The 72,089-nt window shown below is 31.3% G+C and overlaps 2 protein-coding genes and 1 long non-coding RNA gene across 3 annotated transcripts in view; all 3 read left to right on the top strand.

Moving 5' to 3' along the window:
• Window positions 1-26,505: 26,505 nt before the first annotated feature.
• On the top strand, window positions 26,506-29,321 carry LOC139486239 (uncharacterized). Its single transcript, XR_011655525.1, has 3 exons — window positions 26,506-26,593; window positions 27,336-27,434; window positions 29,222-29,321. It is a non-coding gene; the product is annotated as an uncharacterized lncRNA (long non-coding RNA).
• Window positions 29,322-30,964: 1,643 nt separating this feature from the next.
• Window positions 30,965-57,845, top strand: LOC139484330 (ankyrin-3-like). The gene is made up of 8 exons (XM_071268068.1): window positions 30,965-30,970; window positions 31,392-31,490; window positions 37,936-38,034; window positions 38,463-38,561; window positions 39,536-39,634; window positions 55,464-55,562; window positions 56,541-56,639; window positions 57,708-57,845. Exons 1-8 carry the CDS (start codon window positions 30,965-30,967, stop codon window positions 57,843-57,845), a joined length of 738 nt encoding a protein of 245 aa, XP_071124169.1.
• A 10,991-nt stretch (window positions 57,846-68,836) lies between these two features.
• LOC139484331 (ankyrin repeat and protein kinase domain-containing protein 1-like) overlaps window positions 68,837-72,089 on the top strand; it is a 4,840-nt gene continuing 1,587 nt past the window's right edge. The window contains exons 1-4 of the mRNA XM_071268069.1: window positions 68,837-68,971; window positions 69,347-69,445; window positions 70,464-70,562; window positions 71,001-71,099. Of these exons, the coding sequence (XP_071124170.1) occupies window positions 68,837-68,971; window positions 69,347-69,445; window positions 70,464-70,562; window positions 71,001-71,099 (432 nt within the window). The remainder of the gene's footprint in view (window positions 68,972-69,346; window positions 69,446-70,463; window positions 70,563-71,000; window positions 71,100-72,089) is intronic.

Consider the following 72,089-nt stretch of genomic DNA (forward strand, 5'->3'; position numbering starts at 1 on the left):
CGGTTCGTATCCCAAACATATCCATAGATGGCTTTAAACGAATCTCGTCTTTTTTTCATTTCATTGTATAATTTTTCAAATGTATCCATAACACATTGGTCCTGCAATTAAAAGAATAAAAGTAATAAAAATATACAAAAATAAATTCTATTTTTATTTAACAGAGAATTTATGAAGAGTATAATATAAATTTTGTCAGTTCTGAAGCTGATCTCGACTATAGATATAGGTTTACATCTCAGCTCCTTTGTTCTACCAAGGGATGATCTGAGCACCACATCACCCCCTTTTTTTTCGTTTTCTTTGTTTTGCATGCTTTCTTTTGTTTTGTAAAATTTAGTTGAGAATGTCTATTCCACAATAAAACGCTGATATTTATACGAGAAAGTAACTATCAAAATTTATGTAGAAAAAAATCCAATGTCTTTGCTGAGATTTGAATTCAAGACCTTAAGCATATATACCCACGATTCAAACCCCTACACCAGGACGACTGGTTACAAACATGCTGTTAATTTTTACATATTTAAACATTATGTCCGGGGCTCACAAAATATATATACTGTATAATGATATATAAAATATATAATAGGATTGTGTGTCGATCTAAAATAGGTGTTATGAAGCGTGAATGAGTTTGTATCTTATCTAGAGCAGCTGGGATGTAAAATAGTTACATGTATCCCATTTGGACTTGATGTGTCAGTGTAAGATCATCCCGATGGCCGGAAAACTGACTTCTTTATCATTCTTAATGTTTAAATTCTTAATTTCGTCCTATACATTAATATTTATAGACTTTGTCCCCGCCTTATTTTTGCGCCTGTCCCAAGTCAGGAGCCTTTTGGTTTTGTTACTCTTCGTCTTGTATGATTCTTAATTTTAGTTTCTTGTGTATTCTTCAGTGTTTAGTAAGACGTCCATTATCACTGAACTAGTATACATATTTGTTTAAGGGCCACCTGAAGAGAATCTCCAGGTGCGGGAGTTTCTCGCTGCATTGAAGACTCATTGGTTGCCTTCGGCTGTTGTTTGTTCTATGGTCGGGTTGTTGACACATTCCCAAATTACAATTTGATTAGTGTATAACAAAATACTTGTATAATAATGGTGTATCAAATTTTTATTTGAAAACTAAACACCGGCACTTTGTCAGACTTTATAAGAATGGTGCCGTTTTTAAACTCGCATGGATAACCCAATGTGACAAATCTATATTCTAAGCTGAGATATAACAGTTTCTCATTTTATAAACTGGAATGTAAGCCAGATATATAATTATAGATGTATGCAAATAAATACAGTGCCAGATGTAGATTTAAGGAGACACGGCTAATTCTTGGTACAGGTTGGCTATCACTGTGCAATACAGTTTAACATAAAACCCTCTGGCGAAAAGGACAGAGAAATCTGATTGTCAGGAATCACTGTCGGTGTTCCGAGAACGGAGGAAATTTTAATAATAAAAAAGTTATTGCTTATTTAAGTGTTCTTACTCAGAGGATTTAATTTCATAAAAATATGTTATGATTTCCAATACAACAACTATCCATCAGAGTAGAAGTAACCAATATTTAAGCCAAACATACATGTAAGTCACCTAACAGCCTTTGACAATGGAAAAAGTCAGCAATACAATGATTCGACATTAAAATGTCAAAGAATTCAAAAGAAAAAACTAACGGCCTAATTTACATCAATAGAAATTACGAAAAACAAATATGAAAAAAATGAACGGTCGACAATATATTGCTAAGCGTGCACTGGAAAGTATTCCTATCAGTTCCTGTTATTTTCTATTTGTCTAACTAACGCTCATTCGTCACAACTCGGTCGATTCCGTAGCGGACTCACCCGAGGATTACCGATTGAACTCACCCCAAGATCTAAGAGTTGTATCCCTGATATAGATTGATCTATACATTCCAGTAATTCCATTGCACTGACGGGATACATTTGATTGTTTCCAAGCTAAAATATTCAAACAAATAACATAATTTTTAATCTTTTTGAAGCGCATTATTTTTATTTCTACTTTGATAAAAGATTTTTCATTTTTTTTATTTTGATCAATAAAATATTTTTCAAGTTGAAATTAGAAAGAAGTTTATCATTATTTGTTTTCAATAAATAATTCTATTCTAGTTAAGGATACTAAGCGTCAATCAGACTGTAAACAAACTTTACTAGACGTCGCTAATCAACAACGAGCTGATCAGTTTATCTTAACAGGAGGAACTATCTTGTCCTGTTTTGGCCAAGTTTCTTATTATTTCTTTTTATAGAAAAGAGCTAAAACTTTCAATTTTAATGTTTTGACTCATTTTAAACATTAATTTACAAACATAACAAGTAGAAAAAGCAAATTAAAGAGAAACTTACCCTCAAAATTTTCAGAGTTGAATTTTTCTCAATTCCTTTTATTAGACATTTTGCGCATGCGTCTGTAAGGCTGTTACAACTCATATCTAGTTCAATAAGTGCTGTATTCATTGTTAGGGCGTAACTGATAGTTGCTGCCCCTGTTTAGTGGAAGCCGTTCCAAGAAATGTCAAGTTTTCCAGATGGCGATTTTTCTATATGTGATAAAGGAATCAATAAAACGTGTATTAAACCCTGTTAAAAAATAGCATTGAAAGTGCACTCTTCGACACAAATTAGTAATATAATATCGAACCAGTTTGTATTGTTCGTAATTGATGAAGATATGTTCTATCGATATGAAAGTAGGAAATTTGGTATGATTGCCGAAGAGATAACTATGAACTAAACTCAAAATGACGTGGGTGTAAGTATGGTCACCATGGATCTACTGTCAAGCTTATTATGGACAATCAAAACATTACAAACATAACATTAGAATGATTAGGCAAAAGCAAAATCTCAAAACGTTTAAGGAATCCTTTTGTTTGTATTTTGAAACTCAGCGAATAGAACAAGTGTGAAATTTGACAAAATGATGTTTAATTTTCTTCCCTGTTGATATTGTGGTTTTTTTCTCTGATTCATTTAGACGATAATAGAGAATTGAAACATGAAATGTGCCAAGGAGATAACAAACCTATCGAAGGGCAAAAAAGCAGACACACAGACATTGTTTTCTTCAAAATTACAATGGAACAGTTCCCATGTCACGTGATATTTTTCCCATGGCTTTTATACATACAATTCATACGAATTTCACAGTTTTGGAAAATAAGTACAATGAAATCACTCTATATATATTTGTTGGTGAACAAACCTGTAAAGCTCTTTCATTTATATATTTCATAGTTTAGAGTGACGTCAATTTTCACAGAAAAAGTACACATTTGTGCTTATGGCCTAGCTTAAGCCCGTCTCCGGGTGAGGGAGTTTCTCCCTGTGTTGACGACCCGTTGATGGCGATGGGCTATCACTGATATCTGGTCGGGTGCATGTCTCTATGACACATTCCCCATTTCCATTCTCAATTTGATTTTCTTAGCTTATTTTGTCACAATATATTGATAAGTGTTTTCTGTGTCTGTTACATTTTAATATTATGTTTCTGTTGTTTCGTTGTTCTCCTCTTATATTCAATGTGTTTCCCTTAGTTTGAGTTGATAACCCGGATTAGGTTTTCTTAATCGATTTATGAATTTCGAACAGCGTATACTACTGTTGCGTTTATTTCCTTAGTTCTTAATTTGTTTTTCCTAATGTGTGGATTCGATTAATTTGTTACTGGCAATTCGTATCTTTACGACAACCCATGTCCTGCGTAATAAATCTTACGTCGTGTATCTTTGATGATTTGTTTTAATGATGTCTTTCCATTTTAGGTTTTTAGAGATGTGAATCCAGGTATTACATGTTATCTATTCCAATCTATACTTTTTATTCATAAATATGGTCTTTATTTCTAATTAGATATAGGATGATGTAGTATGAGTGCGCCAATGAGACAACTCTCCATCCAAATAACAAATCTGTATTCAAACATTTACGTGCAATCCCAAGAAAATCTAATAGACAATTGATACATTTACGTCTTTTATCAGTAATTGGTAAAACCGTTCAAAATTATAGGTCCGCAATGCTCTTTAATTTCATACATTGCTCGGCCTTTTAATGTTTTTTTATTAGAGCGTCAGTGACGAGCCTTTTGTAGACGAAATATGCGTCTGCCTTACCAAATGTTAATACTCGTATTTATGGTGATTTTATTTGTCGTCCATGATTATAAAGCAAAATTAAATAAATACAACCTCATTGGGGTTTGTCACTTGTTTCAGTAAACATATTATAAAACAGCATACAAACTTTCTGTACAAGTCTCATAACTCCGGGATATAAAACAGTGTCGTGAATGACATAGAATTTCTGAAAACTCAAGTCTGATTTGAAAGGAACGCGTCGCTACGAACTATTTTCCTTGTCTCAATCCGAGCATAACCCAGACCTCAACATTAACTCTCACCTTAAATGTAACCGACGTTTACTTCACATTTTGCATAACCATATCCCATACCTTCAGCCTAACCTTAGCACTGAGCATAATCATAGTACTAAACGAACCATATCACTATTGTTGATCCCTCTCAATCAAATCCAGAAAAAAGATCATCATGTCCTTCCCCCTTCCAATTATCAAATAATGGTCGTCCCAATTAATTTACAAAAAGTTCCGTATTGAGGCAAATAATGAAGAACGAGATGACTAAACGGACATGATTACAATTACAAAATATTAAGGGTATTATGCCTAACATCTGTCATGTTTCACTTTGTTAAAACAACAGAAATGTAGCCGACAGTAGACGAGGTATAACAACGATTGTTACTACTTTCCTGCAGGTTTGGCATAAAAAATGTTTCTCTAACACAGATTACAAAGAATAACATGTAAATAAGTTTTTCACTTGACCAAACTATGCTTTTATTATTTTGGTCTGCTTCAAAAGTATCAAAAGTACTAGCACTTATTTTATTCATTGTTTAGGTATACGAGAAGTTACTTTGAACAACCCTCCATCAAACACCGTACTTTTGGATTTATCAAACCATATTGGAAATAGTACTATGCAACTTGCCATCGAGCTGGATCTAGATTCAACTACTATTCAACAAAAACAGTATAAACATAAAAACAAACTGCTGGAACAGACTAAGGAGATTCTGCAGATCTGGAGTAAGACGCAGCAACCAAAACCAACACTGCTTTTGTTAATCAAAGCTCTCCACAGAATTGGGAAAATGGGTGCATTGAGAGGAGTGAGATTTTAAAATTGATTTACCTCAAAGATAGTTAATACCAATGAAAGATAATCAAATGGCAATTTTTCTTTACCAAAACAAAACAATGTATTTATTCAGTCTGATAAGACACGCTTTAAAACTCTTATATTAGAGATACCTGCTATACATAGCTTGAAATGCATAATAAAAATCGCATAAATTCTTCTTCCCATGAAAATTTTTCTCATTTCCTTAAAATAAAGTTTTATTCACTTGGTTCTGATATTTCAGTCCCCAGACATACATGTGTAGCTCCCATGATATACCATTAAACTCATCGACTGAAAACATGACGTTCCTTCGGCAAAAAATATTCTATTCCGACCTCAATAAAATTAATATTTATATTCCGTTGACATGAAGTAGTTATTTTCTTTTTTGCATTGAACAGATTGACCTGTATATTATCCAACCGTCTTGATGCCGCGTGTGACGGAACCATATATGATTTTTAAACAAGTGATAATTTTATTCTTCATATAAAAAAATACTTTTAATTATTTTTATGGGAAATAAGATATTTTCCAATGACCCCTTTCTGTTTCTGTTTAACATTACTATTTTACACTGTTTCTTTATTATAAATTAGATGTGTCATGCATATAAAACTCGGTACATATCTAATATGTAATGTCACTTGCAAGGGTGTGTATTCCTCTATACATAGAAAGGGATGTGGTACTGTATGATTATCAATCAGACACTTATCGCCCTCGCAGATCAAATGACATGTTTGTAAGCAACAGAAGGTCACTGTATGACAAAACCCGTACCGTATAGTAAGCTATAAAAAGCCTCGTAATGACAAAATGTAAAATAACTCACGGCTTCCTCCTACTCATTTTAGTATTGTACCTTGAATTTGACAAAGTCATCTCCGTACCAGAATCTATAACATGTATAACAAACGAGATATTAATTTTGAAATTGTCGATTCCTCCCACCTTAGTAAAACTATACTTGCATATGGGATATATATTTCCCAAATTATACGGTATTCAGGAGATTGCAGCTACTACTCAGACTTTGTAAAACGTCACCAGTGCCTGAGTTGAAATTTTATGAAATAGGGGTATGTCAAAAAACATCTCGTCCTTTTTCTCTTCAAGTTCATCGGAAGGTACTAAAAAGTAAAATCACAAAAATACTGAACTCCTAGGAAATTGAAAGCGGAAAGTCCCTAATCAAATGGCAAAATCAAATGATAAAACACATCAAACGAATGGACAACAACTGTCATATTCCTGACTTGGTACCGGCATTTTTAAATGTAGAAACTTGTTGATTTTTCCATGTCAACTTGACAAATAATACACGATGATCTCACAGTATGTAATAACGTGTTATATCAATTTTTATTTGTCTTGATGAAATTACTTTTAATGTTTAGTCTGTTTTGGTGATATCTATTAGACGTGGCTCTGTACTTACACATTCCGTCATTGTGTTATTGTGTTATGGTAAATTTTGGTATTCTTGTCTTTCTTTTTTGCTTATGTGCTTTGCTTGTATGCTTTTTTGTGTTTCTTTGTTACTTATTATGTGCTCTGTACTTATACATCTTGTCATTCTGCTACTGTGCTATGGTAAATAAATTTTGGTATAATTGTCTTTCATTTTTGCTACAAGTGCTTTGTCTATATGCGATTTGTGTGTTTCTTTGTTACATATTTTTTTTATAGCAATTAAGATTATAACACAATGTTCACTGCTGCACCCCTATTCTTAAAACTTTTGATAATTATGTCTGTTTGTTTTGTTCACACAACGTTGTCAATATATTTTAGATTTTTATGCGACTTTCCTACAAGAGAGACGTTAGCAAGCTAAAAACAGGTTTAATCCACCATTTTCAACATAAGACAATGCCTATAACAAGTCGTATATGAATGTTGTTATCTACTCGTTTGATGTGTTTAAGCTTTTGATTTTGGCATTTGATTACGGACTTTCCGTTTTGAATTTTCTTCAGAGTTCAGTAATTTTAATTTATTTAGCTCATGCTTCAAAATAACAAAAACAAAAGGTTAAACAGTTGCTACAAACTTTTCGCGATGTTTTAAACCCATTTGAACTACAAACCTAAAGAAACTCAAAAAGAATCGCATGAATCCAAAACGGAGCTATACTGATAATGTGGACATTTTTAGCGTCTCATATTTTAAAACACTCAACCCACCTTGCAAATACACACTCAGTAAAAAAAACTGGTTTAACATGCATAGAAAATATGCTTATCCTTCTATGTCAACTGATGTTACGTTGATACAGCAGGTAGAACATTCCTAGAGCATATGTTAGCTATCTATTGTGACTGCCTACCTTCGAGGTCACCTTTCATCTTTTTAAGTTCCTATTGCCATAGGAATCAGTATGATGTTTTAACATACGTGCAATTTTGAGGTTTAGTTAGCAATATTTTCATTTTTTTATTTTGTATTTGTATATATTTTGTGTTATGCAATCTATATTTTGCCTATAACAATAAAAGTTAAACTTTTTCTAGACTCGTCTCGTTATTTTTTTATTTTGTAGCTATGATCGGAATCGATACCGGTTCATAGGAAGTCACCACGTGCCGGCCTGAAACCAATCAAAACTTGATAATTTACCCGCAGTGCGATAAGAATCGGTATTCACTCAAACCACTCTATATGGATACTGATACTCTCAGATCTGTACTTGACTTTTGTTGTTGTTGTGAGGGATGTTTAAACTCCCTGCCAAGTCTGTTCTGTGTCATTTTGGCCTTTATTTAGCCTTTTAAACCTTTTTTGGATTCGGGCGTCACTGATGAGTCTTTTGTAGACGAAACCCGCGTCTGGCGTAAAAACAAAATTTCATTCTGGTTTCTATGATGAATTAATTTGTTGAATTTTTTTCTGCTTTATATCGATTTGATGAGTTGATATAAAAGTAAGGAGATATGGTATGATTGATAATGAGACATATATCCACAAAGTGGGTATTAACAGTTAAAGGCAACCGTACGTCCTTCAGCAATAAGTAAAAATCCATACGATTTTAAATTTTCCCGACATGAAAAATATAAAACAATTCAATTAAGAAAACTAACGGCCTAACTTATTACAAATGAGTTACGAAAGACAAATATAATTAACGACAACCACTGAACTACGGGTGCCTGATTTGGGCCAGGCACTTAATGACTGTGACAGTGCTAAACATAATTTCGAGTGCTTAACCCTCCCCTAACCTTGTACAGTTGTGTACCAGCGCAACATAGGAGTAAACTATGAAAATCAGATAAAAAAGGCTAAACCCATCAGATTGATATAAATCAGAAAAACATTAGCAGGATGTGGCAGGGTATTTATCCATTCCTCATTCCTAAAAACAAAAGAAAAGCCTTATTCAACTGATTTTAAAATTAAAATAAGAACATGTGGTTTGATTGTCTATGCGACCACTCTCCAACAGAGACAAAATGACATAGATGTCAACATCGTAAGGTCACAGTATGGCCTTCAACAATTAGCCTAGTCAGCAATGAAATGACAAATGTAAAGCAAATGTAAAATGAAAACAAACGGCCTGGTTTATGTGCAAATTAATTTTAAAAAAATACGGTATACTGCGACCAACATTAACTAATAAATTAAAGACATCTGACTAGGGACAAGCATATACAGAATGTGTCAGGATTAACTAGTTTGGCGTCAACATACTAATATAATGTTTAGACTACACAGTAGGTGTTCTTGTTTAAGTGGATTTATACTAATCATTTATGTAGACCTTAATAGCTTGCTATTCGATGTGAGTCAATGCTCTGTGTTTAGGTCTGTACTTACTCTGTGGCTTATAATGCTTTACTTTTTACAAAATGTGACTTGGATGTAGAGTCATCTCATTAGCACTCATACCACATCTTCTTATATTTACTATATATTGATTCAATAATTATTTGCCTGTACCAAGGCAGAGTTTGTTTATTAATTTCGCATATAATTTATTTGTTTTTCGTTTATAGTGTTGCATTGTTTGTTCTTGTGCATTTTGTAACAGCACTGTCAAAGACTAAAAGAAGGTTCGTCTCCTTCGCACCTCTGAATTAACGTCTCACTCTTTATGTACCTTCCCAAGTCAGGAGCCTGTATTGTAATGGTGGTTTCTGATTCATGTCTGTCATATTAATCTTTTGCAGAGTATTTTGTTATAAGTTATACCGTTAGTATTCTTTATTGACCTTTTTCATATTTCTTTGGCCGACTATACAGAATAGGGTTTTCGTATTGTAAAAGACCGTGCGATTGCCTGTAATTGCTAACGTCAACCCTACTTGAACTCTGGTGGATAGTTTTGAGGATTTTCTTGATAGAGGGTTGCTGCTTACAAGGAAGCAATTAAACCAAGAGTTCCAAATGGTGAAGTTGAAATCATCCCTTAGTAAATTTTACGGACGCCATCACGAGTTGGTTGACCGTTATGGAATAACTGTTTCACAAATGATATCGGATATGTTCCTTACGTACAATCCCCTTCCCTTCATGAATGTGACCTACCGAATTAGACTATTTACCGGATTTGTTATAATATGAGTAACACGACGGGTGCCACATGTGGAGCAGGATCTGCTCACCCTTCCGAAACACCTGAGATCACCCTTAGTTTCTGGTGGGGTTCGTGTTGCTTATCTATGTTGTGTCATGTGTACCATTGTTCGTCTGTTTGTCTTTTTCATTTTTAGTCATGACGTTGTCAGGTTGATTTTCGATTTATGTGTTTGAATGTCCCTTTGGTATCTTTTGTTCCTCTTTAGTCTCATTGTCAATCATACAATATATCCTTTTTTATATGAACCAGTAATTACTAGTAGTCTAAATTATAGTTAGGCTATTATAAAATGACACTGAAAAGCAATGTTCTCTTTAAAAAAAAACTAAGGGATGAAAACAACACTTTGTAAAGTCCATGCCTCCAAAGCTCTTTTCTAGATTTACCTAAATCAGAAACGCTCAAAGCCGAATATTTGAAGGCCAGTGATGTTCAAGATCCGAACCTGTTGAAGATCTTTATTGCAAAAAAGGATAGAAATAAATAGTCAAATAGATCAAGTAACAAGACTTCTTAAGTTAGAGATTTTAAAAAGATTCATACTTCACAGGTGATTGATTTTGTTTGTGTTAAATACCACTTTTAATACATTGTGCTATTTCGTGATGGTCAATTTTTATTGGTGGGAGAAGCCGTAGAATTAAGTGATTCTAACTTAAATCAAGAACTTTGAGTAAGTTATTAACAGCTTTTAATTAAACATATATCATTAGAATTAAAAAAACATATATCAAACATAACATATGCAAGTTAAAAAAGCAAATCCAATCAAGGACCGAAGTTGTTAATTTTTCAAACGTTAAACTTTTCGGAATTTTCGTAGAATTTTCGAGTTTGCTTCGGATGATGTAACAAATGGTCATACATTGAGATGCACGGGGTAACAGGCTTATGTGAATGTAACTGCCAGTCACTCAACACAAAAACCGTTGCACTGCAACAAAAAAGATAGATCCAAATATCTAAAAAGGAAACATAGTTGAGCATGTATATGCGGTAAAAAAAATTGCAATAAATGCTATGCATTGAAGTTCAAGGTTTCTTGATTGTCAATAGAATAGCCTGTAATTTGCCTGTAATAATAATTCCGGCAATAAAGTCTGTCAGTCTCTATACTATGCATTGTTTTGTCCTTTTATTTTATACTTATGGTTTCAGGTATTCCATTTTTATCTTTTGATAATCCTCTTTGTATTACGTATATGTTAAGCATTACTGTGTATTGGAAATATTTAAATACCATTTACAGTCATAGCAGGCAAAAGGACTGCAGGTCACAATTACATAGAACTTATTTTTAAAAGGTGTAGCAGATCTGTTTACGTAGGATAACATGGATTTGCAATTATTTATAGGTGGGACAAAGGTCAGATATGAAAAATTGTTTTCTAAATGTCTTATGAATATGACGTATATCATGAATAAGACGAATCTTATGAATTAGACATGTCTTACGTAGGTTCAATGACATGTCATAAGATATAAATTCCAAAGAGTCTAACATGTTTAACACCGCCACATTCTGTATGTTTGTGACTTCCCATGTTAAGGAGCCCGTAATTCAGTAGTTGTCGTTTGTTTATGTGTTACACATTTGTTTTTCTTTCAATTTTTTAACATAAATCAGGCGTTCAATTTCCGTTAGTTTTATCCCTCATTTGTCCTTTGAGTTGTTTTTTGTCATTTTCATGTCGGGGCCTTTTATAGCTGACTATGCGGTATGGGCTTTGCACATTGTTGCAAGCCGTGCCGTGACCTATAGCTGTTAATTTCTGTGTTATTTGGGTCTCTTGTGGAAAGTTGTCTCATTGGAATTCATACCACATCGTCTCTTTTATATATCAAGTCATGGTATTCATATAACTTTTATCGTACCCTTGAGACAGATTGCGACATGACGTATGTTTGTCATCAATGCTTCATGTACGATATCACACATTTGTTTTATTTGCCCATGCAACATGCAGATCCAGGATTTTGAAAAACGGGGGGCCAAACTAGAAATCGTTTGGAATGGTATATACTAAAAACATATATGTAGCTCCATAGGGGACGAAACCCTAGCCTGTCCGCTCCCGCTACCTGTGTCTGCATGCAGTCTTTCTTGTTGTCTTTGTTTGTTCTATCGTTTAATCTGTTAAATATGTTATGGTACATACAAAATTCTGTGTTACATACAAGCACTTTTGATAAATCTGTAGTCACCTATGTTGGAATATGATAAATAAAAATGCTGTGTGACCTACACTACATATGATAGGCTATGGTATAAATATTAACAGGCACGTATGTAAGTCTTTGGTAGAGATCAATGGTGGCGTGGCCTGTTGTCACCTATGATAAACTATGGTACATATTTTTGGTAACGTGACCTACAGGCACCTAAGAAAGACTTTTGCATAGATAGATATCAGTATGACCTGCATGCATCTTTTATAGTCTATAATAAACTTGACTGTATAACCTGCAGTCACCTATAGACTATGTTACAGATACAATGGGTTGAGACCTGTAGGCACCCATGTTAAGGTTTGGTGCAGATATATAGTGATGAAAACAGCAAGCACATATAATAGGCTATGGTACAGATAAATAACAGTGTGACCTACAAACACCTTTGATAGGCTAAGGTGCAGATAAAAAAAACGCATGACCTACAGGCACATATGATAGTCTACAAGGCAGATCTGTATTGAAGTGACCAAAAGGCACCTACGATACACTTTGGTACAGATCTTTGATAATTTAATATGCAGGCACAGAAAAATAGTAGAGTGATCTGTATGCACCAATAACAGACTATAATGCAAATATGTAGCGATGAGGCACATACAATACAGATGTATAAATGAAAGAGTGCCCTACATACACCTTTAATAACATATGGTGCAGAGCTATGGAGATGTGACCTGCAGGCACATATCATCTGCTATGGCATAGATAATTAGCAGTGTGACCTGTAGACTAAAATTCCATGTTTAAGGTCATGTTACAGATATTAAATGATGCGATATGTAGGCACCTATGGTAAAGGTAGATTCTGTTGAGACAATTTGGCATTATTATTAAAAATTTATCCAGGCAGTTCTAGTGATTTTCTAGTATATCAAAATATCACCAGGTCTGAAGTATTTTTATTCCTTAATCAGTTGGGGTTCTGTTTGATATGAATTACTTAAGGATGTTGGAATATGTGGATGTTGGGTTCCATTTTAATTTCCACCGCAAATATTGTTTGATTAATATTCTCGATCTACAACTAATAAAGCGAAGTAATTTTATCAAAGGGCCAAAGTCACGTAGTACAAATCATAGGAATAAGGTATTTAGGATTTTGCCACATGTTAAAGTATGGCCTACCAATTCACTATTTTCCACATACGAAAATGTCTGTGTTATATCAGGGATATGACAGTTTTTGTCAATTTGTTTTTGACCTTTTGATTTTGATATATCATTTGAGACTTTCCTTTTTTTAATATTTCTAGGAGTTCAGTATTTTTGTGATTTTACATTTTTCTAGGAAAACTACGAGACTCGGTCAAAAACCTTTATTTGAATTATAATAACAAATATATCAATATCCAAAATCAGTAAAACATCCTTTATTCACACAGCCAGTATAAACGTAGTTTCCTTGGCGGAAGAAGAAAAATCAAACATTTAAATTTAAGCTTTAAGTTCTGAATACTTTCGACAATGTTTGATACTGTCTCAAAATTTTACAATGAGACAACTCTAAACCCAATGTTAGACAAATGCACATATTTATCAAGATTTGTACTGCCTATTAAAATAAATAAAATTTATTGTTTGATTTCTCTAAGAACAGACCTAATGTCTTCCTTGCGGAAATTGAAACAATAACGCTTGAACCGGTAGCTTTGAGTACTACATAAAATCGATGTATGTCAATGTTTATCAACTCTACCTATCACTACAAAACTAAGTTTGAACTGAAACTATAATTAAAATAAGAAGAACTCGTAAAATAATGAACAATAAAATATTTTACGCCCTCAGTAGAGAAGTCAAAAAAGCGTTTGAAAAACAACTGAACACAACTTGATAGTCTAATGCTCAGACTATTCAAATGTGGTTAAGATCAAACTGATCTTTTCAAACTTCAATCAATTTGCTAGACAAAATGTACACTCGTACAGGCACTTGAAAACAAAGAAATCATGAACAACCATAAGTTTGTTAAACAAAAAATGATATTAATAAGCAAAGATGAGAGTTGGACATTTTATAGTGTACCCTAGATTCTGTAAAAGTTAAAATGGGGAGTCTTCCAAATGCGCTAAATTTATACGCAAACCTCAAATAATTTAAAAAAAAAATAAACAATGACAAAACTGCTTCCGAGATACTGTAAAACTATCTACATGATCTAGTTATGGTAGCTGTACCTTACACTGATCTGTACACCGTAATGACCTTAGTTGACTGAGACGTAATTATGTTAAATTAAAATCTAGTGAACTTTACAGTATGTTGTTTTATTAACAGGTTCAGTTTGTTTGCCGGATTTGTTTTTGCTTAATCAAAAAATGGCTATTTAACAGCTTTAAACTACAGTTGCCTTTATTTATGTACTACACATATAATTTGTTTGTAAAGAAAAGGATACTAACATGTCAATCCCCGCTCTCCCTATTTTCAGCCATGGCAGTCCTGCTTCTTAATTGACCGCAATATGAACTCAAACTCAGTACTGGATACATTAAGAACAACACAAAATTGTTAAAAATGATTCATTAAATTGGTCGCAAATCCGAGCAATTAATTTAGCTGGATTGATCAAAGTGCTCATCTTTAAGATCAAACAAGAGCTATTCGCATCGGGAAATTAGGTAAACAATTATCATTCAAAGTACATATTTTCCAAATGATGTTAAAAAACCAGTATCTCCATTACTCTAATGACAATCTAAATATAGTATATTCATAAAAAAAAGCAGAAATTTCTATTAAAACGAGTCCCTTTACAATTTAAAAAAAACCTAGCCAATCATTACCGACAATTTGTTTACATATGAAAGGAAAACCTGCTGAAATTTGGTCTTCGAATTGGTCACATTTTAAAGTGATTTAAATATCTATGTTAGGATTTTATCATCAGACACTTTACACAAATAGATGAAAACGACTTGTTTTTGTTTTTATGAAAAATAATAATATTTATAGATTTCATCTTCAGTAAATATTTTGAAAAACTTTAAAAATATCATAAACAATGAAAAATTTACATCAAGGACGGATGTAAGTATAACAAAGGGTATCATAAGTGTGAAAACAAGGAAATAGATAAACTTCGTTTGGTAATATGTAAAGTGAGATCTAGAGCAATGGATTGTTTCGGATGAATGGCTGACGGGGCGACCGTTTAATGGTAAGCTTAATTTTTGGAATGAGAAAAAAACATTAACATTCTCAAACATCTAAAATAACAAACCACATGAAGATATCACATAAGAAATATACTTATTGACACTATGCTTGACTTTTAATAGGAATGAGGGACGAAAGATACCAGAAGGACAGTCAAACTCATAAATCGAAAATAAACTGACAACGCCATGGCTAAAAATGAAAAAGACATACAGACAAACAATAGTACACATGACACAACATAGAAAACTAAAGAATAAGCAACAAGAACCCAACCAAAAACTATGAACTTGCCAATCATACCACATCTTCTATCTTTAAAGTGCATACGCGTCTTTATAATGATCCAATGAAAGACATTTCTTAACATAATATGCTTTTTCCTGTCCACCCCAAGGTGATGCTGTTATAGCGACTAATCACTGTGAAAAAAGTTGTGGTATATACTCATATAATTGAAAAGTGTGGATTGTATTTAAGTTTCGTTCCAAATTTAGAAAATAGAGAAGCATGAGCTATTTATCATTTTTACCTTTATATTTTATTGCAGTTAGCCCAATGGACTTAGATGCCGGGGATAATGATCTTTTAAATAATGTAAGTTTAAACTAGTCTCTTTAATGAATAAATTATACTTTAAGGTTTACTTAATGTAACGATTTCTTTTTGCAAAAGAGAAAATCTATTTATTTAATTTTTTTCACTTTACTTGAATGAAATATGAATAGATTTGATATTGGCAGGCCTGTATATTTTGTGGCACAAGCCCCAAAATGATAAAATAACATATTTGTGAAAAACTTCATTCAATGAGGAAGCAAGCTATCTCCATCATTTTCAGTTTGGGGCACAGTCCCCAAAATGAAAATATAACATATAATTTTGTTTGTATTATATTATTATGTTGCTGATTCAAACGAGATATAGATTTGATATTGGCAGGCTTGTATATTTTGGAGCACAAGCCCCAAAATGATAAAATAACATCTTTTTTAAAAGCAGCGTTCAATGAGGAAGCAAGCAAAGTCCCCAAAATGAAATTACAACATATAAACTTGTCTGTATTATATGATCGTGTTGCTGATTCAAATGATATATAGTTTTGTAAGCGTATAATGAAGATCTTGTAAAATTAGGGAACATGCCCAAAAATATTTGTTTTTAAAAAAAAGATCAAATTTGAGCATACTTTCCGATAAGAGCAAGAACAAAGAAAATATCAGTTTGCTTGAATAACAAGTCAAAACGGCAAATATCGTAATATAAATGTTTTCTATTATCTTTAATTAGTAACAACATTCTTCCTTCAGTCACAATGCCGTCTTGTCATACATCAAACAGTTGGTGTGTTTTATCGTTTTAATGATTCCCATTTTTTTTATGTCGTGGCTTTGTAAAGCTGACTATGCGTAATGGATTTTGCTCATTATTGAAGCCTCTGCAAATACCTAAAGTGTAAATGATTAAACCCGATTCATACAGACTATGTTAGATACTAGTAGGTGTCTCATTGGCAATCATATTTTATTGTATTTAAATAGCCCATCCGAGCTCACCCATTAGCATGAATGTTAGGCCCGCTGTTTCTGCCGTGTTTGGGGAAAAAATCCCTGAGTCCTGCTTCATCAGTGGTCGACTCAATAAGTTGTATATTGGCGTGTTATTTATGTTTTTTGCTTTACTTCGTATATTATATTGGAACATACACCGGTTGTCTTTGAATAACATATTAGTTGATTATGATTTATTTTTTGTGAGATCAGTATCATATTGTGTTGTGAAAGGTTGAGCAGACTATACTCACTAATGCTTTGATAATAGGTCTTGTAAATTTGTATGTCTTTTATAAGCTATAATAGGCTGGTGATTAAATATGTTCATACAATTAGGGTTTGATGAAATAAGGTTTCATTGTTTTTTAATTATATTTTATAGTTTCTGTATAGATGGGTTGAATTTTGTTAACATAACTAGTGGCTGTTCCCGTTTTGTCGGGCGTTGTATAAGCATGTTTTCCCTTTCTATATTTTGTGTTTGATTAAAAATTTCGTTGATTTCAGATATTTCATATCCTCGTTTGAGGAGACGTGTTTTAAAAGCTTCTAACTGTTTTTTAAGTTCAGCTCTGCTGTGTGTTTTCTTTTTCATTTTTTGTAATCTGAGTGCGTCTTTATGAAATTTCCATGTATAATTTTTAATTATTAGCGTGTGATTTATGGTTTGTTTGTTTGGGTTTTTTTTATCTCAGTGTTTTTTTTAATTCTCAGTGTGTAACTTTTTCGAAACTGGTATAAATTCAAAGCAACCACTGTTGTGTGAAAATAACGGTTTGTCATCAAAAGACATTAAAAAAATGTTCTGTTAATTATTATACATCCATCAATTCTATCAGCATACCGACAGACGCAATCATACAAAGTCAGGCGAATATTAAAATCTGATATCAGTCTAACATTGTCAACCAATGTGGTTTTATTCATAACTAAACCCTTTTTGTATAAATAAAGGAACTGATTGAATCTGCTAAGAATGGTGACCTAGAAGCGGTAAACAAATGCCTTCAGAAAGGAGCGCTTATCAATTATGTAGACAAATTCGATGTAAGTATAACGTTAAATATTTCCCATTGGTTACTACATGAATTTCATACTAACTTTCAATAAAAGTGTTTGCATCGCAGGAGGCAGTAAATTAGCATGACGTACATTATGGCAGACTACGGTTAAATTTTTCTTTCACCACAGAAATTAAAAATTACTTTGGTTGACGAAATCCAGTGAAAATTTTATCGTATAAATAAAGCATTAATATAATAGTCAGTTCTGCGAGGTCGGACGAACATGAAAGAGAAATTGGATTTGGACTTCCACTAAAAACAAATAGGCATGTTGGATAGGAGCGTATAATATGCCTTGTATCAGACCTTTTAAGGGGAAACTCTTAAGAGTTTTTGCAACTACTCTTTAAGGTGGGGATAGCATAGCATTCTCCAAACAAGAGGCATCGAATTTAAGGTATCATTGCATTGCCGACAAAATGTTGCTTTTAATTCATTCCTTCCAAAAAGAGATTAAAAAAAATGACTGTGACAATGCCTGAAGGTGAGACATAACGGGATGGTCATTTGTATATATCAAAGTCAACCCTTGCAGTTTTACACAAATAAAAAGGTTTAATATAGTTGCGCTGTGTAACGATAGAGAGTAAATAGTTCAAACCGATTTGATAATGATAAACAGTACATAGAAGGCAACACACGTTCAGTAAAAAAAAAAAACGAATTACCCTTACAAAACAGATAATGTTATACTAGTAGTTCAACTAAATCATAGTCAAGTCGTTGAATGTATATACCGAGTTGATAAAGTGACCATACACGTTTTATTTACAAACGATTCGTCAATAATGCTCGATCAGAACTTTTGGAGAAAAAAAGTCACTGTTGATTCATTATTCGTTGGATACCAATTTTTGTGGATTTTTGGGTACAGTTGAAACACGAAATTAAAAGTTCAACGAATAACACATTTATATTAGGTTGTATGCAGACTTCGGCAAAACTTCAAAATGAAATATGCATGAACATGTTATTATCCGTACTCCACGTAAATTGGTACCCACGGACATAAGTGAATCCACAGTAATAAACTTTAATCTTTGAAAACTCAGAACAGTGGACTAGAACACCATAGTTGGCTGAGTATAGAAAAGCCCTTGCTGTCTAAAAGTAGAAAAGTTTAATATATTTTTTATTTTGTTTATTTCTATTTACGACATAACAAACAATAGGTGGTATGACAAGATGTACCGTGCGAGAAACACTGTATTTACGAGCAGGATACTGATTACCGTATCTTTCTTTTAAAGTATTGAAAAGTATATATATGGTATCTGCAACTCCGTAAAAAACACAACTATATATATTGCGGTTGAAGATAATTGTGATATATATTTTGAATATTTTACATGTTTTGATAAACTTTTTTATGGAAGGACATCCTTAATCAAAATACATTATGCATTAGAAATTATCTTAATAAATTACTTTGTATTAATTCTTTAAATAAATAATCAATTTTTGACAAAGTTTGTCAGAATAACAGTTTATAATTTGAAGACATATTCAGAAATATACCATAATATTGAGAGAATTTCAAATTACACACATACGCTACTGAAGTTTGAAAACTCTATTTATATATCGTTCTGTTGATTGATAATACAGGCTTGATTTTGTCAAGTTTTTATGTACTTCTCCCTTTCTGAATATACATTTTGGTTCGATTATTTTTTTGAATAATTTTATACAGAATTTGACAGCACTTCATTGTGCGTCTGCAAATGGACACAGGCACATCGTTTCAAGTTTACTTGACAATGGCGCCGATTTAAATGATTCAACACCTGATGTAAGTACTATATTTAAGAATAATTCAATGTTGTATGTAACGAGCCTTGTGATTGGCTGGCAATATTTTGTCTTTAAGCTCATAGACCTAATTTTGTAAGTGACTGCTAAGCGGGTTATCTAATGTGCACGAAATTATTTCTACATAGACAGAAAAAATATTACATTAATTCCTCTTCAATCCACAATATTCATAATAGAATACAGAGAACAATATTTTGTGATCGATTATATTAATTTTCACCAAATCTTAGATAGATAAAAATGCCCACATCATTTAGGGAATGCAAAATTTATATTTTTTTTTAATCCGTCTACAAAACAACACCTAAGAATTTACTTTTATTGAAGAGTTATCTAGGTTTTTTTGTCGAATTCAATATTTTAATTTAAGGCCATTCGACAACCGATAATCTTGCATCAAACAAGCATAAGAATAGATAAACAAAAACAGAAAACGTAAATTGTTGAGTATGTTTAGTTTTTCATCTTATATGTTAATCCTGTATTCTGCAAAATCCTTATGTTAATTTTCTAGTTCGGAGTCATGCAATCTCCTATTGATCAAAGTAGATATAACATAATCAAAAGTATTACAGCAACCCAATGAAACATGATATGTTGTCCTTATTAACCCGTTTATTGGCAAAATATGATTGAATTTCTCAAACTTTAAACTATCAAAAGACATGCATATTTAAATATTTACACACATAAAATCGTATTATTGTCCACACAGGGCTGGTCAATACTTCATACAGCAGCATTGTATGGACGCAAAGAAATTGTTTCTGAACTCCTTGACAGAGGACTAAACCCAAACACAGTTACGCGAACATTTGTAAGTATTGAGAAAACAAATTGTTGAATCAGACGGTCTAGACAATTGTTTAGTTTAGTTTATTTTAATTTTTATTGTATTCTCTTATTTGTATGTACACATCCGTTATTATGGGCGTGCATTTTCGGTCATTTGTATTGTTTAGGCGGTAATATTGAACAAATTTAACGTTTAAATGCTATTTAACAAGAGCTAACACAAATATAAATTTCAAGATTGAAAACACAAAAAAGGCACAAACAAGTTTTCTAGAAATAACAGTTCCTTGTACGTACTTTCAATACATTTATAAGCCTGCTCCTCGAATGATCAATTAGTATAAACACTACATATATTATTCTATGATATCTATATACGGGCTAAAGAGTTCTATATGCAATATTTCATACAAATCCAATGCGTCTAATTCATATCATTTCCATTATAGACCAGAAAAAAACTCTTGCCATTTTACCAGTATCAATTCATCACTTCCAACATCAATATTTTATTAAATAACATATTTATCAACGGCGTGATATAGAAATAATTCCTCTTAAGGATGTTCGCTACTCTGTTAAAAAATAACGAGCTTTTTAAAAGACTATTATGAATTGATAGTATATTAATAAAGAAACTCAAAAAGTAGAAAAAAATGAAGGGTCCGTGTGCTCATTTTCGAGATATAAGCCATTGAAAATTTGGCGGGAAATAATTCTCTCTAGATTTTTCATATATTTAACATTGGCACCTTATTTGTTTCAAAAACTATGAAAAAATAACAAGAATTTTATAAAATTTTGAAAAATGGCTTCTTAAATTGTATGTAATAAAAATGTGAAAAGAAAAGTGGGGGTTAGTGGGCAATTTTTTTTTATGTTAATACATGGATAAAACCAGAGGATTCCGAAAATCTGGCAAAAATTCAAAAAATAGATGAGCAAACATCCTTAATCAATTCATCTCTTGCAAAACCTGCTACCGCTTTCCTTATGATCTGAATTTATAAAAAAAATATAATGCCAATAATACCCGTTTTCCTAACATAAATTGCCGCAACTCAAAATTCGTCTTCGAAACTCTTTTATTTTTACACATTTGTTAAAGTAGGTAAATACTCTGAAGCTAGATTTTTCATCAATAAATAATTTAAAAAAAAGTGTCCACCGGTCATTAGAAATGATCTATAATCATAGTAAAATAACTCGTGTAAACTGGAGAAATCTGTCCAAACGTGACTTGATTCCTGTTAGAAGAAATGTCTGAATATTGTAGGTATTCTGTTAATACATTTCAAAAATTATTAGAACTAATTCGGTTATATGCATACTGACTTTCACATCGGAAAGGTTTCTGTTAATACTTGAACATGACCTGATTAGATGGCATGAACATTTTGGCATTCGGGTTCAACTAATTTCATTACTTTAAAATTATTAATTATTCTTACTTATGTATGTTTTTTCCATGTCTTTCTATTTTTATTTCATGTCTCAAGTCCCTCAGGCGAAGATGACTATAGGTGAATTTATTAATAATATAACTTTTCAACTGTTAAGAATTGTTATACATTCCTGGCTTTCAAATATTCAGCTTTTGCCGTTCCTGATGAAGGTAATTCCAGAAAATCTTTTCGGACGCATGGATTTTGTAACGTTTTTCTTTCATTTGGTTTTTTTTTAACATTTTATATTGTGTTGATAATTTAAAAGTTGGTAAATGTATTCATTATTTGACAGGGCGTGTCTGTACTCTATTGTGCAGTTCAGAATAGACAAAAGGAAATAGTGTCTGAACTTCTTCACAACGGCTGTGATCCAAGCAGATTGATGGACTATGTTAGTATTATTTTATTTATTTGGCCTCGCTGAGAATAGTTTTAATTTGAATGAAATTAAAAGTGTTTGAAATCAATTAAATAGTATACCTACAAAAATATCTAACACACATTAGTTAGACATATTTAACAATTTGAATATTTACAGATAAAAAAGAAAAGATTTGAAATAATCTAAAATTTAAGAATGTTCAGTCTTCAATGATTGTTTTAAGGTTTTAAATTGCTACTTTTCTACTGAATACAGTAGTTAAATACGACTGTTCTTCTTGATAATTATGTTAACACAAATCATTTAAGATCAGTTCTTAAATCTCTGGATTATGTAAAAAATAACCTCAATATGAATATCAGGATCGGAATTTTTTATTTGTGCCTTACACCATTTTATCCACAAAAGACTCATCAGTGACGCTCGAATAATTTTTTAAAAGGCCAAATAAAGTACAAAGTTGTAGAGCATTGGGGACTGTCATGCTGCTTGGACTGAATGATTTGGACATCTCTATCTATCTTTAACTGTGTAATTTATCTATTAATTTGTTTTAAATTCCATTCTAATTTTCTGAGATATTGTAAGACATCAATGTTTCATTTTATATTGATTAAATATTGTTCGTTCTTATATTGTTAGTATTCCAATGATTTGGTTTTTTGGCTTTATGAGTTCTTGTTTTTGACGTTTAGCATAATACGCATAATGATGATATACAAAATGCGTATTAGAAATGTAAACAACATATAATATAATGTTACAATTTTCAATAGAATAAACGGATTACTTAGTTTTCAAAATATTTTACCTGTAAAACACTACAAACTACTCCTTGAACTGTATAATTGTTTTTTAAAATGATTATAATTATTTTTTATAATAGTTACGGACAAAGTCGAAATATAATTTGGGCAAATTTCAATATTGCCTGCTAGAATTCACAATAACGATTCAATCTTTTGCACAGTTCTTACATGTAACATATTCTCATAGATTCTATCCAGGAGTATATATCATAATGTCATTAACTGGCTGTTTCTGTATTGGATCTTTTATATAGATTCAAGGTCAGCTGAATTGGGCCCGAGACTCAAATAGTCGAGGACCAATAAAGCTGATTGAGAATCTACAACAGAGCAAATACAGAAACAGCAAGTCCATACCACTTTTATTAAATGAATTTAATTCTTCAATTAAACGAAGCAACTTATCTTAAAGTAGAAGAAGGTACAGAAATTCATATATGAACTTGCTTATTCAAATCAAGATGGATTTTTTGTCAACAGATGTAATTTCTGATTGTTCTTCCAAGTACTTAATTTTATGTTTTTACACTTAATTGTATCTAGCTAAAATAAAGTATCTGGAAAAATAAATCAGACAGTTTAATTATTCTTGCTCTAGAATCGTCTGTGTTTTGATGATCGATCAAAGGAAATGAAATAGTAAAGTAATCAGAAGTCGTACTCAAAAAGACTGAATATAATGTAAACCTTTTCATGATATTAAATTCAGAATATAAATGTATCTATGATACTAAAATTACGAGGTCATCACGTAAAAACGACGGATCAAAGAATTCAACTTTATATATAACTAATATAGTACAAAAGTGTAGATTAAAAATTACACCACTCCAGGCCCTTTTGTTTTCCACGTAATTAATATAGCCAATAATTAAGAAGTTCCGGGTCGAGTCCGATACCGATACCAATAGTATATTCACCTGTTACCTATTACCTTATCTGTACGTTCGCATCTGATAGGCGCACCAACAAACGGTGTATTCAGAATTAATATGCTTATTCAAGATTAATATGCTATATACACGGGTCATAATCACAGGGTTGACACTACTAAATTGTCAAATTGTTACAGGTCTATTGTAGTATTTTAATCAGTAAGACTTTCTAAGATAACAATAAGAATACTAAAAATCTGGACTAAAAAATAAGGCGTATAGGTACAGTTTTCAATTTGTTAGCGGGCATGACGTAAAACAGCGAATCAAAGAATTCAATTATTTAAAACTAATATAGGACAATGCTGTTGATTAAAAAATACTTCATTCCAGGACCTTTTGTTTTCCAAATAATTAATATTACCAATAATTGATAAGTTCCAGTTCGACGGGTTCAAACAGAAAGATTTGAAAGCAGAGGAAACTGTGTATCTTATAATCGGCATGACTTTATCAGATGACAATACTAATACTAAAATAAGGCTTGCGCATAGTTATATACTTTAATTCAGTCACGGACCCGCGATATCACGGGTGTTTTCTAATATAATGTATAACGATACATATCAACAGTTTACTGTTAAGAGCTAAGCCGTAATAAATTTAAGCCGGACGTTAACGACCCGTATTAGCACATGGGTTTATACGGGGGGAGGGGGGCAATACGGCTTTCCGTATTGGCCTGTATTGGCCATGTCCGAAAACCAATATGGATTCCGGATTTATATCGTCAGGACAACGTCACCAGTACTGCAGTATGCTGATTTATCAGTATAAGGGCTGAATTGCTTGTATCATTTTAGAAGTAACACTATATAATTATATATATGGTATGTAACAGACTATTTATTCTTACAGTGCTGAAGAGAGATTTTTTTTTGTATCTAAACAATAAACGTCCCATATTATATCATATTGTCTATAGTCTTAATTTTTTATCTCGAATTTGACCAACTTTTTGGTGGTATAATTTTGTATTTCAAAAACTATTTATTTAAATTTTATAACATGAAAAATTTTGTAGGATAGAACAGTCATTCATAAGGCAGCTGAAAATGGACTAACAGAAATAGTTTCTGCACTGCTTGACAAAGATATAGACTTGGTGAATCATGTTGACAAGGAAGTTAGTATTTACCTACACATTTATTAGTATTCTCCAACAAAATTCCATCTAAAACTGTACATTTTCATTCAAATGAAGGAATGGACATTATTTTTGATTTTTTTGCTATTATTGTTTATAACTGTAAATGTTAAATATCACTAGATGGAACAACACAAAATTCCTCTGCGAGCGTTGTTAATCCGTTTCTTTTTTGTCATGATATCAATTGCCTTTAAATGATGTTTTTTTTCATTGTCTCGTGGTATCTTCTGCATATTTTTTCTATGATGTCGTAAGTAATTTTGTAAAATTTTGTCTTAAAACATTTATTCTGCAATGATTTTAGCTTTATCGATTTTTAAAGATGCGAAGATGTGGTATGAAAGCCAATTAGACAACTAACCAGTAGAAATGAATGGCGTAGATATAAGCTAAAGATCATCGTACAATAAAAAAAAATCTCGTACAAACTCCGACATGATTACATGGAAAACAATTGAGACAAGAAAACCAACGGCAGGTTTATGACAACACAATCAACCAACGCCAACTACTGAACTATAGAATCCGAATTAGGACAGGTATATTCATGAATAAGAAGAGAAAAACATATATGTTTGTCAACACTTAGTCACCTTCACTAAGATGAGACAATGGTGGAACAGCACAAAACAATAACAAAATTTGATGATTTTTCTCATTTTTTGTTTAGATATTTGGCATTTCAAAGCGTATCCTATGTTATATGTAGATTGTGTTGTGTTGTTGTATTTTACTTTCGTTTTCACTGCGATAACACCTCATTTTATTCACACAGAGGAATATTCAAAAACAAAAATTCGGTCGCCGGTGGTTGGCCCTTTACTCAAATATTGAAAATTTAGATCAAAGGCTTTAACAATGAAAAGTATCAATACCAACAAAAAATATTTTCGTGGATATAATCCTATCAAAAATGTATACTATTTTCAAATAGGCAAACCATCACATCTCTTTTTAAATGGGAAATAGTCACATGTATTACTATCAAAATTATGTTATCCCGATACAAAAGCTATCAAGTGTTTTTTATATCACGTGAGACTTGCAAATTTGTACTTCATTACTATTTTGATCTGAGCGTCAGAGATGAGTCTTATGTAGAAGAAGATAATTCAAATTCGAATGAATAAAACGTTGACGAGGCATACATTTAATGATTTTTACAGAGTAAACTCCTTTTAGTGACGCGTACCACCTTGAATTAAACATGTTAGAAGGTACCCAATAAAATACACATATGCATGAAAATGCATTGAAGATTATCTCTGAAAACAAAATAAATGTAACTGTCAATTTTATCATTACTATATAGGGCAATACACTATTACATTTATCTGCTGAGAGTGGTCACAAGGAAGTAGTTTCTATTTTACTTGACACAGCTGCAGATATAAACGCAAAAAACGTACATGTGAGTAATGAGATAAGAAAAGTATTTTTTTTTTATATGTAATATCTGTTCCTAAAGATTATTATTTCTTATACACACATGAGGCAAATGCAGTTACTTTAATCTTTACTGTCATCTGAGGTGCCTTCTAAACGTAATTTTGTATGGCGTCTCAAACCGAGTTTCAGAATGTTTAATTTTGTCGTTCAAGTGTAGCTTAATTTTCTCATTTCTTTATGCTATTTTTTTATTTTGTTTAAATAGTTATTTGTTTTATAGCGATTAGGATTACAACACAATGTTGTTATATATTTAGTTATTATGTCTTTTTGTTTTGTCCCCACATTGTTATCAATATAAATGAATACTTTATGACTGCCATACACGTGAAAGGGTTCGCTAGCCGCAAAACCAGGTTAAATCCTCCTTTGGTACATTAAGAAAACCATGTACTAAGTCAAGACTATGACAGTTGTTTTTCAATTTGTTTGATTATGCTATTCGATTAGGAACATTCATTTTGAATTTTCTTTGAAGTTTTAAATTTTTATTAATTTACCTTTAGCCACGCTTTGCCACAAAAAGTTCACCTGTCTTCCAATATTTAACTAGATTACATAAAATCCCTTCTGTGAATAAATTGCCTAACATGTATCTTGTAATAAATATAAATTCATCATTATGTATCAAAAACCTTAAGTTAAAATAAGTGATAACTTAGATACAATAAGTTTCAATAAAACATGGTTTTATAAATGGATAGGGAATAACAGCACTTCACAATTCAGCAAGGTATGGACATACGGAAGTATTTAATCTACTCCTAGAAAAGTCTGCAGATCCAAATGCAAAAACTACAAACGTAAGTAATAAATTTATATTTCGTGTGATGTTTTATCTTTTCTTTACCACGAGGGAGACAGACATGATTTCCTTTCATATTCACTCTTATCTATGGCTATGTAAAATTAGCGGAAATAATTTTAAACAAAATCCGTGTCAAACAACAAAACTTCTATCATGTAATTGATTTGAAAATGTTAGGAGCTAAGAAATATGTCATCCGCATAGGGTTCAGACCATTTGAGTTTCTGTGAGAAAACGTCATGATTCATGAAAGAAGAAATTTATATAATTACATGTATATGGAAACATAATTTCCTTGTTGTAAACCTGGAATATTCGAATGCGAATACAGTAGATTTTGCCCGGATTCCAGTTGTTACATTTTTGGTTAACCATACACACTTAAAATTTAGAACATATCCCATCTATATAAAAAGAAGATGTGGTATGATTGCCAATGATCGCAAATGAGACAACTATCCACAAGAGACCAAAATAACATAGAAATTAACAACTATAGGTCACCGTACGGCCTTCAACAATTAGCAAATCCCATACAGCATAGTCAGCAATAAAAGGCCCCGATATGACAATGTAAATCAATTCAAACGAGTAAACTAACAGCCTTATTTTTTTTTAAATGAACGAAAAACAAATATGTTACACATGAATAAAAGACAACCACTGAATCACAGGATCCTTACTTGGTACAGGCAAATTATTTTTTCTATGATGTCGTAAGTAATTTTGTAAAATTTTGTCTTAAAACATTTATTCTGAAATGATTTTAGAGTTAAAACCACGTACTTTATCGATTTTTAAAGATGCGAAGATGTGGTATGAAAGCCGATTAAACAACTAACCAGTAGAATTGAATGGCGTAGATATAAGCTAAAGATCATCGTACAATAAAAAAAACTCGTACAAACATTACATGGAAAACAATTGAGACAAGAAAACCAACGGCATGATTTATGACAACACAATCAACCATCGCCAACTACTGAACTATAGAATCCGAATTAGGAAAGGCATATTCATGAATAAGAAGAGAAAAACATATATGTTTGTCAACACTTAGTCACCTTCACTAAGATGAGACAATGGTGGAACAGCACAAAACAATAACACAATTTGATGATTTTTCTCACATTTTGTTTAAATATTTGGCATTTCAAAGCGTATCCTATGTTATATGTAGATTGTGTTGTGTTGTTGTATTTTACTACCGTTTTCACCGCGAGAACACCTTATTTTATTCACACAGAGGAATATTCAAAAACAAAAATTCGGTCGCCGGTAGTTGGCCCTTTACTCAAATATTGAAAATTTAGATCAAAGGCTTTAACAATGAAAAGTATCAATACCAACAAAAAATATTTTCGTGGATATAATCCTATCAAAAATGTATACTATTTTCAAATAAACAAACCATCACATCTCTTTTTAAATGGGAAATAGTCACATTTATTACTATCAAAATTATGTTATCCCGATACAAAAGCTATCAAGTTTTTTTATATCACGTGAGACTTGCAAATTTGTACTTTATTACTATTTTGATCTGAGCGTCAGAGATGAGTCTTATGTAGAAGAAGATAATTTAAATTCGAATGAATAAAACGTTGACGAGGCATACATTTAATGATTTTTACAGAGTAAACTCCTTTTAGTGTTGCGTACCACCTTGAATTAAACATGTTAGAACGTACCCAATAAAAAACACATATGCATGAAAATGCATTGAAGATTATCTCTGAAAACAAAATAAATTTAACTGTCAATTTTATCATTACTATATAGGGCAATACACCATTACATTTGTCTGCTGAGAATGGTCACAAGGAAGTAGTTTCTATTCTACTTGACAAAGCTGCAGATATAAACGCAAAAAACGTACATGTGAGTAATGATTATTTTTTCTTATACACGCATGAGGCAAACGCAGTTACATTCATCTTTACTGTCATCTAAACGTACTTTTTGAATGGCGTCTCAATACAGCTGTTTCTCAAACCATGCCTCTTTTTGGGAGATCTAGAATATTACCACAGTTATGTATGTAAAAAGCAACCTATATAGGGTGACAAAAAGAGAACATTCAGAATTTAACCAAATTTGCTTTATCTCACAGATTTTAAAGAAATTAACTCAAATATAAAGTTTTATGAATATTTCATGAAGATTGATAGAATCCTTGGCCTTAGATATGATGACTCAGCAAAAATCCACAGTTTACAGTATGCATAGGTTTCTTAAAGTCCGGAATAAAAAAATAATTCATAATATTTGCATATATGTAAGTTAAATTGTTAAGAAGTGCTTATATTTACTCTTCGCACTCATTGAAACTCATCGATCCTTCCTGAATTTTATGTATGAGGTGTTTGCGTCCTGTCGATAACCCAAAAGGAAGCCGTAACACCTAAATCTGCTTTTTTGTCACCACGGCATAAAAAATACAAGCTATAAATACAAAAATATCTCAACAAAACTTACAATAGTAAGTTATATCCTGAATATGTACTTTATATTCCAAATTGGTAGAAACAACAGAATAATTTTGGAAAGTTGAGGCCCCAGGGGCAAAGAACATAGAAAATTGCCAACACTGGGTCATAAAACAAATAATTTAACTTGCTATGATTTTATAATTTTTAAGTTCTTGATATAGAAAACAATAACAATGCTTTGAAGTTATGCAAAAATCAGATGTTAAATGTAGTAGTCATCTTTAAAACATTTTAAGTGAATTAATATCTCAGACTGGTATCTGCATACATACAACTATTGCAAATATGGCTTTGTTTGAACACTTCTAGTATATTTATCAGGTAAATTTTGTAAGATATATGGTTACAGATGATACTGTTGGGTCAAGAATTCTAAATTGACCATTTGAGGTAGAAAATGTGAACTTTAATTGACAAATATGCATACAGTAAGATGTGGACTGGAGACAGAGGCAGGATTGGATACTTTAATACAATCTCGAATGTTGTAATGATTGACTGCTAAACATTACATTTATAGTATTCTGATGCTATCAATATGTTATCAAAACAGTTTAAAACAGGTTCTAAACATTTCATATCAGAAAATATGCAAATAGGGCAAGCTGGCAATAATTAAAATCTTGTTTTCAAATTCTTTTAAAAATTGAAACAGGGGAGGGGGTATAAAATGTTCAGTAAAAAAACTTAGAAAATACACAGTGATTTCTTTAAGGCTACATTTCTGATAAATGAGTGTTAATGTAAGAAAAACTGATTTTAGAGAGTTTTCTTTTAGAATAAATGTTTGTATAGGTTACACTTTGTAAATACAGCTGTTTCTTAAACCACGTCTCTTTTGTGGAGATCTAGAATATTCATAGAAAATTAATTTTGTTTACATACTGGTTCCCAGATATGCTCCCTGTGTTCCATCTCATAGAGACATAACTTGGGAATGTTACCAGTAAATAAACCTAAATATTTACTGCAGGGTTTGTAAATAAGGGTTTGCAGGGTCTGACTGTAAACGTTCATATCAACAGTAATCTATATGGCTGTAAACTATAATGTATATTTTTGGATTAAGTTAAAATAATACCAAAGCAAAGAGTAACATTGTTTGTTTATCCGCTTAAACAACATAAAAAGAACAATTAAAGCAACATGAACAATTAGCATGGATATGCCTAATTACCGCTATTTTGTGTAAGGTGAACCCTGACGAATTCCAGGATGTTCCCTATTATCTTTCACGTGCTGATATTTTACCATGTCGCTTGTCCCATAGTGCCATCAGAGAAAAAAATGTGTCCTTTTTAAAAAAATAATGATTTAATAAGAATCCTTCTGTAGTAAATTGTCTGAGGATCCATTAAGAATAATACACTTTCATGAACATGCTTCAAAAAATTTAAAATCAATAAATATATCATAAAAAAATATTTTAATGCTAATTTGTATGTTCATTGCCATTATAGGGCAATACACCATTACATATGTCTGCTGCAAATGGTCACAAGGAAGTAGTTTCTATTCTACTTGACAATGCTGCAAATCTAAATGCAACAAATGTGGACGTGAGTAATAAGTAAAAGAAAAAAGGAAAATCACAAAAATACTGAATTCAGGAAAATTCAATCGCAAAGTCCCTAATCAAATGGCAAAATCAAATGACAAAACAAATCAAACGAATGGACAAAAACTGTCATATTTCTGACTTTGTACAGGCATTTTAAGATGTAGAAAATGGTGGATTGAACCTAGTTTTATAGTGCTAAACCTCTCACTTATAAGACAGTCGCATCAAATTCCGTAATATTTACAACTAAATAGTGATGTCTTATTTAATATCTTTCTTATGAACTAACAACTTTATGACCCAAATTACAAACTGTATAATTGTATATTGCGGTATCGACTTAACACTTTTAAAATACGATCATCATTAATTTGAAATGTTTAAACGCTTTTACAACCTGAAGAGAATGATTAACAACAATTATCATGGAGCTGTATACTAAACATGCTAAATATTATCTTTTTATGAGACGGCATCTGGAGAGTTTCGGGATTTTTACTTTTTTCTATGATGTGCTGCTTTTTAATCTCATGTGATTTGTAACGTTATGCCACAACTAGCATAACAATAAAACAAATAAAGGCAACATTAGTATACCGCAATTCGAAATTCATAAATCGATTGAAAAAAAAAGAAATCTGGGTTACAAACTAAAACTGAAGAAAACACATCATATATAAGAGGAGAACTACGACACAACAGAAACACATAATTAGTATGTTAAACGAACTATTATATATCAATATCCATATTCCTTACTTGGTTCAGGACATTTTAAGTAAATTTACCATCGGTGGGTAAACTCACAATCCTAGTCAATTAGGATTGGAGTCGAGTGCACCTTCCACTAGCGGGACTACAACTCACAATCTCAGTGTTGACAGTTTAATAATACAAAAGTTGAAATACTTACACCACATGGTCACCGCGGTTCCTTGGTGTATATCAATTAGTAGGTAGGCCAGCAACTTAGAATTTTCCACGAATATTATATTACCGACTGTGACTTTAGAAATATATAACATCGAATCAAGAGTCCGAAGAAGATGTATCTTGGATTATCGTTGTGCACAAGTGTCACAGAAAATTACCATTTCTTTATATTTTGGAAAAATCAATAGCAGGATGAAGGTGTTAGTACAATCTTAAGTTCTGTAAGGCATCGCATAGTTAACTTTGGGATTTAAACTTATGCCTTTCCTGTATTGATGTATAATCTGATGTCAAACTGCAATAAAATGAACTAGCCTTTAAATAAACTTAAGTGATGTCAATATAAAGACTGTCTTTTAATCCAGTAATAAAGATACACTTTCACAATTATGCATCAAAAATAAATTAAAATAACTTATCACTAAAATGTAATATTTTGAAAAATCAAATGATATCATCACTGCAGGGTTCTACTGCCCTACATTTGTCATCGAATAATGGACACAAGGAAGTAGTTACTATTCTGCTAGACCATGCAGCAGATCCAAACATAAAAAATACACACGTGAGTTTTAAGTTATGTCCTGGCAAGTTCCTCAAGAAAAATATATCTTATCCATGAAGAAGGCAAATATAGTTTACTTTCATTTTTCACTGTAAATAAACTCATCATAGATAACATATGATATTAATCAGAAACTGAGTATTTAATTAAAACCTTTGATAGAAAAGAAGAATACATGTATTGCCAATTTTAACAGTTATATTAAACTTATTCTGTTGATTTTTTATATCGTTTATTTTGTCTTTTTTGATGAATTTCAATTTTTTGAACAGTTCTTTTTACTTGTTCTAATTACGGTTATCGATTTTTTAAGTCAATTTTTGCATTTATAATAAAGAATAATGGTAAACATCAAGTATTATGCAAACTGGGTCAGATACCTATAAGTAAATTATATGCTATTTTTCTGGAGTGTGAAATTGTTTTTTTGTTTAACCCATTTTATGAATACACCCGTATTATAACAGCCTTTTGTCATCACAGGCTATTTCCTAGTATTTATAAACCTGAAAATCATAAACGCCATTTTCTTAAATTGAATTATATAAATAAAGGTATTGATTTTATTAACTTGTCTAGCATATTCAATGACTCTTCCGTCTATAGCTTAATACCTCCATATTTTGATAATATAGAACAATCCATTATTTCATATTCTTATAAAATAAACGAGCAGAAATTTGATTTTTAATTATGCGTCAATTACATCAGACGTCAATATAAAATAAATAATATCAAAATAATATTCCTTCCACTTGAGACTTCGTAACATCTAGTTTTAGATATGTTCCCTATGGTCATGTTATTACAGGAGACCTCAACATCATCGAAGACCGTGAATTCATAACTTTTCTAAAGAAAGGACCGAAATACCGTCCTACATCTATAATAGATTGGAAACAGTGTCGTCAGGTCATTAAAGTCGCTCTGTCTGCCTACTGTAAAAATTGGTGCAAACGTGAAAAATCTTATTAAACATCTTAAGACAGTTATTTGAATAAAATTATGAATACTGTTAATATTCGAATATCTCATTTAGAAAACAATTCTGAAATTAATAATAGGATCGAAGATATTCCCATTTCTAGAATAAAAAATAGACTCAAGGTACTCACAGAGCGATTTGTGTTCGTACCGGCAGACAAGGCAGCCAATAATGTAGTAGTGATGTGACGCATATATTACACGGAAGTTCTTCAAAACGAAATTATCAATTCCTCTACATTCAGGCCCATACGCACCACAGAGAGTCAAATCGTTAACAAGCATACCACTGCCACTACCCAGCTTAAAGCATATTCCGAACATATACTGGTTCCCGAAATTACACAAAAACCCATTTAAATGCTGTTTCATTTCTGCAACGAGTAAGTGTTCTACTACTAATCTATCAGTGCTTCTAACTACCTCTCTTACTACTATCAAAGAACTGATTATTAACTTTTGTAATAAAGCTTATGAAAATAATGGTATTAATTATTTTTGGAGTGTTAAAAAATCTTTAGAGGTTTTAGATAAAATACATGCTTTTGATGGTCTAATAATTCTGTTGATTTTTCTACTCTGTACACTACACCTTTACACAATCTTATAAAGAGAAAGTTTTTGTATTTGATAAAATGGTCTTTCGGAAAATCTCATTGTAATTTTATTTGCTGTAACTCGTTTAAAGCCTTTTTCTGTGACGAAAAAGGAAAGTATGCTAGATACACTTACTGGAAATGTGAGGATAAGATTGAAGCTTTAAATTTTCTGCTAGATAACATTTATGTACGTTTCAGCGATAAAGTGTATCGTCAGGTAGAAGTATTCCTATGGGCACTAACTGTGCCCTTTTAATGGCAGATTTATTTCTACATTGCTATGAATCTCAGTTTATAACCAAACTCAGTAAAGACTCATCATTGTTATATTTGGTTGATACATTCAACAATACCTACCGTTATCTGGATGATATTTTTTCGTTAAATAATCCAGAGTTCTCTAGATATACTTTCGAAATTTACCCAAAAGAACTTACCTTAACTAAATCAAACATAAACAGCAGCAGTTGCCCTTTTCTAGATTTAAATGAAATTTCTAACGGGAAATTACATACTAAAATTTACCACAAAAGAGACGATTTTTCATTTCCTATTGTTAATTTTCCTTTTTTTAGACGGCGATGTGCCTTTGGCTCCATCATACGGTGTTTATATATCCCAGCTCGTTCGGTATGCCCGTGAATGTTCTGATGTCATAGATTTCAACGAACGCAATCAATGCATCACTGGGAACTTAATGTGTCAGGGATTTCGATACCATAAATTACTTAAAACTTTTACCAAATTCTTTCATAGATACAAAGATTTGATAAGTAAATTTGGCTGTACCTGTAGAAAATTATTAAAAATGGTATTTCACAACCTAAATTTTACGGTAATATTGTACTTAAAGCGCGAAAAACCACTATGTGATCCGTGTAAACTCATCGAACCTTTAAACAAACTTATAAGTAAGGGTTATCGTACAAATATTATAATTAGATCTCTGAGTATAGCATTGGCAATAATATCGATTTTGTCATTAGCAAATTAAAACATAACTAAATTGTATCTTATTTTGAGGCGGGATGCATAGAGACACACACACGTTAATTTTTATCTCTAAAGAAGTCGCTCCTCACTATCCTATTCTACCTGTCGATACAATTATTTTTGGCATTGCACAAAGTCATGTCTTCTCTGACTGTACATGACGTTAAAATACTTAATCCCTGGGAGTGTTTTAGTTGATTTTGATGCATGATTTTTTTTTTATTGTTTTTGGCTTTTAACTAGCTGTCAGTAACTGCGAGTACTCTCAAATCGTACTTTCTTGTTAATTTGACCTGTTGATTCTAGTTGTAATGCTTTTTTGTTATTTTATTTTTATATGGATATTGTCTATATACCATCTTTGATTATTTGGAATATCTAATAATTTTCACTACCTTGTACTAAAATTGTATGAACATCAAAATTTTTCTCCTCAAATTTGTACAGGGAAGTTTTATCTAGTTCTTATTGTATAGATTTATTGTTAATATTCACCCCATATGTATCTAGTGTTAAATTAGGTATTTATTTGACAGAACTTTCTTTGTATTCCTAAATATTGGAAAATTTTATATACACAGAAGTAGTATACCTAAAACGACAAACTTATTTTTCATTTACCCGTGTATATTATGAAAACCGGGTTTTTTTCAAAAGTGATTATTTTCTAAGGGTTATTAAGTGTTTCGCGGTGGTGTCTTGCCAAGGCTTTTTTCCCCTAATATTTTATTAATTATGTATTTGCATTCAGGTATCGCAGGACAGATTTATTCGTTCATAGTGTGTTAGTCTACGTTTTTTGATTGAGTTAAGCCTTTCAATTGATATTTTATCGTGTGTTTTTCTATGTTGTGGTGTTATACTACTGTTTTAGAAAAAGGGAGAAGGTTTGGTACCATTAAAACGTTTAATCCCGCTGCAAATGTTTGCACCTGTCCTAAGTCAGGAATCTGATGAGCAGTAGTTGTGGTTTGTTTATGTAATTTATACGTGTTTCTCGTTTTTGGTTTTTTATATAGATAAGACCATTGGTTTTCCCGTGTGAATGGTTTTACACTAGTAATGTTGGGGCCTTTTATAGCTTATTGTTCGGTGTGAACCAATGCTCCGTGTTGAAGGCCGTACATTGACCTATATGGCTTACTTTTAAATTGTTATTTGGATGGAGAGTTGTGGCGCTCACACCACTTCTTCCTATATCTATGTGCATATTGTTTACATTGATATCTGTTGTAACCCTTCAGTAGGGGTAGTAAAGAAAATCAGTGTAAGTTTAAAATCTGAAAAGTTCAGGGCATAGTAGTGCATATGAACTTTAAATTCTAGGATAAGATTTTTTTCAAAACTTCATAGTAAAAGTGGTACAGTTTTATCCGTAAAAGGAGTATCCTATGGGAAATTGCATTGTCAATATTTACAGAAAAGCAACCTTAATCCGAACGGTGTAAAACATAAAAAAAAACATGAATATGAACAACAAAACATTTGAGAATTCAAGAAGGAGACAGTAGTACAACAATAAAACAAAACAAAACATACACAATGTAACTTTATAAAGCAAATACCTTATTTATAAGCAGCAACATCAATCGGTTTTGAATATAACAGCCTGAAATTTATAACAATTACTTTGCCTGGGAATATGAAAAATGGTGTGTATCCTCATCTTCACTACAATTGCCATATTGATAAACGCTTTGACATACACAAAAACAAGAAGCCAATGAAATACCATAACTTATATAATTGCTATACGCCTTCTTAATTTTTAATCGATAAACTTACTTTTTTTAATTATGATCAATTTATATAGTTATAAATTGAGTTATGCTCCACTCATATATTCCAAATATAAACAAATTTCTTTTTACTGAGATATTTGAATCCACGAAGTGCTTATCTAAATTTAATTATAACGATTATATATAAAAAAACAAACAATGCGTTTAAAACGATTTAACACCTAAAAGTGCACGAACCGATAATATGGACAATAGCCAAACATTTACAATTCGGCAAGTAAATGCTTTTTTCGAAATATTAGCCGTCAAGGACTTTCAGAAGCAAAGTCTCCTCGGAAAAATCATTAAAACAATAAGAGGGAAATCCTAGTTTAAAAATCTCCTTTGCAAGTCAAAAAAAAACCGAGCTCGGGTTTTTTTCAAATTTCCTAACACATGATTTTGTATATTATTTTTCTCAATTGCTAAATCACGAATGATTTGAGAAACTTACATAAAATAAATACGGTCACAGATGTAAATGTTTTCGTCGTATACGGTAAGAGAATAACAAGTGCATGACAATGATATAAATATATCACTCAAGTTAAATGACTCGAACTATCAAATTGTATCATTGCTGCACAGGACTGGACAGCACTACATTTGGCATCAGTAAATGGTCACATGGAAGTCGTCACTGTTCTCCTTGACCATGCTGCAGATCCCAACGTAAAAACTGCAGACGTGAGTATATTTATATAATTTTTTTATACTTCAGTAAGGATCAATAATTTTGGTTTGGGAGCAACTTTGAATCAAACTTGATAAACGTTATATCGAAACGTTTAAAGGCTTCTACAACCCGAATAGAAATATTTGAACAATCAGCATTAACGAATCAAAAATCAAAAGTCGCATTTGAAAATCAAAAAAAGAAAGAGTTCGGTTAATTTTTTTTTAATTTTCTAACACATATTTTTGTATATTGTTTTTTTTTCAATTGCTCAACAACTTTATAATAGATTTGAGAAACTTACATAAAGTAAATGAAGTCACTGATGTAAAACGTTGTCGTCGTATCCGGTATGCGAATAAAAAGTGCATGACAATGATATAAATATATCACTTAGGTTAAATGATTCGAAATATCAAATTGTATTATTGCTGCACAGGGCTGGACAGCACTAGATTTATCATCAAAGAAAGGACATATAGAAGTAGTTACTGTTCTCCTTGACAAGAATGCAGATCCCAATGCCAAAGATGCAGACGTGAGTATTAAATTAATGAGTTAATTCATGTTATGTTTTAGTGAAAATTAGTCCCTACACCTGGAGAAGACTTTCACATTTCCTGTAATCTATGATATGAATCAGAACTGAGTATCTAATATGTTTTATTGAAATGTCCAACAAAACAGTAGTATAAATGTATAAATCTTCTTTCTGTGAATACGAAAACATTTTAAAGTTAAACTGAACATTTTTAACATGTTAGACATAAAAATGTAAAATATGAATAACAAAACGTTGGTTATTTATTAATGAAACAGTTTTACAACAATGAAACAAACACAAAAATAACCATATAATGCATTTACAGTATTTATTAGCATAAAAATCGAGCGGTTTTGAACGTAACAGCTTGAAAAATTAAATAAACTGTGCCTGAGAATGGTAGAAAATAGTTGGAACCTGACCTCCATTTAAGTTTTATTATTATTTACAAAATGGAAATTTACTATGAGAAAGCAAAATTAAATTTATTTCTGAAGCTAATAGTTTGAAGCGTGTGACAGCATGTGTGACTTATAATTATCTAGGGCGGATTAACCAACTCCAGTTGTTACGTATGATCATTCATATAATTTTGGTTTGGGATCAACATTAATCAAACTAGATAAAAGTTATAATAAAACGTTTAAATGCTTCTACAATCTGAACAGAAGTATTTAAACAATCAGCATGAATGAATAAGAAATTAAAAATCTCCTTTTAAAGTTATAAAAAGATAGAGTAGGTTTTTTTCATCAAAGTTCCCAACACATGCTTTTGTATATTTTTTTTTTCTCAATTGCTCAACCACTTTATGATTGATTTGAGAAACTTACATAAAATAAATACGGTCACAGATGTAAACATTTTCGTCGTATACGGTAAGAGAATAAAGAGTGCCAATGATTTAAAGATATTACTAGTTAAAAGTTAAATGAATCGAAATATCAAATTGTATCATTGCTGTACAGGACTGGACAGCACTACATTTGGCATCAGACAATGGTCACATGGAAGTAGTCACTGTTCTCCTTGACCATGCTGCAGATCCCAACGGTAAAACTGCATACGTGAGTATATTCATATATTTTTTTTTTATTCTTAAGTAAGGATCAATGATTTTTGGTTTGGGAGCAACATTGAATCAAACTTGATAAACGTTATAGTTAAACGTGTAAATACTTATATAACCTAAAAAGAAATATTTGAACAATCAGCATAAACGAATGAAAAAATAATAACAATCGCCTTTGAAAATCAAAAAAAAAGATAGAGTTCGGTTATTTTTTTGTTTTTTTTTTAATTCCCTAACACACGTTTTTGTATATTGTTATGTCAATTGCTCAACAACTTTATAAATGATGTACGAAAAAAATACAAAAGTGAGTAATAAGTTAATGAGGTTATGTCGTGTCATGTTCCTCAAGAAAATTCATATCAAGGAGGCAATTGTAGTTTACTTTCATTTTCACTGTAACATATGATATTAATCAGAAACTGAGTATTCAATTAAAACCTTTGATAGAAAAGAAGAATACATGTATTGCCAATTTTAACAGTTACATTTCACTTATTCTGTTGATTTTTTATATCGTTTATTTTGTCTTTGTTGATGAATTTCAATTTTTTTAACAGTTCTTTTTACTTGTTCCAATTACGGTTCTTGTTTTTTTTAGTCAATTTGTCAATTTTTGTGAAATTCTTTTTGGAATAGTTACGTTTTAGTAGTTTCGGTCATTGCTGTCGTTATATTTTTCTTAGATTGTATAGACTTTCCCTCTTTTGTTTTTTTACTTGTTCAGTTGATTGATGTCGTTTGATTTTTTCAGTGTTGATGCAATTCTCCTTTAAAGCTCACTTGTTCCAAAGGGCCTATTGAGCGTTTCTCATCACTTCGCGTCCGTCGTCCGTCGTCAGTTGTCCGTGATTAACAACAATTAGCATGGAGCTGTATACTAAACATGCTAAATGTTATCTTTTTATGAGACGGCATCTTGAGAATTTCAGGATTTTTACTTTTTTCTATGATGTGCTGCTTTTTAATCTCATGTGATTTGTAACGTTATGCCGCAACTAGCACAACAATAAAACAAATAAAGGCAACATTAGTATACCGCTATTCAAAATTCATAACTCGATTGAAAAAAAAAGAAATCCGGGTTACAAACTAAAACTGAAGAAAACACATCAAATATAAGAGTAGAACTACGACACAACAGAAACACATCATTAGTATGTAAAACGAACTATTATATAACAATATCCATATTCCTTACTTGGTACAGGACGTTTTTGGTAAATTTACCATCGGTGGGTAAACTCACAATCCTAGTCAATTAGGATTGGAGTCGAGTGCACCTTCCACGTGCGGGACTACAACTCACAAACTCAATGTTGACAGTTTAATAATACAAAAGTTGAAATACTTACACCACTTGGTCACTGCGGTTCCTTGGTGTATATCAATTAGTAGGGAGGCCACCAACTTAGAATTTTCCACGAATATTATATTACCGACTGTGACTTTAGAAATATATAACATCAAATCAAGAGTCCGAAGAAGATGTATCTTGGATTATCGTTGTGCACAAGTGTCACAGAAAATTACCCTTCCCCTATATCTTGGAAAAATCAATAGCAGGATGAAGGTGTTAGTACAATCTTAAGTTCTGTAAGGCATCGCATAGTTAACTTTGGGATTTAAACTTTTGCCTTTCCTGTATTGATGTATAATCTGATGTCAAACTGCAATAAAATGAACTAGCCTTTCAATAAACTTAAGTGATGTCAATATAAACATAATAAAGACTGTCTTTTAATCCAGTAATAAAGATACACTTTCACAATTATGCATCAAAAATTAAATTAAAATAACTTATCACTAAAATGTAATATTTTTAAAAATCAAATGATATCATCACTGCAGGGTTCTACTGCCCTACATTGGTCATCGAAACATGGACACAAGGAAGTAGTTACTATTCTTCTAGACCATGCAGCAGATCCAAACATAAAAAATACAGACGTGAGTATTAAGTTATGTCCTGGCAAATTCCTCAATAAAAATATATCTTATCGATGAAGGAGGCAAATATAGTTTACTTTCATTTTCACTGTAACATATGATATTAATCAGAAACTGAGTATTCAATTAAAACCTTTGATAGAAAAGAAGAATACATGTATTGTCAATTTTAACAGTTACATTTCACTTATTCTGTTGATTTTTTATATCGTTTATTTTGTCTTTGTTGATGAATTTCAATTTTTTTAACAGTTCTTTTTACTTGTTCCAATTACGGTTCTTGTTTTTTTAGTCAATTTTTGTAAACTTCTTTTTGGAATAGTTACGTTTTAGTAGTTTCGGTCATTGCTGTCGTTATATTTTTCTTAGATTGTATAGACTTTCCCTCTTTTGTTTTTTTACTTGTTCAGTTGATTGGTGTCGTTTGATTTTTTCAGTGTTGATGCAATTCTCCTTTAAAGCTCACCTGGTCCAAAAAGGCCTATTTAGCGTTCTCATCACTTCGCGTCCGTCGTCCGTCGTCAGTTGTCCGTCGTCCGTCGTTTTATTTTACAAAAATCTTCCATCTGAAACTACCGGGCCAAATTTAACAAACTTGTCACAGTCATCACCTGGGATTTCTAGTTTATAAAATCTGTCCGATTATCCTTCCTGCCAACAAAGATGTCCGCCATAGATAAAAATAGAACATAGGGGTAAAATAAGTTTGTTGGCTTATATCTATGAAACCAGAGCATTTAGAGCAAATCGGACTAGGCAAAATTGTTTAATAGTTCATGGTATATCTGCCCTACAATTTTCAGACAAATAGGAAATTTTGCAGTTTTTGGTTATTATCTTGAATATTATTATAGATAGACATTAAATGAAAAGAGCAGAACTGTTGAACAAAGTAAGATCTACAAATAACTCAACATGGCAGAAATGGTCAATTGACCTCGCAAGGAGTTATTGTCCTTTGTAGTAAATTTTTAATAAGACTTTGTACATTTTTATTATATTATAAAACTCTGAAACTACTGAGAAAAATCTAACCACACTTGGTTACAATCAATATTAATGTATCTAGTATACAAAATGTGTCTAATGACCCATCCCTCATGCCAATCAAGATGATCGACATGGCTACAAATAGACCATAGAGGTAAAATGAATTCTTTGGCTTATATCTCTGAAACTAAAGCATTTAGAGAAAATTTGCCATTTGATAAAAAGTGTTTAGCACAGGTGAAAATCTATCTGTCCTGAAAATTTCAGACGAATCAGACAAGCTGTTGTTGTTTTTCTGCCCCTGAATTAGTAAAAGTAAGGAAAGTGCAGTTTTTGGTTTTATCTTGAATATCATTATAGATAAATATAAACTGTGAACAACAATAATGTTCATCAAAGTAAGATGTAGAATAAGTCAACGTGACCAAAATGATCAATTGACCACAAAAGGAGTTATTGCACTGTATACACAAATTTAACTTTTTTCGTAAATTTTTGTAATCTTTTTAAAAAATCTGTTCCTGATGCCACAATCAGCATTAGGATATCTAGTGAAAAATGTGTCCAATGACCCTGCCTACCAATCAAAATGACAGAAATGGCTAAAAATAGAACATAGGGGGGAAATGCAGTTTTGAAACTAAAGCAAACGTGTAAAACCTGCATTATTCCGTGAATCAATTGTAAATAGAAATATCAGGTGAGCGACACAGGCTCATTGGAGCCTCTAGTTTAATTTGCCTAGGAGTTCGTTTTTTTTTTTGTCATATTCTTTTTTCCTTCAAAATGACAAAATCGCTTTGCTTAAGGTTGCACTTTGTAAATACAGCTGTTTCTCAAACCATGCCTCTTTTGGGGAGATCTAGAATATTTCCACAGTCCTGTATGTAAAATGCAACCTATATAGTGTGAAAAAAGAGAACTTTCAGAATTTTAGCAAATTTGCTTTATCTCACAGATTTTAAAGAAATTAACTCAAATATAAAGTTTTATAAATATTTCATGAAGATTGATAGAATCCTGGACCTTAGATATGATGACTCAGCATAAATTCACAGATACTCTCTGAATTTTATTTAAGGGGTGTTTGTGTCCTGTCGATAACCCAAAAGTAAGCCGTAACACCGAAATCTGCTTTTTTGTCACCACGGCATTTTAAGTTCTTGATATAGAAAACAGTAACAATGCTTTGAAGTTATGCAAAAATCAGATGTTAAATGTAGTAGTCATCTTTAAAACATTTTAAGTGAATTAATATCTCAGACTGGTATCTGCATACATACAACTATTGAAAATATGGCTTTGTTTGAACACTTCTAGTATATTTATCAGGTAAATTGTGTCAGATAAATGGTTACAGATGATACTGTTGTGTCAAGCATTTTAAATTGACCATTTGAGGTAGAAAATGTGAACTTTAATTGACAAATATGCATACAGTAAGATATGGACTGGAGACAGAGGCAGGATTGGATACTTTAATACAATCTCGAATGTTGTAATGATTGACTGCTAAACATAACATTTATAGTATTCTGATATGCTTTCAATATGTTATCAAAACAGTTTTAAACAGATTCATATCAGAAAATATGCAAATAGGGCAAGCTGGCAATAAATAAAATCTTGTTTTCAAATTCTTTTAAAAATTGAAACAGGGGAGGGGGTATAAAATGATCAGTAAAAAAAAACTTCGAGTATACACAGTGATTTCTTCAAGGCTACATTTCTGATAAATCAGTGTTAATGTAAGAAAAACTAATTTAAGAGAGTTTTCTATTGGAATAAATGTTTGTATAGGTTGCACTTTGTAAATAGAGCTGTTTCTTAAACCACGCCTCTTTTGGGGAGATCTAGAATATTCATAGAAAATTAAATTTGTTTACATACTGGTTCCCAGTTATGCTCTCTGTGTTCCATCTCATAGAGACAAAACTTTAGAATGTTACCAGTAAATATACACAAATATTTACTGCAGGGTTTGTTACTCGTCCTGTGTGGATGCAGTAGAATGGTTCCCCGTGCTTGTAGGGTATGCCCTTATATTTTTGGATGTATTCATACTCATCCATGCGTGCTTTGTCATTATTGCCCCCTGCTATGGTTTAACTAAGATTTTTTACAACCTCTGTTTTTGCCCTGTGTTTGTTATATAATTCAGTTTTGTTATATTTAAATCTTTACGTCGGGCCTCTTAAAATAGTTTTTATAACAGTTCTTTACTGCATTCCCTATTATTCCCTATCCCGTAACTGTGATCCTCATTCAATGTTACAACCTAAGGTCTTTTGTATTGTTCCTATACACCTATTTAATAATCATCATGTTACGGAATGGAAATTTTTTTATTAACAACACAACTTCTACTCAGCAGGCACTCAACGTTTAATAAACGTTGAAATGAGGTTGAAATGTGATCAACGTATATTCAACGTTGAAACAACGTAACATTTTCAACGTTGAGGAATAAACCAACGTTCAACGTTGAATTAATGTTGATCATTTCAAAGTTGTAATTGGAACGTTGATTCAACATTGAATCAACCTTAACTTATTTACTCATAGTAGGCCTATATAAAAAAAAATCATTATCAGAAAGGTTAAGTATATGCATAACTGCTTAGAAGTATTTATTAATAAAGAAAAGAATGAAAAAGAGTTTTGGGTTTCACAAAACAGTATAGTACTAACTATTGGTCATTATTTCAACTTGAGTTTTGCGTCACCGTGACGTGCATAAATAAACGTATTGGTAATGCCACTACAGCCAGATTATTAAACAAAAATGCACAAATCCACAAATTTTCCCGTGCAATGCCAAAAAATGACTAACCTGTTTAGATTAACTTCTCAAAATACTATAAGGTCAACAATGAACGGGAGAACCTTTTCGCTCTTCTCTTTCTGTGATATTACCTGAAAGACTCAAAACATTATATATGTGGTAACTTGAACCCAACCTAAGTGTGGTATTCAATATGTGGGACAGACGGTACGAGAATATTACAGAAGAAATCAAGAAGACCTCTACCGCTTTCGTAGACCCAAAAAATGCAAAAGTTTAGTATAACAACATTAAGATAAGCATAATCACAATCTTAAATATATAAAATTCCAACCCCTCGAAACCGTTCAGAAACAGCCAGGAGAATCACACAAGCAATTTGAAAAAGCACGCGAAGTTCGCGAATTGTTTTGGATAAAAAGACTTCAAACAGCTTATCCTCTCGGTCTCAATGACAAAATATTAGGGCAAGGGAACATATCTAAAACTTCTATCGATGTTATTAATATTGTTGATAAAAGACTTAGAAATAATAGGTTTCATTGTAAACGCAAAAACCGTAATCAACGCATTAAACATCGTATAAATTATACACTTGCTGATCTGTCATCTATTATAAAAAATAATGGTAAACATCAAGTATTATGCAAACTGGGTCAGATACCTATAAGTAAAATATATGCTATTGTTCTGGAGTGTGAACCTTTTTTTTTACCCATTTTATGAATACACCCGTATTATTACAGCCTTTTGTCATCACAGGCTATTTCCTAGTATTGATAAACCTGAAAATCATAAACGACATTTTCTTAAATTAAAATATATAAATAGAGGTATTGATTTTATTAACTTGTCTAGCATATTCAATGACTCTTCCGTCTATAGCTTAATGCCTCCATATTTTGATAATATAGAACAATCCATTATTTCATATTCTTATAAAAAAAACGAGCAGAAATTTGATTTTTAATTATGCGTCAATTACATCAGACGTTAATATAGAAAATAATATTCCTTCCACTTGAGACTTCTAAACATTTAGTTTTAGATATGTTCCCTATGGTCATGTTATTACAGGAGACCTCAACATCATCGAAGACTGTGAAGTCATAACTTTTCTAAAGAAAGGACCGAAATACCGTCCTCTATCTATAATAGATTGGAAACAGTGTCGTCAGGTCATTTAAGACGCTCTGTCTGCCTACTGTAAAAATTGGTGCAAACGTGAAAAATCGGATAAAACATCTTTAGACAGTTATTTGAATAAAATTATGAATACTGTTAATATTCGAATATCTCATTTAGAAAACAATTCTGAAATTAATAAAAGGATCGAAGATATTCCCATTTCTAGAATAAAAAATAAACTCAAGGTACTCACAGAGCGGTTTGTGTTCGTACCGGCAGACAAAGCAGCCAATAATGTAGTGGTGATGTGACGCATATATTACACGGAAGTACTTCAAAACGAAATTATCAATTCCTCTACATTCAGGTCCATACGCACCACAGAGAGTCAAATCGTTAACAAGCATACCACTGCCACCACCCAGCTTAAAGCATCTTCCGAACATGTACTGGTTACCGAAATTACACAAAAACCCATTTAAATTCCGTTTTATTTCCGCAGTGAGTAAGTGTTCTACTACTAATCTATCAGTGCTTCTAACTACCTCCCTTACTACTATCAAAGAACTGGTTATTAACTTTTGTAATAAAGCTTATGAAAATAATGGTATTAATTATTTTTGGAGTGTTAAAAAAACTTTAGAGGTTTTAGATAAAATACATGCTTTTGATGGTCCTTATAATTCTGTTGACAGTTATAATTTTTCTACTCTGTACACTACACTTTTACACAATCTTATAAAGAGAAAGATTTTGTATTTGATGAAATGATCTTTCGAAAAATCTCATTGTAATTTTATTTGCTGTAACTTTTTTAAAGCCTTTTTCTGTAACGAAAAAGGAAAGTATGCTAGATACACTTACTGGAAATGTGAGGATAAAATTGAAGCTTTAAATTTTCTGCTAGATAACATTTATGTACGTTTCTGAGATAAAGTGTATCGTCAGGTAGTAGGTATTGATATGGGCACTAACTGTGCCCCTTTTATGGCAGATTTATTTCTACATTGCTATGAATCTCAGTTTATGACCAAACTCAGTAAAGACTCATCATTGTTATATTTGGTTGATATATTCAAAAATACCTACCGTTATCTGGATGATATTTTTTCGTTGAATAATCCAGAGTTCTCCAGATATACTTCCGAAATTTACCCAAAAGAACTTACCTAAATCTAACATAAACATCAGCAGTTGCCCTTTTCTAGATTTGAAAATTTTAATTTCTAACGGGAAATTACTTACTAAAATTTACGACAAAAGAGACGATTTTTCATTTCCTATTGTTAATTTTCCTTTTTTTAGACGGCGATGTGCCTTTTGCTCCATCATACGGTGTTTATATATTCCAACTCGTTCGGTATGCCCGTGTGTGTTCTGATGTCATAGATTTCAACAAACGCAATCAATGCATCACTGGGAAATTAATGTGTCAGGGATTTCGATACCATAAATTACTTAAAACTTTTACTAAATTCTTTCATAGATACAAAGATTTGATTAGTAAATTTGGCTGTACCTGTAGAAAATTATTAAAAATGATATTTCACAACCTAAATTTTACGGTAATATTGTACTTTAAGCGCGGAAATCACTATGTGATCCGTGTAAACTCATCGAACCTTTAAACAAACTTATAAGTAAGGGTTATCGTACAAATATTGTAATTAGATCTCTGAGTATAGTTTATATTGGCACTAATATCGATTGTGTCATTAGCAAATTAAAACATAACTAAATTCTATCTTATTTTGAGGCGGGATGTATAGAGACACACACACGTTAATTTCTATCTCTAAAGAAGTCGCTCCTCACTATCCTACTTCCTGTCGATACATATATTTTTGGCATTGCACAAGTCATGTCTTCTCTGACTGTACATGACGTTAAAATACTTAATCCCTGTGATGTGTTTTAGTTGATTTTAAACTCTGATGCATGATTTTTTTTTATTGTTTTTGGCTTTTAACTAGCTGTCAGTAACTGCGAGTACTCTCAAATCGTACTTTCTTGTTAATTTGACCTGTTGATACTAGTTGTAATGCTTTTTTGTTATTTTATATTAATATGGATATTGTCTATATACCATCTTTGATTATTTGGAATATCTACTAATTTTCACTACCTTGTACTAAATTTGTATCAACATCAAAATTTTTCTCCTCAAATTTGTACAGGGATTTTTTTTATCTAGCTCTAATTGTATAGATTTATTGTTGATATTCACCCCATATGTATCTAGTGTTAAATTAGGTATTTATTTGACAGAACTGTCTTTGTATTCCTAAATATTGGAAAATTTTATATACACAGAAGTAGTATACCTAAAACGACAAACTTATTTTTCATTTACCTGTGCATATTATGAAAACCGGGTTTTTTTTCAAAAACGATTATTTTCTAAGGGTTATTAAGTATTTCGCGGTGGTGTCTTGCCAAGGCTTTCTTTTAACTTGTATTTTGCTTTTTGGCCTTGAATGTTTGTCCCTAATATTTTATTAATTATGTATTTGCATTCAGGTATCGCAGGTCAGATTTATTCGTTCATAGTGTGTTAGTCTACATTTTTTGATTGAGTTAAGCCTTTCAATTGATATTTTATCGTGTGTTTTTCTATGTTGTGATGTTATACTATTGTTTTAGAAAAAGGGAGAAGGTTTGGTACCATTAAAACGTTTAATCCCGCTGCAAATGTTTGCACCTGTCCTAAGTCAGGAATCTGATGTACAGTAGTTGTCGTTTGTTTATGTAATTTATACGTGTTTCTCGTTTTTTTTGTTTTTTATATAGATTAGACCGTTGGTTTTCCCGTTTGAATGGTTTTACACTTGTAATTTTGGGGCCCTTTATAGCTTATTGTTCGGTGTGAGCCAATGCTCCGTGTTGAAGGCCGTACATTGACCTATAATGGCTTACTTTTAAATTGTTATTTGGATGAAAAGTTGTTGCACTCACACCACATCTAAATTTAAACTATGAAAAGTTTAGGGCATATAAACGTTGAAAACATGCCGCACAGCCCTATATTTTGACCTTTCAAAAAATTGTAGCGCATATGAACTTTAAATTCTAGGATTTTTTTCAAAACTTCATAGTAAAAGTGGTACAGTTTTATCCGTAAAAGGAGTTCCTATGGGAAATTGCATTGTCAATATTTACAAAAAATGAATATGAACAACAAAACATTTGGGAATTCAAGAAGGAGACAGTAGTACAACAATAAAACAAAACCAAACATACACAATGTAACTTTATTAAGCAAATACCTTATTTATAAGCAGCAACATCAATCGGTTTTGAATATAACAGCCTGAAATTTATAACAATTACTTTGCCTGGGAATATGAAAAATGGTTTGTATCCTCATCTTCACTACAATTGCCATATTGATAAACGGCATCTTAATTTTTAATCGATAAACTTACTTTTTTTAATTATGATCAATTTATATAGTTATAAATTGAGTTATGCTCCACTCATATATTCCAAATATAAACAAATTTCCTTTTGCTGAGATATTTGAATCCACGAAGTGCTTATCTAAATTTAATTATAACGATTATATATATAAAAACAAACAATGCTTTCAAAACGATTTAACACCTAACAGTGCATGAACCGATTATATGGACAATAGCCAAACATTTACAATTCGGCAAGTAAATGCTTTTTTGGAAATATCAGCCGTCAAGGACTTTCAGAAGCAAAGTCTCCTCGGAAAAATCATTAAAACAATAAGAGGGAATCCTAGTTTAAAAATCCCCTTTGCAAGTCAAAAAAAAGACAGAGCTCGGGTTTTTTTCAAATTTCCTAACACATGATTTTGTATATTATTTTTCTCAATTGCTAAATCACGAATGATTTGAGAAACTTACATAAAATAAATACGGTCACAGATGTAAATGTTTTCGTCGTATACGGTAAGAGAATAACAAGTGCATGACAATGATTTAAAGATATTACTTATTAAAAGTTAAATGAATCGAAATATCAAATTATATATCATTGCTGTACAGGGTTGGACAGCACTTCATTCGGCATCAGCCAATAGTCACATGGAAGTAGTCACTGTTCTCCTTGACCATGCTGCACATCCCAACGTACAAAATATAGACATGAGTATATTCATATAATTTTTTTATTCTTAAGTAAGTTTCAATGATCTTTTGTTTGGGAGCAACTTTGAATCAAACTGGATCAACGTTATAATTAAACGTTTAAATGCTTCTACAACCTGGACAAAAATATTTGGGCAATCAGCATAAACGAATGAAAAATTAAAAATCACCTTTAAAAATCATAAAATGATGAGTTCGGTTGGTTTTTTTTTATTTCCTAACTCACGTTTTTTGTATATTGTTTTTTTTTTTTGCCATTGCTCAACAACTCTATGATAGATTTGAGAAACTTACATAAAATAAATACAGTCACAGATGTAAAACGTTCACGTCGTATACTGTGAGAAAAAAAGTGCATGACGATGAGTTAAGAATATCAATAAAGTTAAATGAATCGAAATATCAAATTGTATCATTGCTGCATAGGGATGGACAGCACTACATTTATCATCAGAGAAAGGACACATCGAAGTAGTTACTGTTCTCCTCGACCATGATGCAGATCCAAACGCAAAATCTGCAGTCGTGAGTATATAGTTAATGATTTTATTCATGTTATGTTCATGAAAAAAACTAGTGCCTTTACCTGATGAAGACTTTCACATAACCTGTAACCTATGATATAAATAAGAACTCAGTATTTCGCACGTTTCATTTTAATCTCTAACAAAACAGTATTATAACTGTATAAACCATATTTCTGTGAACACGAAAACCTTTTTTTACTAAAAACTGAACATTTTAAACATGTTAGACACCAATATGTAAAATATGAATAACAAAATGTGTGATTATTTTATTAAAAATACAGCTTCACAACAATGAAACAAACACAAAAATAACCATATAAATAAAATTTAGAAAGGAAGTGGGGAATGTGTCAAAGCGACAACAACCCGACCATAGAGCAGACACCAACCGAAGGCCACCAATGTGTCTTCAATGTAGCGAGAAACTCCCGCACTCTTAGGTGTCCTCCAGCTGGCCCCTAAAAAAATATGTATACTAGTACAGTGATAATGGACGTCATACTAAACTCCGAATTATACACAAGAAACTTAAATTAAAAATCATACAAGACTAACAAAGGCTAGAGGCTCCTGACTTGGGACAGGCGCAAAATTGCGGCGGGGTTAAACATGTTTATATGAGATCTCAACCCTCCCCCTATACATGTAGCCAATGTAAAAAAGTAAACGCATAACAATACGCACATTACAATTCAGTTCAAGAGAAGTCCGAGTCCGATGTCAAAAGAGCGTAACAAAAGAAAAAAAAGAAAATGACAATAATACATAAATAACAACAGACTATTAGCAGTTAACTGACATGCCAGCTCCAGACCTCAATTAAACTGATTGAACGATTATGTCTCCATCATATGAATATCAGGCACAATCCCTACCGTTAGGGGTTTAGTATCATACTATCATAAAATATATGAGAAGAACATAACCCGTGTCATGCCAACAACTGTTTTTGAAATAAATGTATTTAGTTCCGATGCAAAGTCCCTATAAGTGAATCAATATTAAAGCCAAAATATGCAATCTTTAATGACTGACAACACTATCGTCACTGTATCCCTTCTTAATAAGTCTGTTTAAAGGTTTTGTAAGCTTTTGAGGTGAATACTGACATTTTTGTGCTTTGTGAAGAATATCACCATAAAAGATTGGATGTGAAATAACTGAACGTATAAGATGTCTGCATGTTGAGTTATATTTACGAATTATTACCTTATACCGATGATAAAATTTAGTAAATGTTTTGACTAGTTTGTGATATCGACAACCCTGGTGTAATGATTTTTCAGTAATACATAAATTTCTCTCGCTAAAATATAATACATTGTTACATACACGAGTAAATCGTACAATTTGAGATATATAAACACCATAAGATTTGACAGGGGAACGTCACCATCTAAAAATGGATAATTAACGATAGGAAAGAAAACTCATCTCTTTTATCATAATTTTTTGTATTAATCTTTCCGTTAATGATAAAAATATCAAGATCGAGGAAAGGGCTTTATTTAAAGTAAGTTCAAAAGGATAAATTTCTTTAGTATACATAGTGAAGTCGTCATTATTGAGAGCCAATATATCATCCAAATATTTAAAAGTATTGTTAAATTTTTGTATCAAATGTTGTTTCGATGGGTCTTTGCTAATTTTAGCAATAAATTGCAACTCATAACAATACAAACACAGGTCCGCAATAAGTGGTGCACAGTTAGTCCCCATTGGAATGCCAACAACTTGACGCGAACAAAGATGTTATCAAGTAAAAATTCAAGCGCATATATAGTATCAAAGCATGTTCAATTGACATAGTTCCTTTGTTTATTGCTACTAAAAAATGACCTAAAAGAGTTTGAACATATGTACTCGCATTCTGACTTTTTAAATGCCCAGTTAATTTTGGATGTGAATTTTTCTTGATAAGAATATGAGGCAAAGTGGTATATAGGGTAGACGAATCAAAACTTTGAACAGATTCAAAATCACCAATATATGCATGCAATTTATCAAATACTTCCAACGAGTTTTTGACACTCCAAAAGTAATTAATTCCACTATTTTCAAAGGCCTTATTTGAACAATTTATTATCAGGTTTTTGTTATTGTACCAAGTGTACTAGTAAGTAAAATAGACAATTTAGTAGTGGAACAATGGCTTGAAGATGAAATAAATCTATATTTGTAAGGTTTTTTTTTGTAGCTTCGGAAGCCAATACAAAGTTGGGACTTTCATTGTACATTTTTTTTTGGTTCTGCTTGTAAAGAAGTAGCTGAAACTTCGTGTTTGTTACAGATGTCGTTTTATGAAAATGAAGTATGTTGGAATGTTGGTGAATTCGTGATTTCCTTTTGCAGAGCCTCAATATAAAATTTACGTCAAACAATAATGATGTTATTAGCAGCTTTATCAGCCGAGACAAAAAGAAATTCCTTGGCTAGTTCTTTCAGTTTATGTTTGATACTCGAAATAGGGTTTTTATGGTTGTTGTTAAGTGTAAAATGTTCTTTAAAATGTTGTATTCGAATATCAACTATCTTCATTACGGAACTAAAAAAAGAGTCCAAAGATTTTTGTCAGCTTTTTTCCTGTTTTAACCATTTCAAACAGTAGTTACGGAGTGAGTCGTGGATGATATTACGACACTCATTCCAAATAATAATTGACGGGGGACGATATTTAGGTCCTTTACTGAGGAATGATTTTAACTCTCGGTCGCGAACGATGTTCAGGTCTCCTAGTATGACATGGGAAATGGGACCACAAGTGTATTCGGAATTACTGCAATTACATGACATAGGTGTATTTTTAATAATAATTAACTCTTTACACAATTGGCTATTATTAAACACATATTTTCGGGTAGATTTCTTGTAAATATAACAAATAAGAGGGAATTCAGTATTATAAAAATATCCAGGAATTTGGTCTTTAACAGAATGGTCGTTAAAAATACCGGCAATATTTACAAATAAAAACCTTTATTGACATACTTTATTTTAATAAAATGTTTTTTATGATCTTCAGGGCGATCAATTTTGGGAAACAGTTTAGAATAATAATATGCCATTATAATTTGAACGATTTCATACTTAGGACTGTAATATTAGTTAAGCATTTACAGTATTTTTAAGCATACAAATTGAGCGGTTTTTGAATGTACATGTAACAGTCAGAAATATGAAAAACTGTGAATGAGAATGTTAAAAAAAAGAGCTAGAACCTGACCTCCATTTAATTTTTATAACTATTTATAAAATGGAAATCTACCTTAAGAAAGCAAAATTGAATTAATTTCAAAAGCAACTAATTTGAAGCGGGTGACAGCCTGTGTGACTGATAATCATCTAGGGCCGATTAACTTGATCCAGTGGTTACGTATGTTAATTCTTATGATTTTTTATACTTAAGTAAGGATCGATAATTTTTTTTTGGGATCAACTTTGAATAAACCTGGATAAAAATTATAATAACACGTTTAAATGCTTCTACAATCTGAACAGAAATACTTGAACAATCAGCATGAATGAATAAAAAATTAAAATCTCCTTTTAAAGTAAAAAAAGATAGAGTAGTTTTTTTTCTTCAAATTTCCTAACACACGTTTTTGTATATTGTATTTCTCAATTGGTCAACCACTTTATGATTGATTTGAGAAACTTACATAAAATAAATACGTCACAGATGTAAACGTTTTCGTCGTATACGGTAAGAGATAAAGAGTGCCAAGGATTTAAAGATATTACTAATTAAAAGTTAAATGAATCGAAATATCAAATTATATATCATTGCTGTACAGGGTTGGACAGCACTTCATTTGGCATCATACAATGGTCTCACGGAAGTAGTCACTGTTCTCCTTGACCATGCTGCAGATCCCAACGTAAAAACTGTAGCCGTGAGTATATTTATATAATTTTTGTATACTTCAGTAAGGATCAATAATTTTGGTTTGGGAGCAACTTTGAATCAAAATGGATAAACGTTATATCTAAACGTTTAAATGCTTCTACAACCCGAATAGAAATATTTGAACAATCAGCATTAACAAATGAAAAATTAAAAAATCGCATTTTAAAATCAAAAAAAGAAAGAGTTCGGTTATTTTTTTTTTTATTTTCTAACACATGTTTTTGTATATTGTTTTTTTTTTAATTTGCTCAACAACTTTATAATAGATTTGAGAAACTTACATCAAGTAAATACAGTCACTGATGTAAAACGTTGTCATCGTATCCGGTATGCGAATAAAAAGTGCGTGACAATGATATAAATATATCACTTAGGTTAAATGATTCGAAATATCAAATTGTATTATTGCTGCACAGGGCTGGACAGCACTAGATTTATCATCAAAGAAAGGACATATAGAAGTAGTTACTGTTCTCCTTGACAAGGATGCAGATCCCAATTCCAAAGATGCAGACGTGAGTATTAAATTAATGAGTTAATTCATGTTATGGTTTTAGTGAAAATTAGTCCCTACACCTGGAGAAGACTTTCACATTCCCTGTAATCTATGATATGAATCAGAACTGAGTATCTAATATGTTTTATTGAAATGTCCAACAAAACAGTAGTATAAATGTATAAATCTTCTTTCTGTGAATACGAAAACATTTTAAAGTTAAACTGAACATTTTTAACATGTTAGACATAAAAATGTAAAATATGAATAACAAAACGTTGGTTATTTATTAATGAAACAGTTTTACAACAATGAAACAAACACAAAAATAATCATATAATGCATTTACAGTATTTATTAGCATAAAAATCGAGCGGTTTTGAACGTAACAGCTTGAAAAATTAAATAAACTGTGCCTGAGAATGGTAGAAAATATTTGGAACCTGACCTCCATTTAAGTTTTATTATTATTTACAAAATGGAAATTTACTATGAGAAAGCAAAATTAATTTTATTTCTGCAGCTAATAGTTTGAAGCGGGTGACAGCATGTGTGACTTATAATTATCTAGGGCGGATTAACCTGCTCCAGTTGTTACGTATGATCATTCATATAATTTTGGTTTGGGATCAACATTGAATCAAACTAGATAAAAGTTATAATAAAACGTTTAAATGCTTCTACAATCTGAACAGAAGTATTGAAACAATCAGCATGAATGAATAAAAAATTAAAAATCTCCTTTTAAAGTAAAAAAAGATAGAGTATTTTTTTTTTCTTCAAATTTCCTAACACACGTTTTTGTATATTGTATTTCTCAATTGCTCAACCACTTTATGATTGATTTGAGAAACTTACATAAAATAAATACGGTCACAGATGTAAAAATTTTCGTCGTATACGGTAAGAGAATAAAAAGTGCATGACAATGATTTAAAGATATTACTTATTAAAAGTTTAATGAATCGAAATATCAAAATGTATCATTGCTGCACAGGACTGGACAGCACTACATTTGGCATCAGAAAATGGTCTCACGGAAGTAGTCACTGTTCTCCTTGATCATGATGCAGATCCCAACGGTAAAACTACAAACGTGAGTATATTCATATATTTTGTATTATTCTTAAGTAAGGATCAATAATTGTTGGTTTGGGAGCAACATTGAATCAAACTGGATAAATGTTATAATTAAACATTTAAATGCTTATACAACCTAAATATAAGTATTAGAACAATCAGCATAAACGAATGAAAAATTAATAATCGCCTTTGAACAATAGAAAAAAAAAGAGTTCGCTTGTTTGTTTTTTTTTTAAATTTTAATACACGTTTTGTATATTGTATTTCAATTGCTGAATAACTTTATGATTGATTTGAGAAACCTACATAAAATATATACGGTCACAGATGTACAACGTTTTTGTCGTATACGGTAAGCGAATAAAAAGTGCATGGCAATGATTTAAATATACGTTTAATGATTCGAAATATCAAAATGTATCATTGCTGCACGTAAACTATCAAAATTCTTATTATGTTAGATTTTTGAGGAAGTGTTTGTTTTATTTTGTTTCTTTTCTGTTGCATTTTTCGCATATCAGCTGATTTCAGCGAGTCTTAATGTCGGCTCCTTGGTTACGAAATGTCAATTTTGAATTTGACGGTTCCTTACGAGATACATGTTAATAACAAATTGCAAATCTTGGGTTTGAGTATTATATTATTAAATATATTTTTTTCTAGCGGTTATTTACTAAATAAGTAATGCAAGCTACATATTTATTGAAATGTTTAAGCATTATCTAATAGGGAGTAAAAAAGAACAGCCACACATACGGCATACACATCCTCGCTGCAGTTTTGTTATTATTACTGAATTTGTCCTAATAGAATCGAAATAATTCATGGAAGCCATAGTTTTGTTGGAACATTCGGCACAATTGACTTTCAGAAGCAAAAGTTCGAGAAACCAAAAGGTAAGGAAAAAACTGTCATATACGCTAATATGAAGAAAACTATTTTTCGATGAAATATCATTGAAAAAAATCAACGAATTTGTCACCATACCATAGTAATCAAATTTGATCATTTAAATCAATTAAGTTGGACACAATTAGTTACATAAACATGATACAAACTCGAATAATTGTAATGATTTTAGGGATGGTTAGCACTTCATTTCGCAGCTAAATTTGGATACATAGACATTGTAAGTGAATTACTCCGTAGAGGAACAGATGCAAATGCAGAAATATCAAAAGTAAGTGTCAATCTGAAGCTTGCAAACAGAGATTTCTAGTTTTTTGCTCATTTTCGAAGCAGCGTGTTTAATGTTAGTAATGCTCTCTGCTTGGTTTTGACTAATTCTCTAGACCAAATAAGGTTTATAAAAAGAAAAATGATTCAAACAATAAGATCGAAATACTATTTAAATCACATTTTTAATTTATTTTAATTTCTTCACGCATGTTTGATATGATATTTTTGACAATTGCTCAGCCGTTTGAGGAATAAATTTTAAAAATCACACAAAAAAATATGATCACAGATGTAATACGTTTTCATCGTATACGGTAAGAAAAAAGTAAAAACATAAAAATACTGAACTCCGAGGAAAATTCAAAAAGGAAAATCAAAAATCAAAAGGCAAAATCAAAAGTCCAAACACATCAAACGAATGGATAACAACTGTCATATTCCTGACTTGGTACAGGCATTTTCTAATGTAGAAAATGGTGGATTGAACCTGGTTTTATAGCTAGCTAAACCTCTCACTTGTATGACAGTCGCATCAAATTCCATTACATTGTCAACGATGCATGAACAAAACAAACATACTCAAAGAGTAAAAATGTCAAAAATAGGGGTACAACAGTCAATATCGTGTTATCATCTTAATATCACTACATAAACAACAAATGTAACAAAGTAGCACAAAAAGGCATACATCAAATTTAACATTCTCATTTTGCTTTTCTTGTACGGCTGAATTTATCTAAAAGGACAAGTGCATGACAATAATTTAAAGATATCCATAAAGTTAAATGAATCGAAATATACAATTCTACCGTTACTTCACAGGGCGAAACAGCACTTCATTTATCATCAAGAAATGGACACAAAAAAGTAGTTACCATTCTCCTTGACCATGCTGCACATCCAAACGCAAAAACTGCAGACGTGAGTAAATATTTAAAGAGGTCATGTCGTGTCATGTTCACACAGGCAATTGATCCCTATACCCGAAGAAGGCAAACATGGTACACTTACTATTCACTGTTATCTATGATATAATTTATAACTGAGTATTCCATTAAATTTCTTTAATAAACCAAAAGTTTAGATGTAAGATTTAAATAAGGCAGTTGTTTGTCACTTGTACCGTTGATTGATACCGTTTCATTTTATTTATGTGATTCAAATAAGGCAGTTGTTGTTTTCTATTGTACCGTTGATTGATATCAATTGATTTTGTTTATGTTATTCTCTGTTTTCTAAATTGCCTTGGAGTTCGGGTTTTTCTCATACTCCTTTTTTTCATCAACATGACAAAACGACAAAATCTCTCTGTTTGAACCGAACAGTTTAAACAAAACAAAATAAAACATGAATATGTACAACAACAAAATTGGGAATTCAACAAACAGACAGTAGCACAACAATAATTTGGCATAAAAATTAAAAAGATCATATAATAGGGAACATGTGTAATAAGTTTTAAGTTGATTGGACTTCAACTTAATCAAGCACTACCTTGACCAAAAACTATAACCTGAAGCGGGACAGACGCACAGACGAACGGACAGGCGAACGGACGCACAGACCAGAAAACACAATGCACCTCTACTATCGTAGGTGGGGCATACAATGTTAAAAGTGTAAATCCACAATGCATCCATGTTTTTTGTGGTATGTTAAAACAAATGGACAGATGAAGAAGGTTATGGAACATCTGTTTTGAGAATTTTATGTGCAAATGAACAAGAAATTCAAACTGAGAGAACTGACACAACTAAATGTATAAAACAGAAGCAGTACGAATGATTTGCAGTATCTGTTATGATTTTAATTGATTTTTACACGATGTCCAAAACCAAAATAGATCAGATGAGCGACAAAAGTTCTTGAGAGCTTCTAGTTTAAGTACGTCAGATGTTTGTAATTAAATTTTTATTTCTCTAAGACGTGTAGGAAAATTTTAATCGAATTTTAAAGGTTTATAAAAATGTTGTGGTAAAAAATATGTGAATCAAATAGATGTGCCTGTAGAAAAGCAAAGTTGCAATAGTCGATGTCATCCAAATTAAGTTCGTAAAAATATATGATTGATTTTGAAATATTGTTCTAAACCTTTTAAATGGACATCTATGAGAAAACCATGCAGATGGTGCTCCATGCAAAGTTGTTTGATTTGTATGAAACTTTGCTGACATGTTCATGTTGACCTCATATGAAAGTCATGCAAGTTTGAAGCCCTTACACTGCTGGTAACCATGGTAACGATAGGGATTTAGGGTATTTTCGAGTTTATTTATAGATGCATTTACTGAAATGCATAGATTTCATAAATTTCTCAAATAGAAATAAATACTATAATACTTTAATAGCACAGATAGGATGTGTATGAAGTATAAATCACATAATTTTATTAAACATAATGATATATATAGAAAATAATGGTGTGGCAAAACACATAAAATGATAAAAAATATGGCCTTTTCATCAAATCACACTAAAACAGACACTACAGCCCAAAAGTCGCCTTAATTTACCCTAAATTTCAGAAATGCTTTGCATTTTCTTTGGTTCAAAATATTTTGAAGGGATTTCGGTTGCAAATTAATTTTATAGATTTTATTGATCATTTAGATAGCCTCCCCCCCCCTTTTTTTGTATTTTCGCAATAAATTGAGGAATGTCTCATATTTTAATGAAACCAAGCATTCAAAAATAAATACTTGAATTTTACAGATTGTAACATGCAATACAGGTTAATTAAATAGAAAATTGGATTTTTGTGTCACAAACAATAGTAAGCATTAGGCTTAAAAAGGGGGGGGAGCTGCCAAAGACAATTTTGTTTTGGTATTTGTTTTTATTCCAAATTCCTTTAGTACACTTGTCCCTATTACTTAAAAGAGTAAAATCCATCCATTTCTTCCTAGTAATCCCATTTTTGGTTAATGCAGCTTGCTAATTACTAAAGTTGTATTCTGGTTAAAATACTGAAAAATGATATGAAATTCAATGTCAAGTTCATCATATTGAAAAATCTAAAGTATTGACATTCAGAAGTTGTGTCTGACAGGTAAACAAAATTAAGACACGTTGCAACCTTTAACTTGCATGCTGGTTACCATATAAGTCATTTTGATCATGAGTACCTGAGACAGTGTGGATAAAATCTGAATTTCTATTGTACACAGGAAGATAATCCAATAAAAATGCTGATTTTTAAAACCTTAAAATTGCATGTACATATTAATTTAAACTAACATACACTTCATCAATTTAATAAAATATAAACATATCTCTATTTGGTTATCTGGAGAGAGAGTTAATAGTGCATTTGAGCATATACTATTGGTTTGCTTTTGTTGTAGTACTTTCAAAATTCTCCTAAAAAATGTCTAAATTTATAAATTCTCTTTTAGGATTGATAATTTTTTAAATATTTCAATCTGTATAAAAAGAGGGACGAAAGATACCAAAGGGACAGTCAAACTCATAAATCCAAAACAAACTGACAACGCCATGGCTAAAAATGAAAAAGACAAACAGAAAAACAATAGTACACATGACACAACATAGAAAACTAAAGAATAAACAACACGAACCCCATCAAAAACTAGGGGTGATCTCAGGTGCTCCGGAAGGGTAAGCAGATCCTGCTCCACATGCGGCACCCGTCGTGTTGCTTATGTGATTACAAATCCGGTAAATAGTCTAATTCGGTAGGTCAAATTCATGAAAGGGAAGGGGATTGTAGTTACGACGTGAGGAACATATCCGATATCATTTGTGAAATGGTTATTCCATAACGGTCAACCAACTCGTGATGGCGTCCGTAAAATTTACGAAGGGATGATTTCAACTTCACCATTTGGAACTCTTGATTTAATAGCTTCCTTGTGAGCAGTAACCCTCTATCAAGAAAATCATGATAGGAAATGCAAGCACGGGAATATCGTATCAATTGAGAGATATATACCCCGTATGCAGGTGCTGCTGGAATGTTGCTACTTAGAAATGGAAAGTTCACAATTGGAAAGCTGAAATCATCTCTTTTGTCGTAAAGTTTTGTCTTCAACCGACCCTCATTGTCAATTTCTAGATGTAAGTCAAGATATGAAGCTGACTTAACTGTATCTGTAGTATCCTTTATCTCCAATTCGATGGGATAGATGCGTTCCACATAGTCACCAAATTTTGAATTGTTTAGTGAAAGAACGTCATCTATATAGCGGAAAGTAGAGTTAAAGGATATTGCTAACTTCTTATCTTTCTTCCTAAGAAGTTCCTGCATGAAGTCAGCCTCATAATAATAAAGAAACAAGTCAGCAAGTAGAGGGGCACAGTTTGTTCCCATTGGTATGCCGACAGTCTGTTGAAAAACACGTCCTCCGAACGTAAATGATCATAAATGTTCTTATTTTTTTATAGCATTAGTATTATATTTAACAATCAATGAAGATGATACAATAACACTAAATGGTGCTTACATGCAAGAATAAGATTATTATAAACATACATAAAAGTTAATTCGAATTGACATAAAAGTTAATTCGAATTGACTTAGCAGCACAAGACAATTGTTGCATAAGGTATGGAATTTAGGGAAGTATTAAATTGTTTCCATACTATCTTATAAGAATTTATATACATGTAACTACATGAACTATGAAAGGTAATTTACTAATAATTCAATCAATAAAACTAGTTAGTCAATCTAAGAAAGAATTTCTGACAAATGAGAATATTATTATGTTTATCAAATGGCCAAGTACATTCGTAATCTTCTTTATTGTCTTCAATACTAATGACCTTTTGATACAGAAGTAATTTTAGACTTCTTATTCGCTGATGAGAAAGCCTTGCTGATGGTGAGACAGTGAGAACATTGTATTTCCTAGCAAATATCTCCCTCTTCTCACTTGTGTTGCAACTGTGTGTTGACTTGGTGGTTTTCAAGACTTCAGCGAGATTCACATTGCCCTTTTTTTCCTTTTTTTCAAAGCATATGAGTTCCATTTCAATTTATTTTTATTTGAGCTTGCAATTTTTTAACATCAACAGGAAAATTCAAAGACAGTTCAGAGCCTTATTCAAGTATCAGTAATATTATCTTAAGTTTTTCTTCATCATAAACATGTTTATCAACAAAAATGTGTCTCAGCAATCAGTCTTCTTTCATGAACTCCAGTTATTTTTGGATCACCAAATGTCTGTAAAAAATAATAAGAAAACAATTGTTATCCATTAAATGATTGAAATTTCCTAAAAAGAAATTAATTATTACCTTGGTCTTAGTGTAAAATGTTTTTCCATTATCACATCTCTGACATTCCAGTACATAGAATAAGAAATAAAGTATACTAGCTAAAAATGGACCTAAATTTGATTTTTTTTTCTTATTCCAAGCTGCAGCAAACTTAATTCTAATGAAGTTAATTTTGCAGATTTCATCTTGTATTTATGACGTTATGACAATACAAAAATAGGGAGATGAGTATTGATTGCAAATGAGACAAATATCCACAAAAGTTCAAATGAAATGAATGTAATGCCTCTGTACAACCTTCAATAATGAGAATAAAACAGCTCAAGGGTACATTCTATTACAAATGCAGAGATTGCACCTTGAAGCTTCATCATGTGTGGGGGGACACTATATAGACACTACATTCAAACTTGATTCACATGATACAGTTCAGAATTTGGATTGTGATGAATTATTAGACACATCATACATGTAGGTTTCTGACACAGAATAGATGTGGTAAAAGAACTGATGATTTTGAAATTGGACTTGTGCCAATATCCAAAATCAAAAGTCTAAAAGACATGATTAGATTTATCATATCAAAGAACCCCATATATGCAATTTGTTAATGAATTTAAACAAGGTATAAGTTTGGACCCCAATTTGAATCAACTTGAAAACTGAGCCCAAATCATAAATCTAAACATGCTAAATGCATGATAACATTTAGCATAGAAAAAAAACCTTCGATAATATTTTAATAAACGAACAAAGGTTTTTTGTTACCCCCGTGATCTTTTTTGCAATTTGAAAACGAATATTAACAATCTAAACATATATGAAGTATTTAACCCAAAAAAGTACAATACACCGTTTAATTTTGCATAATATCAAAGAACACCAATTAATCAATTGTTTTATGAAATCAAGTTTAACTTTGGACCCTTTTGACCCTTTATAATTAGCTGATATAGACCAATTTAAAAACAAGCCAAAACATTTGAAATTGGTAAAACAATAAGCATTGGAAACAAATATATAATTAATTTTACAACTAATTTTCTAAGGCATGTAAATCTAAGACTTCGGTTAGCTTGCATGGTTTGTTTGTATATTGTACAATTGCAATTGACATAACGTCTAATCAAATTTAAGAGTACTCCATAAAGGTTCAAATATGCCTATATTTATTGTTTGAAGATATCAACCTTAATTACAAAGCTTGAATCAATATTTATACAAACAGAGCAAGCAAACCTACCAAAGTTTTACTCTACACGCATTAGGAAAATAGCTGTAATAATGGTAAAAGTGTTTTTTTCAAAAATGAAAAATACAAAATGTAGTCTTCAGGTTTACCATAAATGCATGTATACTATAAATGAGGATCTCAGTGTCAAGCTGACAAGAACACATATTTTTTTTCTAGGTTTAATTCTTATAAAGAGAACAATTCCAATGATGAGTAATGAACATTTTGTTGTGTAAATTGTACTGATATGGCCCTTAATTGATCATAAAATAATAATTTGAGTGTTCTGTGTGTTATTTTTACTTTTTGTTTACCAGATTGATTTTTTAAAATTGAAGGGTTAATCTAATTTATTGATTATTTATCATGTTTTTACAATAATAAATGTAACTAGTCAATTTCCAATTTCTATATATAATTATATTTCACAAATAATGCCACAACACAGGTCTTATTTGCTGTCTATTTAGTAGTCTCTTGTTATGACTTGTTTGATTCAATTTTTTTATCAATTATATCATATATTTACCTATATGATCTCCTATCATATCTGCTTTCATTTTAACATTATTTTTGTGCTTTTCCATCTTCAACATTAACCTGTTGATAAGAAATAAAATATTGTATATTTGTACATTTGCATGATCAGTACAGTGAGTTACATCTACATGTACATTGTACATTAAGTTGGCTTAACATAATGCATTGGTTCATTAAAAAAAAAGTTTTGTAGATATGATAATGTATTGGTGTAAATGTCATCAATGCTATGATATCAATCACATCACCAAGTAATTCATTTCTTCAGTATTGTTATTTTGAATTTGTTTTATCTGAGTAATCTGTAATGTTATAATCTCATGTTGCCCCTTCTGGGCCCTTTAATTTCATTTTTTTACATTACATTTGTAGGCATATTCTATTCAGATTCTATTTTATTAACGATAGAAGTAAAGACATGTACAAGTTCTCTTTCTATGTTTATAACTATGATACATGACCTGCACTAAGGAAATGTAAAGAAAAAGTCTCACAGTATCCAATTTTTAGAGAGAAAAAAAACCAGCTCATAGTCTGTAAAACATTTTTTTGAGTTTGAGAACCATATATTGTATCAATCTAGCTGCATTGTACAATGTACATGTAGTACTGCTAAAAGGAATGAATAAAGACAGGAAATTCACAACTCTTTGGGAGCTATATTGTGACTTTAACAGTGCTTAATCAAAACCTGTCACAAAAATCTTAAGGGTAGGGATAAAAATAAAGGTAGGTAAGGGTAGTGCGGTTAACACACATACTTTTTAGTTGGCATAAATGTACAGTAGTTTTCGTATGTTTATGTAATTTATACGTGTTTCTTGTTTCTCCTTTTTTGTTTATAGATTAGACCATTGATTTTCCTGTTCGAAGGGTTTTACACTAGTAATTTAGGGGTCCTTTATCATGTTTATAGCTTGTTGTTCCGTGTGAGCCAAGGCTCTGTGTTGAAGGCCGTCCATTGACCTATAATGGTTAACTTTTACAAATTGTTATTTGGATGGATAATTGTCTCATTGGCACTCATACCACATCTTCCTATATCTATCTACTGAATGTTTTCTATTTTAATGGGTTGTATTTTTAAAAAAAAGGGATTTGAAGCAACCATTATTTTTAAATTAGGAGAAAAAAAACAGAGTCAATGGACTCTATTGACAATTTGGCAAACAAACTCAGGGCGAACAGACCTGATACCGGAGGGCTTTGTAATAGAAAATATATTTATCATGATTATTATAGATTTCTTGAGAGACTGAGAGAGAAAAAAGTTTTTCTATTAAAATTTAGAAGGCAAACACATAAATCTTTTAGTTTCAGAAGAATTTTAAATCATTATAAATGTATGTCAATGAAAATTAAATCAGTGTTTGCTTCAAGAAAATTATGTAAATACCCCCCCCCCCCCCCCCCCTTTTTTTTCCCCAAAGAGAAATAGTATATGCTATTCTTCCTATATTTATGTGTTGATGTGATGTTTCTACAGTAGGTCTTTTTATGGTGTCAAATTGCGTTTTCTAACCACAAAAAAAAATTTAACAAACTTACCAGGACCAACTGAAACTGAAAGTCAAGTTTTCTTTGGAATTTCCGTTGCTAGATTTGGAAGGGTCATGAAAGGATGGCAGCAACTCATTTTGTCTTCTTGTCTACTGCAATCCAACTCCTGTCCATGTTTGCAGCAAATGCATTTTAAAATGTGAGTCTGAAACCTAGACATGATAGTGATAGTCTAGCCTCATGAGTCATGTCTAGACTATCTGATCAGGATCAGACTTATCCCAGTGGCAGTGGGAATGTCTTTGCCACATGGTTTGTTATGTCTTTGTTACACTCTTTCAATAAAAATAAGTTTTTGGCTACACCATATTCATCAAAAATATCATTATTTCCTATCCTTCTGCACATTTGTTGATTTCCCTACTTCTGTTATTGACACTAAATCTACATTTTATTGTGAAGAGTTTTACAAAATTATGTGACGTCATTTTTCATTTTTTGATGCTCTGTTTTACTAATTCAAATGACGTCATTTTTTCGTCATTTTTCAGTTTCAAATAGGACGTCACTTGGCGTAGAGGTTTAAACGTATTCGGATGTGTCTACTTTTGTGTTTCAAATGTCTGGTTATGTAAATGTATTTCAGTTGTTTCCTGTAATTAGTTAATACTTCAGCTTTATCATGTACATCTTTTGTATATTCATTTTATTAAATTTACTGTTTGCAAAAGTATAAATTACTCTAAATTATAGGGATTTTCTGGTAACTTAACAGAAAACCCTTGCCGTTTTTGGCACAACCTTTTTGATCTTTTGGTCCTCGATGCTGTTCAACTTTGTACTCGTTTCGGCTTTCAAACTTTTGTATCTGTGCGTCACACATAGGTCTTGTGTGGACAAAATACACTTCTGGCGTATTAAAATTTTTAACTTGTTGCCTTTTGTTGGCTGTTGTTCGTGTGATTCTTTGTCAATTGTGTTCTCCAATTTATTTATATTGTAGTCCTGTGTTGTCATTTTGATGTTATATTTCACATGGCCATAAAAGTGCGAGGTTTGGCATGCCACAAAACCAGGTTCAACCCACCATTTTTTTCCTTTAAAAATGCCCTGTACCAAGTCAGGAATATGGTCATTGTTATATTATAGTTCGTTTCTGTGTGTATTACATTATAACGTTGTGTCGTTTGTTTTCTCTTATTTTTGAGTGTAAATTCACATTGCGATAAGACGTGTCACGGTACTTGTCTATCCCAAATTCATGTATTTGTTTTTGATGTTATATATATATGTTATATTTGTTATTCTCGTTGGATTTTGTCTATGTGTGTTACATTTTAGTGTTATGTCGTTGTTCTCCTCTTATATTTAATGCGTTTCCCTCGGTTTTAGTTTGTTATCCCGATTTTGTTTTTTGTCCATGGATTTATGAGTTTTGAACAGCGGTATACTACTGTTGCGTTTATTTACAAAGGGAGATAATTTTAGCTATATTTTTCAGTTTTTCATCTTTTATTCAAATAAGCTTATATCAATTTGCAACCAAAATCCCGTTAAGGAATACTAGTTTGTAGTGAACCATAACGTTTAACAAAATATTTTTTTCAATTTGAGTGACTTTTGAGGTTTTATGGACATTTTCAGTACAGGCTGAATTCAAATTTAAAAAAAACACAATTATGTCAATAAAAATAAAAACAAAAATGAAGGTTGAAATAAGATCCAAATTACAGTTTATTTTAGTAGAAAGTCTGAATTTTAGGGCCAAACAATATTTTTTGTCATATAATACTTTGAACTATTCAATAACAAAAAAAACAAAAATGTCCATTTTCAACAACATTTTCCAGCAAATTTGGTACAAAACTAGAATTGCCCTGTATTCACATAATTTGAGATAAATTGTCATTTTTTAACCATAGAACTATTAGATGTACTTAATACTTTAATAGGAACTCAAAATCAGCTGAAAATTCCACAACCCCTTTCATAATTTTTTTTTGATTTTGCATGGTTTTCTCGTAGACATCCATTTAATATACTGTGCTTAATAGCAACTAGTTTGAAGCGTGTGACAGCCTGTGTAACTGAAAAACATCAATGGCGGATTAACCTGATCCAGTTGTTACGCATGATAATCCATATATTTTTTTTATACTTAAGTAAGGATCAGTGATTTTTGTTTTGAAAACAACTTTGAATTAAACTTGATAACAGTTATAATTAAACGTTTAAACGCTTCTACAATCTGAACAAAACTATTTAAACAATCAGCATAAATTGATGAAAAATTAAAAAAATCCTTTTAAAGTCAATAAAAATAAAAAAATTTCTTCAAATTTCATAACACATGTTTTTGTATATTGTTTTTCTCAATTGCCCAACCAATTTATGATTGATTTGAGAAACTTACATATAATAAATACGGTCACAGATGTAAATATTTTCGTCGTATACGGTAAGAGAATAAAAAGTGCACGCCAATGATTTAAAGATATTACTTATTAAAACTTTAATGAATGAAATATCAAAATGTATCATTGCTGCACAGGGCTGGACAGCACTACATTTGGCATCAGACAATGGTCACAAAGAAGTAGTCACTGTTCTCCTTGATCATGCTGCAGATCCCAACGGTAAAACTGCATACGTGAGTATATTCATATATTTTATTTTATTCTTAAGTACTGATCAATGATTTTTGGTTTGGGAGCAACATTGAATCAAACTTGATAATCGTTATAGTTAAATGTGTAAATACTTATATAACCTAAAAAGAAATATTTGAACAATCAGCATAAACGAATGAAATTTTTAATTCCCTAACACACGTTTTTGCATATTGTTATGTCAATTGCTCAACAACTTTATAATTGATTTGAGAAACTTATATAAAATATATACGGTCACAGATGTACAACGTTTCGTCGTATACGGTAAGCGAATAAAAAGTGCATGCCAATGATATAAATCGATCACTTAAGTTAAATGATTCGACATATCCAATTGTATCATTGTTGCACAGGGGAAGACATCACTACATTTATCATCAAAGAAAGGACTCATAGAAGTAGTCACTATTCTCCTTGGCAAGGCTACAGATCCAAACGCAATAGATGCAGACGTGAGTATTAAATTAATGACTGAGTTAATTCATGTAATGTTTATAGAGAAAATTAGTCCCTACACTTGAAGAAGACTTTCACATTCCCTGTAATCTATGATATAAATCAGAACTGAGTATTTCACATGTTCATTGAAATCTCTTACAAAACAGTAGTATAAATGTATAGATATCCTTTCTGTGAACACGAAAACATTTTGAAATAAAACTGAACATTTTAAACATGTCAGACATAAAAATGTAAAATATGAATAACAAAACGTGTAGTTATTTATTAATGAAACTGTTTTACAGCAATGAAACAAACACAAAAATAACCATATAATGCATTTATAGTATTTATAAGCATAAAAATCGAGCGGTTTTGTATTAAACAGCCAGAAATATGAAGAAAAAAAACTATGCCTGAGAATTTAAAAAAAAGAGTTAGAACCTGACCTCGATTTAAGTTTTATAATCATTTATAAAATGATAATCTACTATAAGAAAGCAAAATTAAATTAATTTCTGAAGCAACTAGTTTGCAGCGGGTGACAGCCTGTAACTGATAACCATCAAGGGCGGATTAACCTGATCCAGTTGTTACGCATGATAATTCATGTAATTTTTTTTATACTAAAGTAAGTATCAATGATTTTTGGTTTGGGACCAACTTTGAATTAACCTGGATAACAGGTATGATTATATGTTTAAACGCTTCTACAACCTGAACAGAAGTATTTAAACAATCAGCATCAATGAATGAAAAATTAAAAATCTCCTTTCAAAGTAAATAAAAAGATAGAATAGGGTTTTTTTCTTCAAATTTTCTAACACATGTTTTTGTATATTGTTTTTATAAATTGCTTAACCACTTTAATATTGATTTGAGAAACTTATTTTAAATAACTACGGTCACAGATGTAAACATTTTCGTTGTATACGGTAAGAGAATAAAAAGTGCATGACAACGATTTAAATAAATTACTTATTAAAACGCAGATGAATCGAAATATCAAAATGTATCATTGCTGCACAGGGCTGGACAGCACTACATTTGGCATCAGACAATGGTCACATGGAAGTAGTCACTGTTCTCCTTGATCATGCTGCAGATCCCAACAGTAAAACTGCATACGTGAGTATATTCATATATTTTTTTTTATTCTTAAGTAAGGATCAATGATTTTTGGTTTGGGAGCAACATTGAATCAAACTTGATAAACGTTATAGTTAAACGTGTAAATTCTTATATAACCTAAAAAGAAATATTTGAACAATCAGCATAAACGAATGAAAAAATAATAACAATTGCCATTGAAAATCAAAAAAAAAGATAGAGTTCGGTTTTTTTTTGTTTTTTTTTTAATTCCCTAACACACGTTTTTGTATATTGTTATGTCAATTGCTCAACAACTTTATAATTGATTTAAGAAACTTATATAAAATATATACGGTCACAGATGTACAACGTTTCGTCGTATACGGTAAGCGAATAAAAAGTGCATGACAATGATATAAATCGATCACTTAAGTTAAATGATTCGACATATCCAATTGTATCATTGTTGCACAGGGGAAGACATCACTACATTTATCATCAAAGAAAGGACACATAGTAGTAGTCACTATTCTCCTTGGCAAGGCTGCAGATCCAAACGCAATAGATGCAGACGTGAGTATTAAATTAATGAGTTAATTCATGTAATGTTTATAGAGAAAATTAGTCTCTACACCTGAAGAAGACTTTCACATTCCCTGTAATCTATAATATAAATCAGAACTGAATATTTCCCAAGTTTCATTGAAATCTCTTACAAAACAGTAGTTTAAATGTATAAATATTCTTTCTGTGAATACGAAAACATTTTGAAATAAAACTGAACATTTAAAACATGTTAGACATAAAAATGTAAAATATGAATAACAAAACGTGTGGTTATTTATTAATAAGACAGATTTACAACAATGAAACAAACACAAAAACAACCATATAAAGAATTTACAGTATTTATAAGCATAAAAATCGAGCGGCTTTGAATGTTACAGCAAAAAATATGAAAAAAAACTAGGCCTGAGAATGTAAAAATAAAGTAAGAACCTTACCTCCATTTAAGTTTTATTATCATTTATAAAATGAAAATCTACTATAAGAAAGCAAAATTAAATTATTTTCGGAAGCAACTAGTTTGATGCGGGTGACAGCCTGTGTAACTGAGAAACATCAAGGGCGGATTAACCTGATCCAGTTGTTACGCATGATAATTCATGTAATTTTGTTTATACTTTAGTAAGGATCAATGATTTTTGGTTTGGGACCAACTTTAAATTAACCTGGATAACAGTATAATTAAATGTTTAAACGCTTCTATAACCTGAACAGAAGTATTTAAACAATCAGCATAAATGGATGAAAAATTAAAAATCTCCTTTTAAAGTAAATATAAAAAAAAAAATTAAGTCGGGTTTATTTTCTTCAAATTTCTTAACACTGTTTTTTGTATATTGTTTTTCTAAACTGCTCATCCACTTTATGATTGATTTGAGAAACTTACAAAAAAAAAATACGGTCACAGATGTAAGCATTCTCGTCGTAAACGGTAAGAGAATAAAAATTGCATGACAATGATTTAAAGATATTACTTATTAAAAGTTAGATGAATCG

The sequence above is a fragment of the Mytilus edulis genome, chromosome 8 (assembly GCF_963676685.1).
Source record: "Mytilus edulis chromosome 8, xbMytEdul2.2, whole genome shotgun sequence".
Classification (NCBI taxonomy): Eukaryota; Metazoa; Mollusca; class Bivalvia; order Mytilida; family Mytilidae; genus Mytilus; species Mytilus edulis.

Bases quoted from the DNA above. Each gene is read 5' to 3' on its own strand.
- LOC139484330 (XM_071268068.1), top strand. The intron at 38,562-39,535 runs GTGAGTATTAAA...ATTGCTGTACAG, and splicing joins CCAATGCCAAAGATGCAGAC to GACTGGACAGCACTACATTT. The intron at 55,563-56,540 runs GTGAGTATTAAA...ATTGCTGCACAG, and splicing joins CCAATTCCAAAGATGCAGAC to GACTGGACAGCACTACATTT.